The sequence below is a fragment of the Amia ocellicauda genome, chromosome 12, assembly GCF_036373705.1.
Source record: "Amia ocellicauda isolate fAmiCal2 chromosome 12, fAmiCal2.hap1, whole genome shotgun sequence".
NCBI lineage: Eukaryota > Metazoa > Chordata > Actinopteri > Amiiformes > Amiidae > Amia > Amia ocellicauda.
In genome coordinates, this window is record NC_089861.1 from 23,668,656 (window position 1) to 23,729,603 (window position 60,948).

The window sequence follows — 60,948 nt, forward strand, 5'->3', positions numbered from 1 at the left end:
AAGAATATAAAGATCTCCAGGACACTTGGACCCTAGGTGATTCCTTCTGGTCGGGGTCCAATGTGTCCCGAGTGGACGGGATTGCCGTACTCCTGAAAAACCCATTCATAGAAGTTAAAAAATGTAGGGTGATAGAGGCGGGCAGGTTGGCCAGCCTCGACCTTAAATACAAGGGGGCTGTAGTGAGGCTAAGACCTTTAGCCGACGCCTCGAGGAGTGGAGGACCCTGAAGGACCTTTTTGATTCTCCCATAGAGTGGTGGGAGATGGTGAAGAAAAGGACCAAGGGCTACTTCATTCAGCTGGGGAAACGGAAAGCTCGCGAGAGGCGGGCGAGATATTCCCATCTAAACGCCCGCCTCCAGCGCCTGAGTCTTTTACAGCTCAGAGGCTTCGACCTAGCTGAGGAGGTGGCCCGGGTCAAACTGAGTCTCTCCGCTCTCTATCGGGAGGAGCAAGAAAAGATCAAGGTCCTTTCCAGGGTCCGCATCATGGAGGACGACGAGAAGTGCAGCCGCTTCTTCTTCAAGAAAACGAAGGAGAGGCGGCCTGCAATGTCCTCCATGATCGACTCCTCGGGGCAGGAGGTGGAGGGCAGAGAGGCTGTTGAGACAGTGGTGCGGGATTTCTACAGGGAGTTGTATGATCAGAAGGTGGTGGATCAAAATCTGATCCTTCACTTTCTTTCCCTGTTGTAGTCCCGCAACGAGGGGGACGAGGAGGCGGAGGAGGATCCAGATATCACCACCACTGAACTCTCCCAGGTGATAAAGAGTCTTAACTCTGGAAGGACACCGGGTCCCGATGGGATCCCTGCTGAATTCTATAAGATCTTTTGGGAGGTGCTTAAGGAAGATCTGGCTCAGGTCTTGGGGTCGATGTACAGAGAGGGTAGACTTGCCCCTTCTATGAAGAGGAGTATCCTCTCTCTTCTTCATAAGAAGGGAGATCCAAAGGATCTGAGGAACTGGCGGCCGGTCAGCCTCCTGTGCACCGTCTACAAGATACTGGCCAAAGCACTGACGCTCCGTCTGCAGCGGCCACTCCCTCAAGTCGTGGGTCCCGACCAGGTCTGCGGTGCCCGGGGGAGATAGGCGGCCGACAACGCCATGCTGCTCAGGGATGTCGTGGCCTACTCGAACGAGAGAGGGCTTCCCCTGGTCCTAATCAGCCTGGACCAGGAGAAAGCCTTCGACAGAGTGGGCCACGAATACCTGCAGCTCATTATGGAGAGGATGGGTCTCGCTCTTGGCCTGAGGAAGTGGGTTAAGATCATCTACAGCGGTCTAAGCAGCAGGGTCCTTGTGAACCGCCACCTGACCGAACCATTTCCGGTCAGGTCGGGGGTCCGACAGGGTTGTCCCCTGTCGGCCCTGCTGTACGTCCTCTGTCTGGAGCCGTTCATGCAGGCGATCTGCCAGGACGTCCGGGTGACAGGTTTCCATCTCCCGGGTTCCGGCGGAGAGCAACTGAAAGCCCCGGCCTATATGGATGACGTGGCCGTGGTCTGCACGGACGCGCCGTCCATGGCCAGGGTTGAGGAACTGCTGGACGGCTTCTGCAGGGTGACGGGGGCCGCTGTCAATAGGGCCAAGAGCGAGGTCTACCTCTCCAGAGCGTGGCCTGGCGTGGCGTGTTCCCTGTGAAGCCGTCCATCAAAGTTCTGGGGATCACGATCGACGGGACCAACACGGGCACCTGGAGCTGGGAGGAGGCTTTATCTAAAGTCCAAAGAAAGATCCACGGCTGGAGCACAAGGACCTTGACGATGGCCGGTAAGGTGCTGGTCGTAAAGGCCATCCTCTTCCCGATACTCCTCTACGTAGGAATGATCTTCCCCCCAGACAAGGTCGTCGCAAAACTAGTGACCAGGATTATATTTCGGTTTGTCTGGGGGAGCAAAATGGAGAGGCTGAAAAGAGTGCAAATGGTTAAGGGTACCCTGGATGGAGGCAGGGGGGTCCCGGACGTTGTGCGGCTGATAAAGGCGCAGGGGCTGGCCTACGTGGTCAAGAACATCCAGGCTGCTGGCAAGAAAGTGAGTTTTATGAACCGCTTCTACTTTGCCAGCAGCCTGAGACCATTCGGCCTCTGCGCCATGGACAACACCAGGCCGCACTCGTGGGATCCCCCGCCGTTCTACAGGGCGCTCCGAGCCTTTGCGCTTGAAGTAGGCCTCCATAAAGTCGTGCTGGCCTCCTGGAATTATAAGACCATCTGTAGCCAGATGAGATCTACCCAGGAGACCAGCCGGATAGAAGATTTCACTCCCGAAACCTGCCGGTTTATCTGGGCTAATGCTATGCATGTTTGCCTCACAAATACGCAGAAAGATGTCTCCTGGATGGCTGTGAGTTGGTGTCTCCCCACCCGAGTGTTCATGCACAGAAGGGGCCTAGCCCCTTATGACATCTGCCCCTATAAGGGTTGTCTGGGGAAGGAGACGGAGGCTCACATCTTTAGTGAGTGCCCCTCCGCCTACAGGGTCTGGCTCCTGTTTTCTCCGTTCCTCCACAGGTTTGCCGTTCCTGCGCGGGTGACCGCCCAGCAGATCTTATATGGTCCAGCCAGGGGATTAACATCTTCCACCCTGAGGTGCTGGTGGCGTGTCGTCTGCGCAGTGAAGCAGGCCCTGTGGGAGGGACGGAATATCTGTCTATTCAATAAGCAGGAGCTGGACCCGATTGTCATCGCGCGGAGGGGCATGGTGCTTGTGAGGGACTACGTCAATCTGGAGGTCCATCAGAGGGGCAAGGAGGAAGCCTTTAGGAACTGGCATATACAAGATCTGGGGGAGCTCAGGATCCCATGATGGGACCCACCTCCGGGGACGGTCAGATCCCCCTGCTGTAGCCCGAGTCCAAGATCTTTTAACATTTTAATGAATGATTGTTTTTAAAACGACTTTTAAAAATGAATTTTAACTGTTTTTAAAGATTTATTTGTTTTTAAAACACTAATTGTTTAGGGTTTTTTTTGGTTTAGTTTTGTTTTATTCTGTTGTCAAATACATTGACCGTTTTGGATTTAATTTTAAATGCATTGGACCGTTTTGGTTTGTTTTTTATTTTTTCCTTTTTAATTGTTTCTTTATTTTGTCCAGTGCATTTTCAGTTATTTTCAATGTATTTGACTTTTATGTTGGTAGCAGTTTGCTTTAATCACGATTTTTTTGTTTTTTGCACTTGTTTATTTGAAGTTTAGTATTTTGTTTTTGTTAAATCACAAAGATTTTAAAAAATGTTGGTGATTTTAAGAATTGACTTTTAAAATTTTAATCATAAGTATTAAAATTTGTATTGATTGTTTTTATTTTGAAATGTAAAATACTTACACCAATAAAACAGTATTTTAATAGGTTCTCTGTTAACCTAGTGTAATGAGACAGCTGCAGCATGTTTTATAGGTGGGGGTCCTCAGGCAGAATCTGGTTGGCAACGTTTCTTTTTGGGGAGAAGATGTTTGGGAATCCCTGCCTGAATTACAGGACTGAACCAGTGCCCTAAAAATGAATAAGACGTATGTAATTTGATCAGCCTGCGCCTGTCGTAAGTATATAGCAGTGTAGCGTGGCTCTGGTGGTTGTGGCTTGTTACTGCAGCCACTGACTGGAAGAAAGGAATTTGTGAAAGCAGTGTTTATTGTTTTATTATTTTATTAAAACAACGTTACCGAATATATAATCAACTGCATGTTCAATATCAGTATAATAGTCCACAATACTGATGTGGGGATTGCTGAGCTGCCTGGGACTGTAGCACAGCTTAGTGGTTCTTTATATCTCTATAGAGTTTACTGGTGGTGCCGTCTGGTGGTCATTTGACAGTACTGCAGCCAAATACTGTGAAGTAATATTTCGTGTAGGGTTAGGGTTAGGGTTAGCAATGTTCAAATTGTAAAATCACAGCGTTTTTTCAGAATAATACTAAAAAATACTGATGTGGGGATTCCTGAACTGAGCTGCCTGGGTCTGTAACATGGCTCTGTGTGTCTTTATATCTCTATAGAGATTACTGCCAAAGCCCTCTTGTGCACATGTTTCAGTACTGCAGCAGAACGTGTGCAGTAAAGTGTAATATATGAAGGCTAGGGCATAGGTTTAGGCATATTTAAAGCATAAAGTCCGGGCATTTATTAAATTTACGAAGCCTAACCCTTGTGCCGTCCTGCAGAGCAGAGCAGAGCAGAGCGTGTCTGAGGCGCGCTATCGAATGTCCGTGTCCCTGAGTCAGGACGCGTCTTATCTCAGAAGGAGAGCCGCTGTCTGCCTCTGCTTGTCTCCACCCGCCCTGCATGATTGGCCAGCAGTTGTCACATTAGCCAACAGCCCATAATACAGCGTTTTCCAGCCTCAAGGACTGTTAGAATGTCCTGTTTTCCAGAATAATGCGTCGGTATCGTACAGGACAGTGAGCTTGAGCAGTACAGGATCTGTAGTTGGGGCTGGCAGGGGCAATGTGCAGGACAGGCTGTGGCACTGTGTATTCCGGGGTCTAGCAGCGATCCACACGCTAGGCCCTGAGCTGGTGGTGCAGGGAGGTTCTGGCGTATTTGTAGCCGTGACGCAGCCCCACTGTTTGTGCTTGCTCCGGCAGCACATATACTAAAATTGGAACGATACAGAGAAGATTAGCATGGCCCCTGCGCAAGGATGACACGCAAATTCGTGAAGCGTTCCATATTTTGGGCCTTTTGTGAAGTTCCCCTCTGTTTCCCCACACAGAGCAGCTGCACAATGGGCTGGGACAGGTGTAGGGAGTAAGGTTAAGGCCCTGGAAGTTCACTGCATGTTTTTAGGACCTTCTGTATGGTGGTCCTCGAGAACACAACCCAGTGTTAGCGAAGCAAACAAAAGCTGACAACGCAACAACATTAACAGACACAAAACATTTCTGAAAATGCTGCATTTCACAAAACAATGAAATACTTACAACACAGCAACATTAAGTGACAACAGAACAGCATTATCTCACAACACAACAGCACTGGCCCACAACACAACAGAATACATAGAAACTAGACATTTGCCGAAACGCTGCATTTCAAATTGGTTACAGTGGAAGTTCCTAGTCCAGACCACTAGGGGCAGTGCAAAGTGGAATTGACAGCATTCTACAGAAGTTACAGATAAAGTCATACAAATACATAGATTAGGAAATGAGTACAAAATAATATCCCAGTGGTTGGATATCCAGTGAGCTCAGTTGGATCAATAATCAGGAAGTGGAAGCTGCATCACACCACCCAGGCACTGGCAAGAAAAGGCCGCCCCTCAAAACTCAGCGCTCAAACAAGAAGGAGACTTGTGAGAGAACCCACAGAGAGGCCAGCAATCCTTTTGAAGGAGCTACAGAGTTCAGTGGCTGGGAGTGGAGTAATGGTGCACCAGTCAACCATATCAAGAGCTCTGCATAACACTGGCCTGTATGGGAGGTTGGCAAGAAAGAAGCCATCATCAGGATCCACAGGTATGTTTATTTTTGTTTGCATTTAAACATGTAACACTACCCCCCCATCACTGCTACTAAGTAGTATGAATTGTGATCACATTTGAGGATAATGTGGTTTATAATGTATATAAACTGTATTTAGATCTCGTATTCATACTTTTTTTTTTAATTTTAGAATGTGGAATAGTAAGGTGATTATTATTATTATTAATAATAATATGTATTTCTTAGCAAACATAAACGCTTACAGTGTTCAATGTGCTAATTCATTTTTGCTGTGTGACCTACTTTTTGGATATGAAATGTGTTCCTTTAAATCTCAATCGATTACACTCAAGAGTATCTTTCTGCATTTATTACACTATGATTAAATTTACGATCAGAAATCTACACATTTGATGCGCCTATACAGAAATCTGAAATGGCCTCGATGAAACACCCATGATTTTCATCACGTGTCATACAAGGCTAGAGGTTCATTCATATTGTCACAAGCTGTCTTTGTTTGAGAAAGTGGCATCAGAAGAGTGACTGGGTAAAACCCGGAACGCCGGAACAGTGGAATGATGTACAAAGACATCCAATTCAGACAAATATTTATTCTGGGCTTTCAGAAACTTGTGTTTTAATTGAAAATATTGTATTACATATTGTAAATAATATAAATTTTAAACTTGAATACTAATAACAACAATAATAGTAATGATTTATACACATTTCTACAATTTGTTAAACGTAACAGAATTTGTAAAAGTAATAGTGGGATTAAGGTACAATAGTGCTACAATAGTTTCAAGCTGGGGAACTATTTGTGTAACTGGGATTTCACACCCAAATTGTTGTCCCGTATGCCACAATGTAGTGTCTTATATTGCAATGTGAGCGTTCCAAGGGTTGTTTTCGGATATTTAAAAGAAAGTCTCCAAACCATTCCTACTCCCTTTGATATTAGAAAGGGTCCCCTTCTAAAGTACAGTAGTTTTATGTTGGGGAGCAATTTGTGAAACTGGGAATAGACACCCAAACAGGTGTCCCTCATGTCTCAATGTAGTGTCTTACATTGGAATATGAGTGTTGCGAGGGTGGCTTTTTATGAATTAAAAGAAAGTCCCCAGAACCATTTTAAGTCCTATTGATAGTAGAAAGGGTTAGGGGTCCCTTAGGGGTCCTCTGCCTCTACCTCTACAAGGTTTTTTCAAGTAACATACCCACGAAAGTATGCAGAGGACCCCCCTGGCCACAAAGTAGATGAGGAGAAGGTTATCGTCAAGCTGAGAAGACTGTGTAGAGCTGCATTGAACTGAAATGTAGGCAAGACCCAAGATATCACAGTGTGAATATTACAGACAAATTGTGAAGAATCTGAACATGTTGCGCTTTGAGGAAGAAAAAGCATCACACAGAGTTAACTGTGAGTATAAATGTCTATTGGGTGTATTGTTCATTTGGATGAAATTATACTTGAAAATAGAACCTAATAGATTTAATCTAATTTGCAGGCCATCCCCTATGCATCACTGACATCTGACACATGCATCTCCGACCTTGCTGTGACATGTCACTATATCAGTGAAAACGTCAGGACTGTTGGCACATTGCATTTCATACTTCATACTTCACTCTGTTTTATACGTGTTTAGTTCCAGTTTCAGGGTTATTTATTTCTGATATATAATTTGCTGTTGCACTTTGCTTTACCATTAACAGCAAGATTGGTGCATAGTATGTATGTAAGAAGTACCTATGCTCTCCTGCAACCTCTGTTACAATCATTATAATAGGTCCAAAACGTGCTGGAAGAGGCAGAATCGAAAATAAAGTGAAAAACCACCCATCAGGAGTCAGGTAAGTTTATGATTATTACTTGTATTGTGACTTTATCAAACCAATTTTCTTCCCATATCCAGCATCACAGTGAACAATATCTTGCCTCTTCTTCAGGGAATCTGACACATTTGAAAGAGTATTTCAAAGATGACTTCATAGAGCTGGCCAATGCTCATGTGAACTGTATCAGAAATCCGTTTGAATCTACAAAAGGTGATCTGCACCTGAGGGCACTAGAGGAATGAAGTGAAATCTCTAACCAGGTGGATTTGAAAGTCAAATATATTGCCGTGCCCCCGTCCGAGTCTTGGAGATCTGTGAGGGATGAATTTCCACTGCTGGGAGAAAAAGCCATCTGATGCCTCTCGCTCTTTGCCACAACCTACCTATATGAGGCAGGCTTTTGTACACCGAAAGTACTCCAAACGAAGCAGGGAGCACATCTACATGTAGAGCATGACATGCGATCGTCCCTGAGCCGGCTCAAACCACGTGTTGATCAGTTGTGCATGAACGTTCAGGCCCATCCATCTCATGAGGGGTGAGTCGAACTCTTCTGTGAATCTGAACTTGCCAGCAAAGAATGAGGTTTTAATAGGTTCTCTGTTCACTCCTATTATTAACCTAGTGTAATGAGGCAGCTGCAGCATGTTTTATAGGTGGGGGTCCTCAGGCAGAATCTGGTTGGCAACGTTTCTTTTTGGGGAGAAGATGTTTGGGAATCCCTGCCTGAATTACAGGACTGAACCAGTGCCCTAAAACTGAATAAGACGTATGTAATTTGATCAGCCTGCGCCTGTCGTAAGTATATAGCAGTGTAGAGTGGCTCTGGTGGTTGTGGCTTGTTACTGCAGCCACTGACTGGAAGAAAGGAATTTGTGAAAGCAGTGTTTATTGTTTTATTATTTTATTAAAACAACGTTACCAATTATATAATCAACTGCATGTTCAATATCAGTATAATAGTCCACAATACTGATGTGGGGATTGCTGAGCTGCCTGGGACTGTAGCACAGCTTAGTGGTTCTTTATATCTCTATAGAGTTTACTGGTGGTGCCGTCTGGTGGTCATTTGACAGTACTGCAGCCAAATACTGTGAAGTAATATTTCGTGTAGGGTTAGGGTTAGGGTTAGCAATGTTCAAATTGTAAAATCACAGCGTTTTTTCAGAATAATACTAAAAAATACTGATGTGGGGATTCCTGAACTGAGCTGCCTGGGTCTGTAACATGGCTCTGTGTGTCTTTATATCTCTATAGAGATTACTGCCAAAGCCCTCTTGTGCACATGTTTCAGTACTGCAGCAGAACGTGTGCAGTAAAGTGTAATATATGAAGGCTAGGGCATAGGTTTAGGCATATTTAAAGCATAAAGTCCGGGCATTTATTACATTTACGAAGCCTAACCCTTGTGCCGTCCTGCAGAGCAGAGCAGAGCAGAGCGTGTCTGAGGCGCGCTATCGAATGTCCGTGTCCCTGAGTCAGGACGCGTCTTATCTCAGAAGGAGAGCCGCTGTCTGCCTCTGCTTGTCTCCACCCGCCCTGCATGATTGGCCAGCAGTTGTCACATTAGCCAACAGCCCATAATACAGCGTTTTCCAGCCTCAAGGACTGTTAGAATGTCCTGTTTTCCAGAATAATGCGTCGGTATCGTACAGGACAGTGAGCTTGAGCAGTACAGGATCTGTAGTTGGGGCTGGCAGGGGCAATGTGCAGGACAGGCTGTGGCACTGTGTATTCCGGGGTCTAGCAGCGATCCACACGCTAGGCCCTGAGCTGGTGGTGCAGGGGGGTTCTGGCGTATTTGTAGCCGTGACGCAGCCCCGCTATTTGTGCTTGCTCCGGCAGCACATATACTAAAATTGGAACGATACAGAGAAGATTAGCATGGCCCCTGCGCAAGGATGACACGCAAATTCGTGAAGCGTTCCATATTTTGGGCCTTTTGTGAAGTTCCCCTCTGTTTCCCCACACAGAGCAGCTGCACAATGGGCTGGGACAGGTGTAGGGAGTAAGGTTAAGGCCCTGGAAGTTCACTGCATGTTTTTAGGACCTTCTGTATGGTGGTCCTCGAGAACACAACCCAGTCTTAGCGAAGCAAACAAAAGCTGACAACGCAACAACATTAACAGACACAAAACATTTCTGAAAATGCTGCATTTCACAAAACAATGAAATACTTACAACACAGCAACATTAAGTGACAACAGAACAGCATTATCTCACAACACAACAGCATTGGCCCACAACACAACAGAATACATAGAAACTAGACATTTGCCGAAACGCTGCATTTCAAATTGGTTACAGTGGAAGTTCCTAGTCCAGACCACTAGGGGCAGTGCAAAGTGGAATTGACAGCATTCTACAGAAGTTACAGATAAAGTCATACAAATACATAGATTAGGAAATGAGTACAAAATAATATCCCAGTGTTTGGATATCCAGTGAGCTCAGTTGGATCAATAATCAGGAAGTGGAAGCTGCATCACACCACCCAGGCACTGGCAAGAAAAGGCCGCCCCTCAAAACTCAGCGCTCAAACAAGAAGGAGACTTGTGAGAGAACCCACAGAGAGGCCAGCAATCCTTTTGAAGGAGCTACAGAGTTCAGTGGCTGGGAGTGGAGTAATGGTGCACCAGTCAACCATATCAAGAGCTCTGCATAACACTGGCCTGTATGGGAGGTTGGCAAGAAAGAAGCCATCATCAGGATCCACAGGTATGTTTATTTTTGTTTGCATTTAAACATGTAACACTACCCCCCCATCACTGCTACTAAGTAGTATGAATTGTGATCACATTTGAGGATAATGTGGTTTATAATGTATATAAACTGTATTTAGATCTCGTATTCATACTTTTTTTTTTGATTTTAGAATGTGGAATAGTATGGTGATTATTATTATTATTAATAATAATATGTATTTCTTAGCAAACATAAACGCTTACAGTGTTCAATGTGCTAATTCATTTTTGCTGTGTGACCTACTTTTTGGATATGAAATGTGTTCCTTTAAATCTCAATCGATTACACTCAAGAGTATCTTTCTGCATTTATTACACTATGATTAAATTTACGATCAGAAATCTACACATTTGATGCGCCTATACAGAAATCTGAAATGGCCTCGATGAAACACCCATGATTTTCATCACGTGTCATACAAGGCTAGAGGTTCATTCATCTTTGTTTGAGAAAGTGGCATCAGAAGAGTGACTGGGTAAAACCCGGAACGCCGGAACAGTGGAATGATGTACAAAGACGTCCAATTCAGACAAATATTTATTCTGGGCTTTCAGAAACTTGTGTTTTAATTGAAAATATTGTATTACATATTGTAAATAATATAAATTTTAAACTTGAATACTAATAACAACAATAATAGTAATGATTTATACACATTTCTACAATTTGTTAAACGTAACAGAATTTGTAAAAGTAATAGTGGGATTAAGGTACAATAGTGCTACAATAGTTTCAAGCTGGGGAACTATTTGTGTAACTGGGATTTCACACCCAAATTGTTGTCCCGTATGCCACAATGTAGTGTCTTATATTGCAATGTGAGCGTTCCAAGGGTTGTTTTCGGATATTTAAAAGAAAGTCTCCAAACCATTCCTATTCCCTTTGATATTAGAAAGGGTCCCCTTCTAAAGTACAGTAGTTTTATGTTGGGGAGCAATTTGTGAAACTGGGAATAGACACCCAAACAGGTGTCCCTCATGTCTCAATGTAGTGTCTTACATTGGAATATGAGTGTTGCGAGGGTGGCTTTTTATGAATTAAAAGAAAGTCCCCAGAACCATTTTAAGTCCTATTGATAGTAGAAAGGGTTAGGGGTCCCTTAGGGGTCCTCTGCCTCTACCTCTACAAGGTTTTTTCAAGTAACATACCCATGAAAGTATGCAGAGGACCCCCCTGGCCATAAAGTAGATGAGGAGAAGGTTATCGTCAAGCTGAGAAGACTGTGTAGAGCTGCATTGAACTGAAATGTAGGCAAGACCCAAGATATCACAGTGTGAATATTACAGACAAATTGTGAAGAATCTGAACATGTTGCGCTTTGAGGAAGAAAAAGCATCACACAGAGTTAACTGTGAGTATAAATGTCTATTGGGTGTATTGTTCATTTGGATGAAATTATACTTGAAAATAGAACCTAATAGATTTAATCTAATTTGCAGGCCATCCCCTATGCATCACTGACATCTGACACATGCATCTCCGACCTTGCTGTGACATGTCACTATATCAGTGAAAACGTCAGGACTGTTGGCACATTGCATTTCATACTTCATACTTCACACTATTTCATACGTGTTTAGTTCCAGTTTCAGGGTTATTTATTTCTGATATATAATTTGCTGTTGCACTTTGCTTTACCATTAATGGCAAGATTGGTGCATAGTATGTATGTAAGAAGTACCTATGCTCTCCTGCAACCTCTGTTACAATCATTATAATAGGTCCAAAACGTGCTGGAAGAGGCAGAATCGAAAATAAAGTGAAAAACCACCCATCAGGAGTCAGGTAAGTTTATGATTATTACTTGTATTGTGACTTTATCGAACCAATTTTCTTGACAAATCGAGCATCACAGTGAACAATATCTTGCCTCTTCTTCAGGGAATCTGACACATTTGAAAGAGTATTTCAAAGATGACTTCATAGAGCTGGCCAATGCTCATGTGAACTGTATCAGAAATCTGTTTGAATCTTCAAAAGGTGATCTGCACCTGAGGGCACTAGAGGAATGAAGTGAAATCTCTAACCAGGTGGATTTGAAAGTCAAATATATTGCCGTGCCCCCGTCCGAGTCTTGGAGATCTGTGTGGGATGAATTTCCACTGCTGGGAGAAAAAGCCATCTGATGCCTCTCGCTCTTTGCCACAACCTACCTATATGAGGCAGGCTTTTGTACACCGAAAGCACTCCAAACGAAGCAGGGAGCACATCTACATGTATAGCATGACATGCGATCGTCCCTGAGCTGGCTCAAACCACGTGTTGATCAGTTGTGCATGAACGTTCAGGCCCATCCTTCTCATGAGGGGTGAGTCGAACTCTTCTGTGAATCTGAACTTGCCAGCAAAGAATGAGGTTTTAATAGGTTCTCTGTTCACTCCTATTATTAACCTAGTGTAATGAGGCAGCTGCAGCATGTTTTATAGGTGGGGGTCCTCAGGCAGAATCTGGTTGGCAACGTTTCTTTTTGGGGAGAAGATGTTTGGGAATCCGTGCCTGAATTACAGGACTGAACCAGTGCCCTAAAACTGAATAAGACGTATGTAATTTGATCAGCCTGCGCCTGTCGTAAGTATATAGCAGTGTAGAGTGGCTCTGGTGGTTGTGGCTTGTTACTGCAGCCACTGACTGGAAGAAAGGAATTTGTGAAAGCAGTGTTTATTGTTTTATTATTTTATTAAAACAACGTTACCAAATACATAATCAACTGCATGTTCAATATCGGTATAATAGTCCACAATACTGATGTGGGGATTGCTGAACTGCCTGGGACTGTAGCACAGCTTAGTGGTTCTTTATATCTCTATAGAGTTTACTGGTGGTGCCGTCTGGTGGTCATTTGACAGTACTGCAGCCAAATACTGTGAAGTAATATTTCGTGTAGGGTTAGGGTTAGGGTTAGCAATGTTCAAATTGTAAAATCACAGCGTTTTTTCAGAATAATACTAAAAAATACTGATGTGGGGATTCCTGAACTGAGCTGCCTGGGTCTGTAACATGGCTCTGTGTGTCTTTATATCTCTATAGAGATTACTGCCAAAGCCCTCTTGTGCACATGTTTCAGTACTGCAGCAGAACGTGTGCAGTAAAGTGTAATATATGAAGGCTAGGGCATAGGTTTAGGCATATTTAAAGCATAAAGTCCGGGCATTTATTAAATTTACGAAGCCTAACCCTTGTGCCGTCCTGCAGAGCAGAGCAGAGCAGAGCGTGTCTGAGGCGCGCTATCGAATGTCCGTGTCCCTGAGTCAGGACGCGTCTTATCTCAGAAGGAGAGCCGCTGTCTGCCTCTGCTTGTCTCCACCCGCCCTGCATGATTGGCCAGCAGTTGTCACATTAGCCAACAGCCCATAATACAGCGTTTTCCAGCCTCAAGGACTGTTAGAATGTCCTGTTTTCCAGAATAATGCGTCGGTATCGTACAGGACAGTGAGCTTGAGCAGTACAGGATCTGTAGTTGGGGCTGGCAGGGGCAATGTGCAGGACAGGCTGTGGCACTGTGTATTCCGGGGTCTAGCAGCGATCCACACGCTAGGCCCTGAGCTGGTGGTGCAGGGGGGTTCTGGCGTATTTGTAGCCGTGACGCAGCCCCGCTATTTGTGCTTGCTCCGGCAGCACATATACTAAAATTGGAACGATACAGAGAAGATTAGCATGGCCCCTGCGCAAGGATGACACGCAAATTCGTGAAGCGTTCCATATTTTGGGCCTTTTGTGAAGTTCCCCTCTGTTTCCCCACACAGAGCAGCTGCACAATGGGCTGGGACAGGTGTAGGGAGTAAGGTTAAGGCCCTGGAAGTTCACTGCATGTTTTTAGGACCTTCTGTATGGTGGTCCTCGAGAACACAACCCAGTCTTAGCGAAGCAAACAAAAGCTGACAACGCAACAACATTAACAGACACAAAACATTTCTGAAAATGCTGCATTTCACAAAACAATGAAATACTTACAACACAGCAACATTAAGTGACAACAGAACAGCATTATCTCACAACACAACAGCATTGGCCCACAACACAACAGAATACATAGAAACTAGACATTTGCCGAAACGCTGCATTTCAAATTGGTTACAGTGGAAGTTCCTAGTCCAGACCACTAGGGGCAGTGCAAAGTGGAATTGACAGCATTCTACAGAAGTTACAGATAAAGTCATACAAATACATAGATTAGGAAATGAGTACAAAATAATATCCCAGTGTTTGGATATCCAGTGAGCTCAGTTGGATCAATAATCAGGAAGTGGAAGCTGCATCACACCACCCAGGCACTGGCAAGAAAAGGCCGCCCCTCAAAACTCAGCGCTCAAACAAGAAGGAGACTTGTGAGAGAACCCACAGAGAGGCCAGCAATCCTTTTGAAGGAGCTACAGAGTTCAGTGGCTGGGAGTGGAGTAATGGTGCACCAGTCAACCATATCAAGAGCTCTGCATAACACTGGCCTGTATGGGAGGTTGGCAAGAAAGAAGCCATCATCAGGATCCACAGGTATGTTTATTTTTGTTTGCATTTAAACATGTAACACTACCCCCCCATCACTGCTACTAAGTAGTATGAATTGTGATCACATTTGAGGATAATGTGGTTTATAATGTATATAAACTGTATTTAGATCTCGTATTCATACTTTTTTTTTTGATTTTAGAATGTGGAATAGTATGGTGATTATTATTATTATTAATAATAATATGTATTTCTTAGCAAACATAAACGCTTACAGTGTTCAATGTGCTAATTCATTTTTGCTGTGTGACCTACTTTTTGGATATGAAATGTGTTCCTTTAAATCTCAATCGATTACACTCAAGAGTATCTTTCTGCATTTATTACACTATGATTAAATTTACGATCAGAAATCTACACATTTGATGCGCCTATACAGAAATCTGAAATGGCCTCGATGAAACACCCATGATTTTCATCACGTGTCATACATGGCTAGAGGTTCATTCATCTTTGTTTGAGAAAGTGGCATCAGAAGAGTGACTGGGTAAAACCCGGAACGCCGGAACAGTGGAATGATGTACAAAGACGTCCAATTCAGACAAATACTTATTCTGGGCTTTCAGAAACTTGTGTTTTAATTGAAAATATTGTATTACATATTGTAAATAATATAAATTTTAAACTTGAATACTAATAACAACAATAATAGTAATGATTTATACACATTTCTACAATTTGTTAAACGTAACAGAATTTGTAAAAGTAATAGTGGCATTAAGGTACAATAGTGCTACAATAGTTTCACGCTGGGGAACTATTTGTGTAACTGGGATTTCACACCCAAATTGTTGTCCCGTATGCCACAATGTAGTGTCTTATATTGCAATGTGAGCGTTCCAAGGGTTGTTTTCGGATATTTAAAAGAAAGTCCCCAAACCATTCCTACTCCCATTGATATTAGAAAGGGTCCCCTTCTAAAGTACAGTAGTTTTATGTTGGGGAGCAATTTGTGAAACTGGGAATAGACACCCAAACAGGTGTCCCTCATGTCTCAATGTAGTGTCTTACATTGGAATATGAGCGTTGCGAGGGTGGCTTTTTATGAATTAAAAGAAAGTCCCCAGAACCATTTTAAGTCCTATTGATAGTAGAAAGGGTTAGGGGTCCCTTAGGGGTCCTCTGCCTCTACCTCTACAAGGTTTTTTCAAGTAACATACCCCCGAAAGTATGCAGAGGACCCCCCTGGCCACAAAGTAGATGAGGAGAAGGTTATCGTCAAGCTGAGAAGACTGTGTAGAGCTGCATTGAACTGAAATGTAGGCAAGACCCAAGATATCACAGTGTGAATTTTACAGACAAAGTGTGAAGAATCTGAACATGTTGCGCTTTGAGGAAGAAAAAGCATCACACAGAGTTAACTGTGAGTATAAATGTCTATTGGGTGTATTGTTCATTTGGATGAAATTATACTTGAAAATAGAACCTAATAGATTCAATCTAATTTGCAGGCCATCCCCTATGCATCACTGACTTCTGACACATGCATCTCCGACCTTGCTGTGACATGTCACTATATCAGTGAAAACGTCAGGACTGTTGGCACATTGCATTTCATACTTCATACTTCACACTATTTCATACGTGTTTAGTTCCAGTTTCAGGGTTATTTATTTCTGATATATAACTTGCTGTTGCACTTTGCTTTACCATTAACGGCAAGATTGGTGCATAGTATGTATGTAAGAAGTACCTATGCTCTCCTGCAACCTCTGTTACAATCATTATAATAGGTCCAAAACGTGCTGGAAGAGGCAGAATCGAAAATAAAGTGAAAAACCACCCATCAGGAGTCAGGTAAGTTTATGATTATTACTTGTATTGTGACTTTATCGAACCAATTTTCTTGCCATATCCAGCATCACAGTGAACAATATCTTGCCTCTTCTTCTGGGAATCTGACACATTTGAAAGAGTATTTCAAAGATGACTTCATAGAGCTGGCCAATGCTCATGTGAACTGTATCAGAAATCCGTTTGAATCTTCAAAAGGTGATCTGCACCTGAGGGCACTAGAGGAATGAAGTGAAATCTCTAACCAGGTGGATTTGAAAGTCAAATATATTGCCGTGCCCCCGTCCGAGTCTTGGAGATCTGTGAGGGATGAATTTCCACTGCTGGGAGAAAAAGCCATCTGATGCCTCTCGCTCTTTGCCACAACCTACCTATATGAGGCAGGCTTTTGTACACCGAAAGTACTCCAAACGAAGCAGGGAGCACATCTACATGTAGAGCATGACATGCGATCGTCCCTGAGCCGGCTCAAACCACGTGTTGATCAGTTGTGCATGAACGTTCAGGCCCATCCATCTCATGAGGGGTGAGTCGAACTCTTCTGTGAATCTGAACTTGCCAGCAAAGAATGAGGTTTTAATAGGTTCTCTGTTCACTCCTATTATTAACCTAGTGTAATGAGGCAGCTGCAGCATGTTTTATAGGTGGGGGTCCTCAGGCAGAATCTGGTTGGCAACGTTTCTTTTTGGGGAGAAGATGTTTGGGAATCCCTGCCTGAATTACAGGACTGAACCAGTGCCCTAAAACTGAATAAGACGTATGTAATTTGATCAGCCTGCGCCTGTCGTAAGTATATAGCAGTGTAGCGTGGCTCTGGTGGTTGTGGCTTGTTACTGCAGCCACTGACTGGAAGAAAGGAATTTGTGAAAGCAGTGTTTATTGTTTTATTATTTTATTAAAACAACGTTACCAATTATATAATCAACTGCATGTTCAATATCAGTATAATAGTCCACAATACTGATGTGGGGATTGCTGAGCTGCCTGGGACTGTAGCACAGCTTAGTGGTTCTTTATATCTCTATAGAGTTTACTGGTGGTGCCGTCTGGTGGTCATTTGACAGTACTGCAGCCAAATACTGTGAAGTAATATTTCGTGTAGGGTTAGGGTTAGGGTTAGCAATGTTCAAATTGTAAAATCACAGCGTTTTTTCAGAATAATACTAAAAAATACTGATGTGGGGATTCCTGAACTGAGCTGCCTGGGTCTGTAACATGGCTCTGTGTGTCTTTATATCTCTATAGAGATTACTGCCAAAGCCCTCTTGTGCACATGTTTCAGTACTGCAGCAGAACGTGTGCAGTAAAGTGTAATATATGAAGGCTAGGGCATAGGTTTAGGCATATTTAAAGCATAAAGTCCGGGCATTTATTAAATTTACGAAGCCTAACCCTTGTGCCGTCCTGCAGAGCAGAGCAGAGCAGAGCGTGTCTGAGGCGCGCTATCGAATGTCCGTGTCCCTGAGTCAGGACGCGTCTTATCTCAGAAGGAGAGCCGCTGTCTGCCTCTGCTTGTCTCCACCCGCCCTGCATGATTGGCCAGCAGTTGTCACATTAGCCAACAGCCCATAATACAGCGTTTTCCAGCCTCAAGGACTGTTAGAATGTCCTGTTTTCCAGAATAATGCGTCGGTATCGTACAGGACAGTGAGCTTGAGCAGTACAGGATCTGTAGTTGGGGCTGGCAGGGGCAATGTGCAGGACAGGCTGTGGCACTGTGTATTCCGGGGTCTAGCAGCGATCCACACGCTAGGCCCTGAGCTGGTGGTGCAGGGGGGTTCTGGCGTATTTGTAGCCGTGACGCAGCCCCGCTATTTGTGCTTGCTCCGGCAGCACATATACTAAAATTGGAACGATACAGAGAAGATTAGCATGGCCCCTGCGCAAGGATGACACGCAAATTCGTGAAGCGTTCCATATTTTGGGCCTTTTGTGAAGTTCCCCTCTGTTTCCCCACACAGAGCAGCTGCACAATGGGCTGGGACAGGTGTAGGGAGTAAGGTTAAGGCCCTGGAAGTTCACTGCATGTTTTTAGGACCTTCTGTATGGTGGTCCTCGAGAACACAACCCAGTCTTAGCGAAGCAAACAAAAGCTGACAACGCAACAACATTAACAGACACAAAACATTTCTGAAAATGCTGCATTTCACAAAACAATGAAATACTTACAACACAGCAACATTAAGTGACAACAGAACAGCATTATCTCACAACACAACAGCATTGGCCCACAACACAACAGAATACATAGAAACTAGACATTTGCCGAAACGCTGCATTTCAAATTGGTTACAGTGGAAGTTCCTAGTCCAGACCACTAGGGGCAGTGCAAAGTGGAATTGACAGCATTCTACAGAAGTTACAGATAAAGTCATACAAATACATAGATTAGGAAATGAGTACAAAATAATATCCCAGTGTTTGGATATCCAGTGAGCTCAGTTGGATCAATAATCAGGAAGTGGAAGCTGCATCACACCACCCAGGCACTGGCAAGAAAAGGCCGCCCCTCAAAACTCAGCGCTCAAACAAGAAGGAGACTTGTGAGAGAACCCACAGAGAGGCCAGCAATCCTTTTGAAGGAGCTACAGAGTTCAGTGGCTGGGAGTGGAGTAATGGTGCACCAGTCAACCATATCAAGAGCTCTGCATAACACTGGCCTGTATGGGAGGTTGGCAAGAAAGAAGCCATCATCAGGATCCACAGGTATGTTTATTTTTGTTTGCATTTAAACATGTAACACTACCCCCCCATCACTGCTACTAAGTAGTATGAATTGTGATCACATTTGAGGATAATGTGGTTTATAATGTATATAAACTGTATTTAGATCTCGTATTCATACTTTTTTTTTTGATTTTAGAATGTGGAATAGTATGGTGATTATTATTATTATTAATAATAATATGTATTTCTTAGCAAACATAAACGCTTACAGTGTTCAATGTGCTAATTCATTTTTGCTGTGTGACCTACTTTTTGGATATGAAATGTGTTCCTTTAAATCTCAATCGATTACACTCAAGAGTATCTTTCTGCATTTATTACACTATGATTAAATTTACGATCAGAAATCTACACATTTGATGCGCCTATACAGAAATCTGAAATGGCCTCGATGAAACACCCATGATTTTCATCACGTGTCATACAAGGCTAGAGGTTCATTCATCTTTGTTTGAGAAAGTGGCATCAGAAGAGTGACTGGGTAAAACCCGGAACGCCGGAACAGTGGAATGATGTACAAAGACGTCCAATTCAGACAAATATTTATTCTGGGCTTTCAGAAACTTGTGTTTTAATTGAAAATATTGTATTACATATTGTAAATAATATAAATTTTAAACTTGAATACTAATAACAACAATAATAGTAATGATTTATACACATTTCTACAATTTGTTAAACGTAACAGAATTTGTAAAAGTAATAGTGGGATTAAGGTACAATAGTGCTACAATAGTTTCAAGCTGGGGAACTATTTGTGTAACTGGGATTTCACACCCAAATTGTTGTCCCGTATGCCACAATGTAGTGTCTTATATTGCAATGTGAGCGTTCCAAGGGTTGTTTTCGGATATTTAAAAGAAAGTCTCCAAACCATTCCTATTCCCTTTGATATTAGAAAGGGTCCCCTTCTAAAGTACAGTAGTTTTATGTTGGGGAGCAATTTGTGAAACTGGGAATAGACACCCAAACAGGTGTCCCTCATGTCTCAATGTAGTGTCTTACATTGGAATATGAGTGTTGCGAGGGTGGCTTTTTATGAATTAAAAGAAAGTCCCCAGAACCATTTTAAGTCCTATTGATAGTAGAAAGGGTTAGGGGTCCCTTAGGGGTCCTCTGCCTCTACCTCTACAAGGTTTTTTCAAGTAACATACCCATGAAAGTATGCAGAGGACCCCCCTGGCCATAAAGTAGATGAGGAGAAGGTTATCGTCAAGCTGAGAAGACTGTGTAGAGCTGCATTGAACTGAAATGTAGGCAAGACCCAAGATATCACAGTGTGAATATTACAGACAAATTGTGAAGAATCTGAACATGTTGCGCTTTGAGGAAGAAAAAGCATCACACAGAGTTAACTGTGAGTATAAATGTCTATTGGGTGTATTGTTCATTTGGATGAAATTATACTTGAAAATAGAACCTAATAGATTTAATCTAATTTGCAGGCCATCCCCTATGCATCACTGACATCTGACACATGCATCTCCGACCTTGCTGTGACATGTCACTATATCAGTGAAAACGTCAGGACTGTTGGCACATTGCATTTCATACTTCATACTTCACACTATTTCATACGTGTTTAGTTCCAGTTTCAGGGTTATTTATTTCTGATATATAATTTGCTGTTGCACTTTGCTTTACCATTAATGGCAAGATTGGTGCATAGTATGTATGTAAGAAGTACCTATGCTCTCCTGCAACCTCTGTTACAATCATTATAATAGGTCCAAAACGTGCTGGAAGAGGCAGAATCGAAAATAAAGTGAAAAACCACCCATCAGGAGTCAGGTAAGTTTATGATTATTACTTGTATTGTGACTTTATCGAACCAATTTTCTTGACAAATCGAGCATCACAGTGAACAATATCTTGCCTCTTCTTCAGGGAATCTGACACATTTGAAAGAGTATTTCAAAGATGACTTCATAGAGCTGGCCAATGCTCATGTGAACTGTATCAGAAATCTGTTTGAATCTTCAAAAGGTGATCTGCACCTGAGGGCACTAGAGGAATGAAGTGAAATCTCTAACCAGGTGGATTTGAAAGTCAAATATATTGCCGTGCCCCCGTCCGAGTCTTGGAGATCTGTGTGGGATGAATTTCCACTGCTGGGAGAAAAAGCCATCTGATGCCTCTCGCTCTTTGCCACAACCTACCTATATGAGGCAGGCTTTTGTACACCGAAAGCACTCCAAACGAAGCAGGGAGCACATCTACATGTATAGCATGACATGCGATCGTCCCTGAGCTGGCTCAAACCACGTGTTGATCAGTTGTGCATGAACGTTCAGGCCCATCCTTCTCATGAGGGGTGAGTCGAACTCTTCTGTGAATCTGAACTTGCCAGCAAAGAATGAGGTTTTAATAGGTTCTCTGTTCACTCCTATTATTAACCTAGTGTAATGAGGCAGCTGCAGCATGTTTTATAGGTGGGGGTCCTCAGGCAGAATCTGGTTGGCAACGTTTCTTTTTGGGGAGAAGATGTTTGGGAATCCGTGCCTGAATTACAGGACTGAACCAGTGCCCTAAAACTGAATAAGACGTATGTAATTTGATCAGCCTGCGCCTGTCGTAAGTATATAGCAGTGTAGAGTGGCTCTGGTGGTTGTGGCTTGTTACTGCAGCCACTGACTGGAAGAAAGGAATTTGTGAAAGCAGTGTTTATTGTTTTATTATTTTATTAAAACAACGTTACCAAATACATAATCAACTGCATGTTCAATATCGGTATAATAGTCCACAATACTGATGTGGGGATTGCTGAACTGCCTGGGACTGTAGCACAGCTTAGTGGTTCTTTATATCTCTATAGAGTTTACTGGTGGTGCCGTCTGGTGGTCATTTGACAGTACTGCAGCCAAATACTGTGAAGTAATATTTCGTGTAGGGTTAGGGTTAGGGTTAGCAATGTTCAAATTGTAAAATCACAGCGTTTTTTCAGAATAATACTAAAAAATACTGATGTGGGGATTCCTGAACTGAGCTGCCTGGGTCTGTAACATGGCTCTGTGTGTCTTTATATCTCTATAGAGATTACTGCCAAAGCCCTCTTGTGCACATGTTTCAGTACTGCAGCAGAACGTGTGCAGTAAAGTGTAATATATGAAGGCTAGGGCATAGGTTTAGGCATATTTAAAGCATAAAGTCCGGGCATTTATTAAATTTACGAAGCCTAACCCTTGTGCCGTCCTGCAGAGCAGAGCAGAGCAGAGCGTGTCTGAGGCGCGCTATCGAATGTCCGTGTCCCTGAGTCAGGACGCGTCTTATCTCAGAAGGAGAGCCGCTGTCTGCCTCTGCTTGTCTCCACCCGCCCTGCATGATTGGCCAGCAGTTGTCACATTAGCCAACAGCCCATAATACAGCGTTTTCCAGCCTCAAGGACTGTTAGAATGTCCTGTTTTCCAGAATAATGCGTCGGTATCGTACAGGACAGTGAGCTTGAGCAGTACAGGATCTGTAGTTGGGGCTGGCAGGGGCAATGTGCAGGACAGGCTGTGGCACTGTGTATTCCGGGGTCTAGCAGCGATCCACACGCTAGGCCCTGAGCTGGTGGTGCAGGGGGGTTCTGGCGTATTTGTAGCCGTGACGCAGCCCCGCTATTTGTGCTTGCTCCGGCAGCACATATACTAAAATTGGAACGATACAGAGAAGATTAGCATGGCCCCTGCGCAAGGATGACACGCAAATTCGTGAAGCGTTCCATATTTTGGGCCTTTTGTGAAGTTCCCCTCTGTTTCCCCACACAGAGCAGCTGCACAATGGGCTGGGACAGGTGTAGGGAGTAAGGTTAAGGCCCTGGAAGTTCACTGCATGTTTTTAGGACCTTCTGTATGGTGGTCCTCGAGAACACAACCCAGTGTTAGCGAAGCAAACAAAAGCTGACAACGCAACAACATTAACAGACACAAAACATTTCTGAAAATGCTGCATTTCACAAAACAATGAAATACTTACAACACAGCAACATTAAGTGACAACAGAACAGCATTATCTCACAACACAACAGCATTGGCCCACAACACAACAGAATACATAGAAACTAGACATTTGCCGAAACGCTGCATTTCAAATTGGTTACAGTGGAAGTTCCTAGTCCAGACCACTAGGGGCAGTGCAAAGTGGAATTGACAGCATTCTACAGAAGTTACAGATAAAGTCATACAAATACATAGATTAGGAAATGAGTACAAAATAATATCCCAGTGTTTGGATATCCAGTGAGCTCAGTTGGATCAATAATCAGGAAGTGGAAGCTGCATCACACCACCCAGGCACTGGCAAGAAAAGGCCGCCCCTCAAAACTCAGCGCTCAAACAAGAAGGAGACTTGTGAGAGAACCCACAGAGAGGCCAGCAATCCTTTTGAAGGAGCTACAGAGTTCAGTGGCTGGGAGTGGAGTAATGGTGCACCAGTCAACCATATCAAGAGCTCTGCATAACACTGGCCTGTATGGGAGGTTGGCAAGAAAGAAGCCATCATCAGGATCCACAGGTATGTTTATTTTTGTTTGCATTTAAACATGTAACACTACCCCCCCATCACTGCTACTAAGTAGTATGAATTGTGATCACATTTGAGGATAATGTGGTTTATAATGTATATAAACTGTATTTAGATCTCGTATTCATACTTTTTTTTTTGATTTTAGAATGTGGAATAGTATGGTGATTATTATTATTATTAATAATAATATGTATTTCTTAGCAAACATAAACGCTTACAGTGTTCAATGTGCTAATTCATTTTTGCTGTGTGACCTACTTTTTGGATATGAAATGTGTTCCTTTAAATCTCAATCGATTACACTCAAGAGTATCTTTCTGCATTTATTACACTATGATTAAATTTACGATCAGAAATCTACACATTTGATGCGCCTATACAGAAATCTGAAATGGCCTCGATGAAACACCCATGATTTTCATCACGTGTCATACAAGGCTAGAGGTTCATTCATCTTTGTTTGAGAAAGTGGCATCAGAAGAGTGACTGGGTAAAACCCGGAACGCCGGAACAGTGGAATGATGTACAAAGACGTCCAATTCAGACAAATACTTATTCTGGGCTTTCAGAAACTTGTGTTTTAATTGAAAATATTGTATTACATATTGTAAATAATATAAATTTTAAACTTGAATACTAATAACAACAATAATAGTAATGATTTATACACATTTCTACAATTTGTTAAACGTAACAGAATTTGTAAAAGTAATAGTGGCATTAAGGTACAATAGTGCTACAATAGTTTCACGCTGGGGAACTATTTGTGTAACTGGGATTTCACACCCAAATTGTTGTCCCGTATGCCACAATGTAGTGTCTTATATTGCAATGTGAGCGTTCCAAGGGTTGTTTTCGGATATTTAAAAGAAAGTCCCCAAACCATTCCTACTCCCATTGATATTAGAAAGGGTCCCCTTCTAAAGTACAGTAGTTTTATGTTGGGGAGCAATTTGTGAAACTGGGAATAGACACCCAAACAGGTGTCCCTCATGTCTCAATGTAGTGTCTTACATTGGAATATGAGCGTTGCGAGGGTGGCTTTTTATGAATTAAAAGAAAGTCCCCAGAACCATTTTAAGTCCTATTGATAGTAGAAAGGGTTAGGGGTCCCTTAGGGGTCCTCTGCCTCTACCTCTACAAGGTTTTTTCAAGTAACATACCCCCGAAAGTATGCAGAGGACCCCCCTGGCCACAAAGTAGATGAGGAGAAGGTTATCGTCAAGCTGAGAAGACTGTGTAGAGCTGCATTGAACTGAAATGTAGGCAAGACCCAAGATATCACAGTGTGAATTTTACAGACAAAGTGTGAAGAATCTGAACATGTTGCGCTTTGAGGAAGAAAAAGCATCACACAGAGTTAACTGTGAGTATAAATGTCTATTGGGTGTATTGTTCATTTGGATGAAATTATACTTGAAAATAGAACCTAATAGATTCAATCTAATTTGCAGGCCATCCCCTATGCATCACTGACTTCTGACACATGCATCTCCGACCTTGCTGTGACATGTCACTATATCAGTGAAAACGTCAGGACTGTTGGCACATTGCATTTCATACTTCATACTTCACACTATTTCATACGTGTTTAGTTCCAGTTTCAGGGTTATTTATTTCTGATATATAACTTGCTGTTGCACTTTGCTTTACCATTAACGGCAAGATTGGTGCATAGTATGTATGTAAGAAGTACCTATGCTCTCCTGCAACCTCTGTTACAATCATTATAATAGGTCCAAAACGTGCTGGAAGAGGCAGAATCGAAAATAAAGTGAAAAACCACCCATCAGGAGTCAGGTAAGTTTATGATTATTACTTGTATTGTGACTTTATCGAACCAATTTTCTTGCCATATCCAGCATCACAGTGAACAATATCTTGCCTCTTCTTCTGGGAATCTGACACATTTGAAAGAGTATTTCAAAGATGACTTCATAGAGCTGGCCAATGCTCATGTGAACTGTATCAGAAATCCGTTTGAATCTTCAAAAGGTGATCTGCACCTGAGGGCACTAGAGGAATGAAGTGAAATCTCTAACCAGGTGGATTTGAAAGTCAAATATATTGCCGTGCCCCCGTCCGAGTCTTGGAGATCTGTGAGGGATGAATTTCCACTGCTGGGAGAAAAAGCCATCTGATGCCTCTCGCTCTTTGCCACAACCTACCTATATGAGGCAGGCTTTTGTACACCGAAAGTACTCCAAACGAAGCAGGGAGCACATCTACATGTAGAGCATGACATGCGATCGTCCCTGAGCCGGCTCAAACCACGTGTTGATCAGTTGTGCATGAACGTTCAGGCCCATCCATCTCATGAGGGGTGAGTCGAACTCTTCTGTGAATCTGAACTTGCCAGCAAAGAATGAGGTTTTAATAGGTTCTCTGTTCACTCCTATTATTAACCTAGTGTAATGAGGCAGCTGCAGCATGTTTTATAGGTGGGGGTCCTCAGGCAGAATCTGGTTGGCAACGTTTCTTTTTGGGGAGAAGATGTTTGGGAATCCCTGCCTGAATTACAGGACTGAACCAGTGCCCTAAAACTGAATAAGACGTATGTAATTTGATCAGCCTGCGCCTGTCGTAAGTATATAGCAGTGTAGCGTGGCTCTGGTGGTTGTGGCTTGTTACTGCAGCCACTGACTGGAAGAAAGGAATTTGTGAAAGCAGTGTTTATTGTTTTATTATTTTATTAAAACAACGTTACCAATTATATAATCAACTGCATGTTCAATATCAGTATAATAGTCCACAATACTGATGTGGGGATTGCTGAGCTGCCTGGGACTGTAGCACAGCTTAGTGGTTCTTTATATCTCTATAGAGTTTACTGGTGGTGCCGTCTGGTGGTCATTTGACAGTACTGCAGCCAAATACTGTGAAGTAATATTTCGTGTAGGGTTAGGGTTAGGGTTAGCAATGTTCAAATTGTAAAATCACAGCGTTTTTTCAGAATAATACTAAAAAATACTGATGTGGGGATTCCTGAACTGAGCTGCCTGGGTCTGTAACATGGCTCTGTGTGTCTTTATATCTCTATAGAGATTACTGCCAAAGCCCTCTTGTGCACATGTTTCAGTACTGCAGCAGAACGTGTGCAGTAAAGTGTAATATATGAAGGCTAGGGCATAGGTTTAGGCATATTTAAAGCATAAAGTCCGGGCATTTATTAAATTTACGAAGCCTAACCCTTGTGCCGTCCTGCAGAGCAGAGCAGAGCAGAGCGTGTCTGAGGCGCGCTATCGAATGTCCGTGTCCCTGAGTCAGGACGCGTCTTATCTCAGAAGGAGAGCCGCTGTCTGCCTCTGCTTGTCTCCACCCGCCCTGCATGATTGGCCAGCAGTTGTCACATTAGCCAACAGCCCATAATACAGCGTTTTCCAGCCTCAAGGACTGTTAGAATGTCCTGTTTTCCAGAATAATGCGTCGGTATCGTACAGGACAGTGAGCTTGAGCAGTACAGGATCTGTAGTTGGGGCTGGCAGGGGCAATGTGCAGGACAGGCTGTGGCACTGTGTATTCCGGGGTCTAGCAGCGATCCACACGCTAGGCCCTGAGCTGGTGGTGCAGGGAGGTTCTGGCGTATTTGTAGCCGTGACGCAGCCCCACCGTTTGTGCTTGCTCCGGCAGCACATATACTAAAATTGGAACGATACAGAGAAGATTAGCATGGCCCCTGCGCAAGGATGACACGCAAATTCGTGAAGCGTTCCATATTTTGGGCCTTTTGTGAAGTTCCCCTCTGTTTCCCCACACAGAGCAGCTGCACAATGGGCTGGGACAGGTGTAGGGAGTAAGGTTAAGGCCCTGGAAGTTCACTGCATGTTTTTAGGACCTTCTGTATGGTGGTCCTCGAGAACACAACCCAGTCTTAGCGAAGCAAACAAAAGCTGACAACGCAACAACATTAACAGACACAAAACATTTCTGAAAATGCTGCATTTCACAAAACAATGAAATACTTACAACACAGCAACATGAAGTGACAACAGAACAGCATTATCTCACAACACAACAGCATTGGCCCACAACACAACAGAATACATAGAAACTAGACATTTGCCGAAACGCTGCATTTCAAATTGGTTACAGTGGAAGTTCCTAGTCCAGACCACTAGGGGCAGTGCAAAGTGGAATTGACAGCATTCTACAGAAGTTACAGATAAAGTCATACAAATACATAGATTAGGAAATGAGTACAAAATAATATCCCAGTGTTTGGATATCCAGTGAGCTCAGTTGGATCAATAATCATCACACCACCCAGGCACTGGCAAGAAAAGGCCGCCCCTCAAAACTCAGCGCTCAAACAAGAAGGAGACTTGTGAGAGAACCCACAGAGAGGCCAGCAATCCTTTTGAAGGAGCTACAGAGTTCAGTGGCTGGGAGTGGAGTAATGGTGCACCAGTCAACCATATCAAGAGCTCTGCATAACACTGGCCTGTATGGGAGGTTGGCAGGAAAGAAGCCATCATCAGGATCCGCAGGTATGTTTATTTTTGTTTGCATTTAAACATGTAACACTACCCCCCCATCACTGCTACTAAGTAGTATGAATTGTGATCACATTTGAGGATAATGTGGTTTATAATGTATATAAACTGTATTTAGATCTCGTATTCATACTTTTTTTTTATTTTAGAATGTGGAATAGTATGGTGATTATTATTATTATTAATAATAATATGTATTTCTTAGCAAACATAAACGCTTACAGTGTTCAATGTGCTAATTCTTTTTTGCTGTGTGACCTACTTTTTGGATATGAAATGTGTTCCTTTAAATCTCAATCGATTACACTCAAGAGTATCTTTCTGCATTTATTACACTATGATTAAATTTACGATCAGAAATCAACACATTTGATGCGCCTATACAGAAATCTGAAATGGCCTCGATGAAACGCCCATGATTTTCATCACGTGTCATACATGGCTAGAGGTTCATTCATCTTTGTTTGAGAAAGTGGCATCAGAAGAGTGACTGGGTAAAACCCGGAACGCCGGAACAGTGGAATGATGTACAAAGACGTCCAATTCAGACAAATACTTATTCTGGGCTTTCAGAAACTTGTGTTTTAATTGAAAATATTGTATTACATATTGTAAATAATGTAAATTTTAAACTTGAATACTAATAACAACAATAATAGTAATGATTTATACACATTTCTACAATTTGTTAAACGTAACAGAATTTGTAAAAGTAATAGTGGCATTAAGGTACAATAGTGCTACAATAGTTTCACGCTGGGGAACTATTTGTGTAACTGGGATTTCACACCCAAATTGTTGTCCCGTATGCCACAATGTAGTGTCTTATATTGCAATGTGAGCGTTCCAAGGGTTGTTTTCGGATATTTAAAAGAAAGTCCCCAAACCATTCCTACTCCCTTTGATATTAGAAAGGGTCCCCTTCTAAAGTACAGTAGTTTTATGTTGGGCAGCAATTTGTGAAACTGGGAATAGACACCCAAAAAGGTGTCCCTCATGCCTCAATGTAGTGTCTTACATTGGAATATGAGCGTTGCGAGGGTGGCTTTTTATGAATGAAAAGAAAGTCCCCAGAACCATTTTAAGTCCTATTGATAGTAGAAAGGGTTAGGGGTCCCTTAGGGGTCCTCTGCCTCTACCTCTACAAGGTTTTTTCAACTAACATACCCCCGAAAGTATGCAGAGGACCCCCCTGGCCACAAAGTAGATGAGGAGAAGGTTATCGTGAAGCTGAGAAGACTGTGTAGAGCTGCATTGAACTGAAATGTAGGCAAGACCCAAGATATCACAGTGTGAATTTTACAGACAAAGTGTGAAGAATCTGAACATGTTGCGCTTTGAGGAAGAAAAAGCATCACACAGAGTTAACTGTGAGTATAAATGTCTATTGGGTGTATTGTTCATTTGGATGAAATTATACTTGAAAATAGAACCTAATAGATTCAATCTAATTTGCAGGCCATCCCCTGTGCATCACTGACTTCTGACACATGCATCTCGGACCTTGCTGTGACATGTCACTATATCAGTGAAAACGTCAGGACTGTTGGCACATTGCATTTCATACTTCATACTTCACACTATTTCATACGTGTTTAGTTCCAGTTTCAGGGTTATTTATTTCTGATATATAATTTGCTGTTGCACTTTGCTTTACCATTAATGGCAAGATTGGTGCATAGTATGTATGTAAGAAGTACCTATGCTCTCCTGCAACCTCTGTTACAATCATTATAATAGGTCCAAAACGTGCTGGAAGAGGCAGAATCGAAAATAAAGTGAAAAACCACCCATCAGGAGTCAGGTAAGTTTATGATTATTACTTGTATTGTGACTTTATCGAACCAATTTTCTTGCCATATCCAGCATCACAGTGAACAATATCTTGCCTCTTCTTCAGGGAATCTGACACATTTGAAAGAGTATTTCAAAGATGACTTCATAGAGCTGGCCAATGCTCATGTGAACTGTATCAGAAATCCGTTTGAATCTACAAAAGGTGATCTGCACCTGAGGGCACTAGAGGAATGAAGTGAAATCTCTAACCAGGTGGATTTGAAAGTCAAATATATTGCCGTGCCCCCGTCCGAGTCTTGGAGATCTGTGAGGGATGAATTTCCACTGCTGGGAGAAAAAGCCATCTGATGCCTCTCGCTCTTTGCCCCAACCTACCTATATGAGGCAGGCTTTTGTACACCGAAAGTACTCCAAACGAAGCAGGGAGCACATCTACATGTAGAGCATGACATGCGATCGTCCCTGAGCCGGCTCAAACCACGTGTTGATCAGTTGTGCATGAACGTTCAGGCCCATCCATCTCATGAGGGGTGAGTCGAACTCTTCTGTGAATCTGAACTTGCCAGCAAAGAATGAGGTTTTAATAGGTTCTCTATTGGGGAAGAGGAGGGATTCTTTACATGATTGTTACGGAGCGGGTAATTGCCCTCACTGCCATTATGGCTTTAACAATTATATCTATAAACGTGAGGAGCATCGCTGAGGTGAAAAAGAGGGCCGATGTTTTAAACTCTCTGGCTGGAATGAAAGCAGATATTATCTGTTTACAGGAGTGCGGCATCCCGTTCCAAAAAGAATATAAAGATCTCCAGGACACTTGGACCCTAGGTGATTCCTTCTGGTCGGGGTCCAATGTGTCCCGAGTGGACGGGATTGCCGTACTCCTGAAAAACCCATTCATAGAAGTTAAAAAATGTAGGGTGATAGAGGCGGGCAGGTTGGCCAGCCTCGACCTTAAATACAAGGGGGCTGTAGTGAGGCTAAGACCTTTAGCCGACGCCTCGAGGAGTGGAGGACCCTGAAGGACCTTTTTGATTCTCCCATAGAGTGGTGGGAGATGGTGAAGAAAAGGACCAAGGGCTACTTCATTCAGCTGGGGAAACGGAAAGCTCGCGAGAGGCGGGCGAGATATTCCCATCTAAACGCCCGCCTCCAGCGCCTGAGTCTTTTACAGCTCAGAGGCTTCGACCTAGCTGAGGAGGTGGCCCGGGTCAAACTGAGTCTCTCCGCTCTCTATCGGGAGGAGCAAGAAAAGATCAAGGTCCTTTCCAGGGTCCGCATCATGGAGGACGACGAGAAGTGCAGCCGCTTCTTCTTCAAGAAAACGAAGGAGAGGCGGCCTGCAATGTCCTCCATGATCGACTCCTCGGGGCAGGAGGTGGAGGGCAGAGAGGCTGTTGAGACAGTGGTGCGGGATTTCTACAGGGAGTTGTATGATCAGAAGGTGGTGGATCAAAATCTGATCCTTCACTTTCTTTCCCTGTTGTAGTCCCGCAACGAGGGGGACGAGGAGGCGGAGGAGGATCCAGATATCACCACCACTGAACTCTCCCAGGTGATAAAGAGTCTTAACTCTGGAAGGACACCGGGTCCCGATGGGATCCCTGCTGAATTCTATAAGATCTTTTGGGAGGTGCTTAAGGAAGATCTGGCTCAGGTCTTGGGGTCGATGTACAGAGAGGGTAGACTTGCCCCTTCTATGAAGAGGAGTATCCTCTCTCTTCTTCATAAGAAGGGAGATCCAAAGGATCTGAGGAACTGGCGGCCGGTCAGCCTCCTGTGCACCGTCTACAAGATACTGGCCAAAGCACTGACGCTCCGTCTGCAGCGGCCACTCCCTCAAGTCGTGGGTCCCGACCAGGTCTGCGGTGCCCGGGGGAGATAGGCGGCCGACAACGCCATGCTGCTCAGGGATGTCGTGGCCTACTCGAACGAGAGAGGGCTTCCCCTGGTCCTAATCAGCCTGGACCAGGAGAAAGCCTTCGACAGAGTGGGCCACGAATACCTGCAGCTCATTATGGAGAGGATGGGTCTCGCTCTTGGCCTGAGGAAGTGGGTTAAGATCATCTACAGCGGTCTAAGCAGCAGGGTCCTTGTGAACCGCCACCTGACCGAACCATTTCCGGTCAGGTCGGGGGTCCGACAGGGTTGTCCCCTGTCGGCCCTGCTGTACGTCCTCTGTCTGGAGCCGTTCATGCAGGCGATCTGCCAGGACGTCCGGGTGACAGGTTTCCATCTCCCGGGTTCCGGCGGAGAGCAACTGAAAGCCCCGGCCTATATGGATGACGTGGCCGTGGTCTGCACGGACGCGCCGTCCATGGCCAGGGTTGAGGAACTGCTGGACGGCTTCTGCAGGGTGACGGGGGCCGCTGTCAATAGGGCCAAGAGCGAGGTCTACCTCTCCAGAGCGTGGCCTGGCGTGGCGTGTTCCCTGTGAAGCCGTCCATCAAAGTTCTGGGGATCACGATCGACGGGACCAACACGGGCACCTGGAGCTGGGAGGAGGCTTTATCTAAAGTCCAAAGAAAGATCCACGGCTGGAGCACAAGGACCTTGACGATGGCCGGTAAGGTGCTGGTCGTAAAGGCCATCCTCTTCCCGATACTCCTCTACGTAGGAATGATCTTCCCCCCAGACAAGGTCGTCGCAAAACTAGTGACCAGGATTATATTTCGGTTTGTCTGGGGGAGCAAAATGGAGAGGCTGAAAAGAGTGCAAATGGTTAAGGGTACCCTGGATGGAGGCAGGGGGGTCCCGGACGTTGTGCGGCTGATAAAGGCGCAGGGGCTGGCCTACGTGGTCAAGAACATCCAGGCTGCTGGCAAGAAAGTGAGTTTTATGAACCGCTTCTACTTTGCCAGCAGCCTGAGACCATTCGGCCTCTGCGCCATGGACAACACCAGGCCGCACTCGTGGGATCCCCCGCCGTTCTACAGGGCGCTCCGAGCCTTTGCGCTTGAAGTAGGCCTCCATAAAGTCGTGCTGGCCTCCTGGAATTATAAGACCATCTGTAGCCAGATGAGATCTACCCAGGAGACCAGCCGGATAGAAGATTTCACTCCCGAAACCTGCCGGTTTATCTGGGCTAATGCTATGCATGTTTGCCTCACAAATACGCAGAAAGATGTCTCCTGGATGGCTGTGAGTTGGTGTCTCCCCACCCGAGTGTTCATGCACAGAAGGGGCCTAGCCCCTTATGACATCTGCCCCTATAAGGGTTGTCTGGGGAAGGAGACGGAGGCTCACATCTTTAGTGAGTGCCCCTCCGCCTACAGGGTCTGGCTCCTGTTTTCTCCGTTCCTCCACAGGTTTGCCGTTCCTGCGCGGGTGACCGCCCAGCAGATCTTATATGGTCCAGCCAGGGGATTAACATCTTCCACCCTGAGGTGCTGGTGGCGTGTCGTCTGCGCAGTGAAGCAGGCCCTGTGGGAGGGACGGAATATCTGTCTATTCAATAAGCAGGAGCTGGACCCGATTGTCATCGCGCGGAGGGGCATGGTGCTTGTGAGGGACTACGTCAATCTGGAGGTCCATCAGAGGGGCAAGGAGGAAGCCTTTAGGAACTGGCATATACAAGATCTGGGGGAGCTCAGGATCCCATGATGGGACCCACCTCCGGGGACGGTCAGATCCCCCTGCTGTAGCCCGAGTCCAAGATCTTTTAACATTTTAATGAATGATTGTTTTTAAAACGACTTTTAAAAATGAATTTTAACTGTTTTTAAAGATTTATTTGTTTTTAAAACACTAATTGTTTAGGGTTTTTTTTGGTTTAGTTTTGTTTTATTCTGTTGTCAAATACATTGACCGTTTTGGATTTAATTTTAAATGCATTGGACCGTTTTGGTTTGTTTTTTATTTTTTCCTTTTTAATTGTTTCTTTATTTTGTCCAGTGCATTTTCAGTTATTTTCAATGTATTTGACTTTTATGTTGGTAGCAGTTTGCTTTAATCACGATTTTTTTGTTTTTTGCACTTGTTTATTTGAAGTTTAGTATTTTGTTTTTGTTAAATCACAAAGATTTTAAAAAATGTTGGTGATTTTAAGAATTGACTTTTAAAATTTTAATCATAAGTATTAAAATTTGTATTGATTGTTTTTATTTTGAAATGTAAAATACTTACACCAATAAAACAGTATTTTAATAGGTTCTCTGTTAACCTAGTGTAATGAGACAGCTGCAGCATGTTTTATAGGTGGGGGTCCTCAGGCAGAATCTGGTTGGCAACGTTTCTTTTTGGGGAGAAGATGTTTGGGAATCCCTGCCTGAATTACAGGACTGAACCAGTGCCCTAAAAATGAATAAGACGTATGTAATTTGATCAGCCTGCGCCTGTCGTAAGTATATAGCAGTGTAGCGTGGCTCTGGTGGTTGTGGCTTGTTACTGCAGCCACTGACTGGAAGAAAGGAATTTGTGAAAGCAGTGTTTATTGTTTTATTATTTTATTAAAACAACGTTACCGAATATATAATCAACTGCATGTTCAATATCAGTATAATAGTCCACAATACTGATGTGGGGATTGCTGAGCTGCCTGGGACTGTAGCACAGCTTAGTGGTTCTTTATATCTCTATAGAGTTTACTGGTGGTGCCGTCTGGTGGTCATTTGACAGTACTGCAGCCAAATACTGTGAAGTAATATTTCGTGTAGGGTTAGGGTTAGGGTTAGCAATGTTCAAATTGTAAAATCACAGCGTTTTTTCAGAATAATACTAAAAAATACTGATGTGGGGATTCCTGAACTGAGCTGCCTGGGTCTGTAACATGGCTCTGTGTGTCTTTATATCTCTATAGAGATTACTGCCAAAGCCCTCTTGTGCACATGTTTCAGTACTGCAGCAGAACGTGTGCAGTAAAGTGTAATATATGAAGGCTAGGGCATAGGTTTAGGCATATTTAAAGCATAAAGTCCGGGCATTTATTAAATTTACGAAGCCTAACCCTTGTGCCGTCCTGCAGAGCAGAGCAGAGCGTGTCTGAGGCGCGCTATCGAATGTCCGTGTCCCTGAGTCAGGACGCGTCTTATCTCAGAAGGAGAGCCGCTGTCTGCCTCTGCTTGTCTCCACCCGCCCTGCATGATTGGCCAGCAGTTGTCACATTAGCCAACAGCCCATAATACAGCGTTTTCCAGCCTCAAGGACTGTTAGAATGTCCTGTTTTCCAGAATAATGCGTCGGTATCGTACAGGACAGTGAGCTTGAGCAGTACAGGATCTGTAGTTGGGGCTGGCAGGGGCAATGTGCAGGACAGGCTGTGGCACTGTGTATTCCGGGGTCTAGCAGCGATCCACACGCTAGGCCCTGAGCTGGTGGTGCAGGGAGGTTCTGGCGTATTTGTAGCCGTGACGCAGCCCCACTGTTTGTGCTTGCTCCGGCAGCACATATACTAAAATTGGAACGATACAGAGAAGATTAGCATGGCCCCTGCGCAAGGATGACACGCAAATTCGTGAAGCGTTCCATATTTTGGGCCTTTTGTGAAGTTCCCCTCTGTTTCCCCACACAGAGCAGCTGCACAATGGGCTGGGACAGGTGTAGGGAGTAAGGTTAAGGCCCTGGAAGTTCACTGCATGTTTTTAGGACCTTCTGTATGGTGGTCCTCGAGAACACAACCCAGTGTTAGCGAAGCAAACAAAAGCTGACAACGCAACAACATTAACAGACACAAAACATTTCTGAAAATGCTGCATTTCACAAAACAATGAAATACTTACAACACAGCAACATTAAGTGACAACAGAACAGCATTATCTCACAACACAACAGCACTGGCCCACAACACAACAGAATACATAGAAACTAGACATTTGCCGAAACGCTGCATTTCAAATTGGTTACAGTGGAAGTTCCTAGTCCAGACCACTAGGGGCAGTGCAAAGTGGAATTGACAGCATTCTACAGAAGTTACAGATAAAGTCATACAAATACATAGATTAGGAAATGAGTACAAAATAATATCCCAGTGGTTGGATATCCAGTGAGCTCAGTTGGATCAATAATCAGGAAGTGGAAGCTGCATCACACCACCCAGGCACTGGCAAGAAAAGGCCGCCCCTCAAAACTCAGCGCTCAAACAAGAAGGAGACTTGTGAGAGAACCCACAGAGAGGCCAGCAATCCTTTTGAAGGAGCTACAGAGTTCAGTGGCTGGGAGTGGAGTAATGGTGCACCAGTCAACCATATCAAGAGCTCTGCATAACACTGGCCTGTATGGGAGGTTGGCAAGAAAGAAGCCATCATCAGGATCCACAGGTATGTTTATTTTTGTTTGCATTTAAACATGTAACACTACCCCCCCATCACTGCTACTAAGTAGTATGAATTGTGATCACATTTGAGGATAATGTGGTTTATAATGTATATAAACTGTATTTAGATCTCGTATTCATACTTTTTTTTTTAATTTTAGAATGTGGAATAGTAAGGTGATTATTATTATTATTAATAATAATATGTATTTCTTAGCAAACATAAACGCTTACAGTGTTCAATGTGCTAATTCATTTTTGCTGTGTGACCTACTTTTTGGATATGAAATGTGTTCCTTTAAATCTCAATCGATTACACTCAAGAGTATCTTTCTGCATTTATTACACTATGATTAAATTTACGATCAGAAATCTACACATTTGATGCGCCTATACAGAAATCTGAAATGGCCTCGATGAAACACCCATGATTTTCATCACGTGTCATACAAGGCTAGAGGTTCATTCATATTGTCACAAGCTGTCTTTGTTTGAGAAAGTGGCATCAGAAGAGTGACTGGGTAAAACCCGGAACGCCGGAACAGTGGAATGATGTACAAAGACATCCAATTCAGACAAATATTTATTCTGGGCTTTCAGAAACTTGTGTTTTAATTGAAAATATTGTATTACATATTGTAAATAATATAAATTTTAAACTTGAATACTAATAACAACAATAATAGTAATGATTTATACACATTTCTACAATTTGTTAAACGTAACAGAATTTGTAAAAGTAATAGTGGGATTAAGGTACAATAGTGCTACAATAGTTTCAAGCTGGGGAACTATTTGTGTAACTGGGATTTCACACCCAAATTGTTGTCCCGTATGCCACAATGTAGTGTCTTATATTGCAATGTGAGCGTTCCAAGGGTTGTTTTCGGATATTTAAAAGAAAGTCTCCAAACCATTCCTACTCCCTTTGATATTAGAAAGGGTCCCCTTCTAAAGTACAGTAGTTTTATGTTGGGGAGCAATTTGTGAAACTGGGAATAGACACCCAAACAGGTGTCCCTCATGTCTCAATGTAGTGTCTTACATTGGAATATGAGTGTTGCGAGGGTGGCTTTTTATGAATTAAAAGAAAGTCCCCAGAACCATTTTAAGTCCTATTGATAGTAGAAAGGGTTAGGGGTCCCTTAGGGGTCCTCTGCCTCTACCTCTACAAGGTTTTTTCAAGTAACATACCCACGAAAGTATGCAGAGGACCCCCCTGGCCACAAAGTAGATGAGGAGAAGGTTATCGTCAAGCTGAGAAGACTGTGTAGAGCTGCATTGAACTGAAATGTAGGCAAGACCCAAGATATCACAGTGTGAATATTACAGACAAATTGTGAAGAATCTGAACATGTTGCGCTTTGAGGAAGAAAAAGCATCACACAGAGTTAACTGTGAGTATAAATGTCTATTGGGTGTATTGTTCATTTGGATGAAATTATACTTGAAAATAGAACCTAATAGATTTAATCTAATTTGCAGGCCATCCCCTATGCATCACTGACATCTGACACATGCATCTCCGACCTTGCTGTGACATGTCACTATATCAGTGAAAACGTCAGGACTGTTGGCACATTGCATTTCATACTTCATACTTCACTCTGTTTTATACGTGTTTAGTTCCAGTTTCAGGGTTATTTATTTCTGATATATAATTTGCTGTTGCACTTTGCTTTACCATTAACAGCAAGATTGGTGCATAGTATGTATGTAAGAAGTACCTATGCTCTCCTGCAACCTCTGTTACAATCATTATAATAGGTCCAAAACGTGCTGGAAGAGGCAGAATCGAAAATAAAGTGAAAAACCACCCATCAGGAGTCAGGTAAGTTTATGATTATTACTTGTATTGTGACTTTATCAAACCAATTTTCTTCCCATATCCAGCATCACAGTGAACAATATCTTGCCTCTTCTTCAGGGAATCTGACACATTTGAAAGAGTATTTCAAAGATGACTTCATAGAGCTGGCCAATGCTCATGTGAACTGTATCAGAAATCCGTTTGAATCTACAAAAGGTGATCTGCACCTGAGGGCACTAGAGGAATGAAGTGAAATCTCTAACCAGGTGGATTTGAAAGTCAAATATATTGCCGTGCCCCCGTCCGAGTCTTGGAGATCTGTGAGGGATGAATTTCCACTGCTGGGAGAAAAAGCCATCTGATGCCTCTCGCTCTTTGCCACAACCTACCTATATGAGGCAGGCTTTTGTACACCGAAAGTACTCCAAACGAAGCAGGGAGCACATCTACATGTAGAGCATGACATGCGATCGTCCCTGAGCCGGCTCAAACCACGTGTTGATCAGTTGTGCATGAACGTTCAGGCCCATCCATCTCATGAGGGGTGAGTCGAACTCTTCTGTGAATCTGAACTTGCCAGCAAAGAATGAGGTTTTAATAGGTTCTCTGTTCACTCCTATTATTAACCTAGTGTAATGAGGCAGCTGCAGCATGTTTTATAGGTGGGGGTCCTCAGGCAGAATCTGGTTGGCAACGTTTCTTTTTGGGGAGAAGATGTTTGGGAATCCCTGCCTGAATTACAGGACTGAACCAGTGCCCTAAAACTGAATAAGACGTATGTAATTTGATCAGCCTGCGCCTGTCGTAAGTATATAGCAGTGTAGCGTGGCTCTGGTGGTTGTGGCTTGTTACTGCAGCCACTGACTGGAAGAAAGGAATTTGTGAAAGCAGTGTTTATTGTTTTATTATTTTATTAAAACAACGTTACCGAATATATAATCAACTGCATGTTCAATATCAGTATAATAGTCCACAATACTGATGTGGGGATTGCTGAGCTGCCTGGGACTGTAGCACAGCTTAGTGGTTCTTTATATCTCTATAGAGTTTACTGGTGGTGCCGTCTGGTGGTCATTTGACAGTACTGCAGCCAAATACTGTGAAGTAATATTTCGTGTAGGGTTAGGGTTAGGGTTAGCAATGTTCAAATTGTAAAATCACAGCGTTTTTTCAGAATAATACTAAAAAATACTGATGTGGGGATTCCTGAACTGAGCTGCCTGGGTCTGTAACATGGCTCTGTGTGTCTTTATATCTCTATAGAGATTACTGCCAAAGCCCTCTTGTGCACATGTTTCAGTACTGCAGCAGAACGTGTGCAGTAAAGTGTAATATATGAAGGCTAGGGCATAGGTTTAGGCATATTTAAAGCATAAAGTCCGGGCATTTATTACATTTACGAAGCCTAACCCTTGTGCCGTCCTGCAGAGCAGAGCAGAGCAGAGCGTGTCTGAGGCGCGCTATCGAATGTCCGTGTCCCTGAGTCAGGACGCGTCTTATCTCAGAAGGAGAGCCGCTGTCTGCCTCTGCTTGTCTCCACCCGCCCTGCATGATTGGCCAGCAGTTGTCACATTAGCCAACAGCCCATAATACAGCGTTTTCCAGCCTCAAGGACTGTTAGAATGTCCTGTTTTCCAGAATAATGCGTCGGTATCGTACAGGACAGTGAGCTTGAGCAGTACAGGATCTGTAGTTGGGGCTGGCAGGGGCAATGTGCAGGACAGGCTGTGGCACTGTGTATTCCGGGGTCTAGCAGCGATCCACACGCTAGGCCCTGAGCTGGTGGTGCAGGGAGGTTCTGGCGTATTTGTAGCCGTGACGCAGCCCCACTGTTTGTGCTTGCTCCGGCAGCACATATACTAAAATTGGAACGATACAGAGAAGATTAGCATGGCCCCTGCGCAAGGATGACACGCAAATTCGTGAAGCGTTCCATATTTTGGGCCTTTTGTGAAGTTCCCCTCTGTTTCCCCACACAGAGCAGCTGCACAATGGGCTGGGACAGGTGTAGGGAGTAAGGTTAAGGCCCTGGAAGTTCACTGCATGTTTTTAGGACCTTCTGTATGGTGGTCCTCGAGAACACAACCCAGTGTTAGCGAAGCAAACAAAAGCTGACAACGCAACAACATTAACAGACACAAAACATTTCTGAAAATGCTGCATTTGAGAAAACAATGAAATACTTACAACACAGCAACATGAAGTGACAACAGAACAGCATTATCTCACAACACAACAGCATTGGCCCACAACACAACAGAATACATAGAAACTAGACATTTGCCGAAACGCTGCATTTCAAATTGGTTACAGTGGAAGTTCCTAGTCCAGACCACTAGGGGCAGTGCAAAGTGGAATTGACAGCATTCTACAGAAGTTACAGATAAAGTCATACAAATACATAGATTAGGAAATGAGTACAAAATAATATCCCAGTGGTTGGATATCCAGTGAGCTCAGTTGGATCAATAATCAGGAAGTGGAAGCTGCATCACACCACCCAGGCACTGGCAAGAAAAGGCCGCCCCTCAAAACTCAGCGCTCAAACAAGAAGGAGACTTGTGAGAGAACCCACAGAGAGGCCAGCAATCCTTTTGAAGGAGCTACAGAGTTCAGTGGCTGGGAGTGGAGTAATGGTGCACCAGTCAACCATATCAAGAGCTCTGCATAACACTGGCCTGTATGGGAGGTTGGCAAGAAAGAAGCCATCATCAGGATCCGCAGGTATGTTTATTTTTGTTTGCATTTAAACATGTAACACTACCCCCCCATCACTGCTACTAAGTAGTATGAATTGTGATCACATTTGAGGATAATGTGGTTTATAATGTATATAAACTGTATTTAGATCTCGTATTCATACTTTTTTTTTTTATTTTAGAATGTGGAATAGTATGGTGATTATTATTATTATTAATAATAATATGTATTTCTTAGCAAACATAAACGCTTACAGTGTTCAATGTGCTAATTCTTTTTTGCTGTGTGACCTACTTTTTGGATATGAAATGTGTTCCTTTAAATCTCAATCGATTACACTCAAGAGTATCTTTCTGCATTTATTACACTATGATTACATTTACGATCAGAAATCTACACATTTGATGCGCCTATACAGAAATCTGAACTGGCCTCGATGAAACGCCCATGATTTTCATCACGTGTCATACATGGCTAGAGGTTCATTCATCTTTGTTTGAGAAAGTGGCATCAGAAGAGTGACTGGGTAAAACCCGGAACGCCGGAACAGTGGAATGATGTACAAAGACGTCCAATTCAGACAAATACTTATTCTGGGCTTTCAGAAACTTGTGTTTTAATTGAAGATATTGTATTACATATTGTAAATAATATAAATTTTAAACTTGAATACTAATAACAACAATAATAGTAATGATTTATACACATTTCTACAATTTGTTAAACGTAACAGAATTTGTAAAAGTAATAGTGGCATTAAGGTACAATAGTGCTACAATAGTTTCACGCTGGGGAACTATTTGTGTAACTGGGATTTCACACCCAAATTGTTGTCCCGTATGCCACAATGTAGTGTCTTATATTGCAATGTGAGCGTTCCAAGGGTTGTTTTCGGATATTTAAAAGAAAGTCCCCAAACCATTCCTACTCCCATTGATATTAGAAAGGGTCCCCTTCTAAAGTACAGTAGTTTTATGTTGGGGAGCAATTTGTGAAACTGGGAATAGACACCCAAACAGGTGTCCCTCATGTCTCAATGTAGTGTCTTACATTGGAATATGAGCGTTGCGAGGGTGGCTTTTTATGAATTAAAAGATAGTCCCCAGAACCATTTTAAGTCCTATTGATAGTAGAAAGGGTTAGGGGTCCCTTAGGGGTCCTCTGCCTCTACCTCTACAAGGTTTTTTCAAGTAACATACCCCCGAAAGTATGCAGAGGACCCCCCTGGCCACAAAGTAGATGAGGAGAAGGTTATCGTCAAGCTGAGAAGACTGTGTAGAGCTGCATTGAACTGAAATGTAGGCAAGACCCAAGATATCACAGTGTGAATTTTACAGACAAAGTGTGAAGAATCTGAACATGTTGCGCTTTGAGGAAGAAAAAGCATCACACAGAGTTAACTGTGAGTATAAATGTCTATTGGGTGTATTGTTCATTTGGATGAAATTATACTTGAAAATAGAACCTAATAGATTCAATCTAATTTGCAGGCCATCCCCTATGCATCACTGACTTCTGACACATGCATCTCCGACCTTGCTGTGACATGTCACTATATCAGTGAAAACGTCAGGACTGTTGGCACATTGCATTTCATACTTCATACTTCACACTATTTCATACGTGTTTAGTTCCAGTTTCAGGGTTATTTATTTCTGATATATAACTTGCTGTTGCACTTTGCTTTACCATTAACGGCAAGATTGGTGCATAGTATGTATGTAAGAAGTACCTATGCTCTCCTGCAACCTCTGTTACAATCATTATAATAGGTCCAAAACGTGCTGGAAGAGGCAGAATCGAAAATAAAGTGAAAAACCACCCATCAGGAGTCAGGTAAGTTTATGATTATTACTTGTATTGTGACTTTATCAAACCAATTTTCTTCCCATATCCAGCATCACAGTGAACAATATCTTGCCTCTTCTTCAGGGAATCTGACACATTTGAAAGAGTATTTCAAAGATGACTTCATAGAGCTGGCCAATGCTCATGTGAACTGTATCAGAAATCCGTTTGAATCTTCAAAAGGTGATCTGCACCTGAGGGCACTAGAGGAATGAAGTGAAATCTCTAACCAGGTGGATTTGAAAGTCAAATATATTGCCGTGCCCCCGTCCGAGTCTTGGAGATCTGTGAGGGATGAATTTCCACTGCTGGGAGAAAAAGCCATCTGATGCCTCTCGCTCTTTGCCACAACCTACCTATATGAGGCAGGCTTTTGTACACCGAAAGTACTCCAAACGAAGCAGGGAGCACATCTACATGTAGAGCATGACATGCGATCGTCCCTGAGCCGGCTCAAACCACGTGTTGATCAGTTGTGCATGAACGTTCAGGCCCATCCATCTCATGAGGGGTGAGTCGAACTCTTCTGTGAATCTGAACTTGCCAGCAAAGAATGAGGTTTTAATAGGTTCTCTGTTCACTCCTATTATTAACCTAGTGTAATGAGGCAGCTGCAGCATGTTTTATAGGTGGGGGTCCTCAGGCAGAATCTGGTTGGCAACGTTTCTTTTTGGGGAGAAGATGTTTGGGAATCCCTGCCTGAATTACAGGACTGAACCAGTGCCCTAAAACTGAATAAGACGTATGTAATTTGATCAGCCTGCGCCTGTCGTAAGTATATAGCAGTGTAGCGTGGCTCTGGTGGTTGTGGCTTGTTACTGCAGCCACTGACTGGAAGAAAGGAATTTGTGAAAGCAGTGTTTATTGTTTTATTATTTTATTAAAACAACGTTACCAATTATATAATCAACTGCATGTTCAATATCAGTATAATAGTCCACAATACTGATGTGGGGATTGCTGAGCTGCCTGGGACTGTAGCACAGCTTAGTGGTTCTTTATATCTCTATAGAGTTTACTGGTGGTGCCGTCTGGTGGTCATTTGACAGTACTGCAGCCAAATACTGTGAAGTAATATTTCGTGTAGGGTTAGGGTTAGCAATGTTCAAATTGTAAAATCACAGCGTTTTTTCAGAATAATACTAAAAAATACTGATGTGGGGATTCCTGAACTGAGCTGCCTGGGTCTGTAACATGGCTCTGTGTGTCTTTATATCTCTATAGAGATTACTGCCAAAGCCCTCTTGTGCACATGTTTCAGTACTGCAGCAGAACGTGTGCAGTAAAGTGTAATATATGAAGGCTAGGGCATAGGTTTAGGCATATTTAAAGCATAAAGTCCGGGCATTTATTACATTTACGAAGCCTAACCCTTGTGCCGTCCTGCAGAGCAGAGCAGAGCAGAGCGTGTCTGAGGCGCGCTATCGAATGTCCGTGTCCCTGAGTCAGGACGCGTCTTATCTCAGAAGGAGAGCCGCTGTCTGCCTCTGCTTGTCTCCACCCGCCCTGCATGATTGGCCAGCAGTTGTCACATTAGCCAACAGCCCATAATACAGCGTTTTCCAGCCTCAAGGACTGTTAGAATGTCCTGTTTTCCAGAATAATGCGTCGGTATCGTACAGGACAGTGAGCTTGAGCAGTACAGGATCTGTAGTTGGGGCTGGCAGGGGCAATGTGCAGGACAGGCTGTGGCACTGTGTATTCCGGGGTCTAGCAGCGATCCACACGCTAGGCCCTGAGCTGGTGGTGCAGGGAGGTTCTGGCGTATTTGTAGCCGTGACGCAGCCCCACTGTTTGTGCTTGCTCCGGCAGCACATATACTAAAATTGGAACGATACAGAGAAGATTAGCATGGCCCCTGCGCAAGGATGACACGCAAATTCGTGAAGCGTTCCATATTTTGGGCCTTTTGTGAAGTTCCCCTCTGTTTCCCCACACAGAGCAGCTGCACAATGGGCTGGGACAGGTGTAGGGAGTAAGGTTAAGGCCCTGGAAGTTCACTGCATGTTTTTAGGACCTTCTGTATGGAGGTCCTCGAGGACACAACCCAGTGTTAGCGAAGCAAACAAAAGCTGACAACGCAACAACATTAACAGACACAAAACATTTCTGAAAATGCTGCATTTCACAAAACAATGAAATACTTACAACACAGCAACATGAAGTGACAACAGAACAGCATTATCTCACAACACAACAGCATTGGCCCACAACACAACAGAATACATAGAAACTAGACATTTGCCGAAACGCTGCATTTCAAATTGGTTACAGTGGAAGTTCCTAGTCCAGACCACTAGGGGCAGTGCAAAGTGGAATTGACAGCATTCTACAGAAGTTACAGATAAAGTCATACAAATACATAGATTAGGAAATGAGTACAAAATAATATCCCAGTGTTTGGATATCCAGTGAGCTCAGTTGGATCAATAATCAGGAAGTGGAAGCTGCATCACACCACCCAGGCACTGGCAAGAAAAGGCCGCCCCTCAAAACTCAGCGCTCAAACAAGAAGGAGACTTGTGAGAGAACCCACAGAGAGGCCAGCAATCCTTTTGAAGGAGCTACAGAGTTCAGTGGCTGGGAGTGGAGTAATGGTGCACCAGTCAACCATATCAAGAGCTCTGCATAACACTGGCCTGTATGGGAGGTTGGCAAGAAAGAAGCCATCATCAGGATCCACAGGTATGTTTATTTTTGTTTGCATTTAAACATGTAACACTACCCCCCCATCACTGCTACTAAGTAGTATGAATTGTGATCACATTTGAGGATAATGTGGTTTATAATGTATATAAACTGTATTTAGATCTCGTATTCATACTTTTTTATTTTATTTTAGAATGTGGAATAGTATGGTGATTATTATTATTATTAATAATAATATGTATTTCTTAGCAAACATAAACGCTTACAGTGTTCAATGTGCTAATTCATTTTTGCTGTGTGACCTACTTTTTGGATATGAAATGTGTTCCTTTAAATCTCAATCGATTACACTCAAGAGTATCTTTCTGCATTTATTACACTATGATTAAATTTACGATCAGAAATCTACACATTTGATGCGCCTATACAGAAATCTGAAATGGCCTCGATGAAACGCCCATGATTTTCATCACGTGTCATACAAGGCTAGAGGTTCATTCATCTTTGTTTGAGAAAGTGGCATCAGAAGAGTGTCTGGGTAAAACCCGGAACGCCGGAACAGTGGAATGATGTACAAAGACGTCCAATTCAGACAAATATTTATTCTGGGCTTTCAGAAACTTGTGTTTTAATTGAAAATATTGTATTACATATTGTAAATAATATAAATTTTAAACTTGAATACTAATAACAACAATAATAGTAATGATTTATACACATTTCTACAATTTGTTAAACGTAACAGAATTTGTAAAAGTAATAGTGGGATTAAGGTACAATAGTGCTACAATAGTTTCAAGCTGGGGAACTATTTGTGTAACTGGGATTTCACACCCAAATTGTTGTCCCGTATGCCACAATGTAGTGTCTTATATTGCAATGTGAGCGTTCCAAGGGTTGTTTTCGGACATTTAAAAGAAAGTCTCCAAACCATTCCTACTCCCTTTGATATTAGAAAGGGTCCCCTTCTAAAGTACAGTAGTTTTATGTTGGGGAGCAATTTGTGAAACTGGGAATAGACACCCAAACAGGTGTCCCTCATGTCTCAATGTAGTGTCTTACATTGGAATATGAGTGTTGCGAGGGTGGCTTTTTATGAATTAAAAGAAAGTCCCCAGAACCATTTTAAGTCCTATTGATAGTAGAAAGGGTTAGGGGTCCCTTAGGGGTCCTCTGCCTCTACCTCTACAAGGTTTTTTCAAGTAACATACCCATGAAAGTATGCAGAGGACCCCCCTGGCCATAAAGTAGATGAGGAGAAGGTTATCGTCAAGCTGAGAAGACTGTGTAGAGCTGCATTGAACTGAAATGTAGGCAAGACCCAAGATATCACAGTGTGAATATTACAGACAAATTGTGAAGAATCTGAACATGTTGCGCTTTGAGGAAGAAAAAGCATCACACAGAGTTAACTGTGAGTATAAATGTCTATTGGGTGTATTGTTCATTTGGATGAAATTATACTTGAAAATAGAACCTAATAGATTTAATCTAATTTGCAGGCCATCCCCTATGCATCACTGACTTCTGACACATGCATCTCCGACCTTGCTGTGACATGTCACTATATCAGTGAAAACGTCAGGACTGTTGGCACATTGCATTTCATACTTCATACTTCACACTATTTCATACGTGTTTAGTTCCAGTTTCAGGGTTATTTATTTCTGATATATAATTTGCTGTTGCACTTTGCTTTTCCAATTAACGGCAAGATTGGTGCATAGTATGTATGTAAGAAGTACCTATGCTCTCCTGCAACCTCTGTTACAATCATTATAATAGGTCCAAAACGTGCTGGAAGAGGCAGAATCGAAAATAAAGTGAAAAACCACCCATCAGGAGTCAGCTAAGTTTATGGTTATTACTTGTATTGTGACTTTATCGAACCAATTTTCTTGCCATATCCAGCATCACAGTGAACAATATCTTGCCTCTTCTTCAGGGAATCTGACACATTTGAAAGAGTATTTCAAAGATGACTTCATAGAGCTGGCCAATGCTCATGTGAACTGTATCAGAAATCCGTTTGAATCTACAAAAGGTGATCTGCACCTGAGGGCACTAGAGGAATGAAGTGAAATCTCTAACCAGGTGGATTTGAAAGTCAAATATATTGCCGTGCCCCCGTCCGAGTCTTGGAGATCTGTGAGGGATGAATTTCCACTGCTGGGAGAAAAAGCCATCTGATGCCTCTCGCTCTTTGCCACAACCTACCTATATGAGGCAGGCTTTTGTACACCGAAAGTACTCCAAACGAAGCAGGGAGCACATCTACATGTAGAGCATGACATCCGATCGTCCCTGAGCCGGCTCAAACCACGTGTTGATCAGTTGTGCATGAACGTTCAGGCCCATCCATCTCATGAGGGGTGAGTCAAACTCTTCTGTGAATCTGAACTTGCCAGCAAAGAATGAGGTTTTAGTAGGTTCTCTGTTCACTCATATTATTAACCTAGTGTAATGAGGCAGCTGCAGCATGTTTTATAGGTGGGGGTCCTCAGGCAGAATCTGGTTGGCAACGTTTCTTTTTGGGGAGAAGATGTTTGGGAATCCCTGCCTGAATTACAGGACTGAACCAGTGCCCTAAAACTGAATAAGACGTATGTAATTTGGTCAGCCTGCGCCTGTCGTAAGTATATAGCAGTGTAGCGTGGCTCTGGTGGTTGTGGCTTGTTACTGCAGCCACTGACTGGAAGAAAGGAATTTGTGAAAGCAGTGTTTATTGTTTTATTATTTTATTAAAACAACGTTACCAAATACATAATCAACTGCATGTTCAATATCAGTATAATAGTCCACAATACTGATGTGGGGATTGCTGAGCTGCCTGGGACTGTAGCACAGCTTAGTGGTTCTTTATATCTCTATAGAGTTTACTGGTGGTGCCGTCTGGTGGTCATTTGACAGTACTGCAGCCAAATACTGTGAAGTAATATTTCGTGTAGGGTTAGGGTTAGCAATGTTCAAATTGTAAAATCACAGCGTTTTTTCAGAATAATACTAAAAAATACTGATGTGGGGATTCCTGAACTGAGCTGCCTGGGTCTGTAACATGGCTCTGTGTGTCTTTATATCTCTATAGAGATTACTGCCAAAGCCCTCTTGTGCACATGTTTCAGTACTGCAGCAGAACGTGTGCAGTAAAGTGTAATATATGAAGGCTAGGGCATAGGTTTAGGCATATTTAAAGCATAAAGTCCGGGCATTTATTACATTTACGAAGCCTAACCCTTGTGCCGTCCTGCAGAGCAGAGCAGAGCAGAGCGTGTCTGAGGCGCGCTATCGAATGTCCGTGTCCCTGAGTCAGGACGCGTCTTATCTCAGAAGGAGAGCCGCTGTCTGCCTCTGCTTGTCTCCACCCGCCCTGCATGATTGGCCAGCAGTTGTCACATTAGCCAACAGCCCATAATACAGCGTTTTCCAGCCTCAAGGACTGTTAGAATGTCCTGTTTTCCAGAATAATGCGTCGGTATCGTACAGGACAGTGAGCTTGAGCAGTACAGGATCTGTAGTTGGGGCTGGCAGGGGCAATGTGCAGGACAGGCTGTGGCACTGTGTATTCCGGGGTCTAGCAGCGATCCACACGCTAGGCCCTGAGCTGGTGGTGCAGGGAGGTTCTGGCGTATTTGTAGCCGTGACGCAGCCCCACTGTTTGTGCTTGCTCCGGCAGCACATATACTAAAATTGGAACGATACAGAGAAGATTAGCATGGCCCCTGCGCAAGGATGACACGCAAATTCGTGAAGCGTTCCATATTTTGGGCCTTTTGTGAAGTTCCCCTCTGTTTCCCCACACAGAGCAGCTGCACAATGGGCTGGGACAGGTGTAGGGAGTAAGGTTAAGGCCCTGGAAGTTCACTGCATGTTTTTAGGACCTTCTGTATGGAGGTCCTCGAGGACACAACCCAGTGTTAGCGAAGCAAACAAAAGCTGACAACGCAACAACATTAACAGACACAAAACATTTCTGAAAATGCTGCATTTCACAAAACAATGAAATACTTACAACACAGCAACATGAAGTGACAACAGAACAGCATTATCTCACAACACAACAGCATTGGCCCACAACACAACAGAATACATAGAAACTAGACATTTGCCGAAACGCTGCATTTCAAATTGGTTACAGTGGAAGTTCCTAGTCCAGACCACTAGGGGCAGTGCAAAGTGGAATTGACAGCATTCTACAGAAGTTACAGATAAAGTCATACAAATACATAGATTAGGAAATGAGTACAAAATAATATCCCAGTGTTTGGATATCCAGTGAGCTCAGTTGGATCAATAATCAGGAAGTGGAAGCTGCATCACACCACCCAGGCACTGGCAAGAAAAGGCCGCCCCTCAAAACTCAGCGCTCAAACAAGAAGGAGACTTGTGAGAGAACCCACAGAGAGGCCAGCAATCCTTTTGAAGGAGCTACAGAGTTCAGTGGCTGGGAGTGGAGTAATGGTGCACCAGTCAACCATATCAAGAGCTCTGCATAACACTGGCCTGTATGGGAGGTTGGCAAGAAAGAAGCCATCATCAGGATCCACAGGTATGTTTATTTTTGTTTGCATTTAAACATGTAACACTACCCCCCCATCACTGCTACTAAGTAGTATGAATTGTGATCACATTTGAGGATAATGTGGTTTATAATGTATATAAACTGTATTTAGATCTCGTATTCATACTTTTTTATTTTATTTTAGAATGTGGAATAGTATGGTGATTATTATTATTATTAATAATAATATGTATTTCTTAGCAAACATAAACGCTTACAGTGTTCAATGTGCTAATTCATTTTTGCTGTGTGACCTACTTTTTGGATATGAAATGTGTTCCTTTAAATCTCAATCGATTACACTCAAGAGTATCTTTCTGCATTTATTACACTATGATTAAATTTACGATCAGAAATCTACACATTTGATGCGCCTATACAGAAATCTGAAATGGCCTTGATGAAACGCCCATGATTTTCATCACGTGTCATACAAGGCTAGAGGTTCATTCATCTTTGTTTGAGAAAGTGGCATCAGAAGAGTGTCTGGGTAAAACCCGGAACGCCGGAACAGTGGAATGATGTACAAAGACGTCCAATTCAGACAAATATTTATTCTGGGCTTTCAGAAACTTGTGTTTTAATTGAAAATATTGTATTACATATTGTAAATAATATAAATTTTAAACTTGAATACTAATAACAACAATAATAGTAATGATTTATACACATTTCTACAATTTGTTAAACGTAACAGAATTTGTAAAAGTAATAGTGGGATTAAGGTACAATAGTGCTACAATAGTTTCAAGCTGGGGAACTATTTGTGTAACTGGGATTTCACACCCAAATTGTTGTCCCGTATGCCACAATGTAGTGTCTTATATTGCAATGTGAGCGTTCCAAGGGTTGTTTTCGGACATTTAAAAGAAAGTCTCCAAACCATTCCTACTCCCTTTGATATTAGAAAGGGTCCCCTTCTAAAGTACAGTAGTTTTATGTTGGGGAGCAATTTGTGAAACTGGGAATAGACACCCAAACAGGTGTCCCTCATGTCTCAATGTAGTGTCTTACATTGGAATATGAGTGTTGCGAGGGTGGCTTTTTATGAATTAAAAGAAAGTCCCCAGAACCATTTTAAGTCCTATTGATAGTAGAAAGGGTTAGGGGTCCCTTAGGGGTCCTCTGCCTCTACCTCTACAAGGTTTTTTCAAGTAACATACCCATGAAAGTATGCAGAGGACCCCCCTGGCCATAAAGTAGATGAGGAGAAGGTTATCGTCAAGCTGAGAAGACTGTGTAGAGCTGCATTGAACTGAAATGTAGGCAAGACCCAAGATATCACAGTGTGAATATTACAGACAAATTGTGAAGAATCTGAACATGTTGCGCTTTGAGGAAGAAAAAGCATCACACAGAGTTAACTGTGAGTATAAATGTCTATTGGGTGTATTGTTCATTTGGATGAAATTATACTTGAAAATAGAACCTAATAGATTTAATCTAATTTGCAGGCCATCCCCTATGCATCACTGACTTCTGACACATGCATCTCCGACCTTGCTGTGACATGTCACTATATCAGTGAAAACGTCAGGACTGTTGGCACATTGCATTTCATACTTCATACTTCACACTATTTCATACGTGTTTAGTTCCAGTTTCAGGGTTATTTATTTCTGATATATAATTTGCTGTTGCACTTTGCTTTTCCAATTAACGGCAAGATTGGTGCATAGTATGTATGTAAGAAGTACCTATGCTCTCCTGCAACCTCTGTTACAATCATTATAATAGGTCCAAAACGTGCTGGAAGAGGCAGAATCGAAAATAAAGTGAAAAACCACCCATCAGGAGTCAGGTAAGTTTATGATTATTACTTGTATTGTGACTTTATCGAACCAATTTTCTTGCCATATCCAGCATCACAGTGAACAATATCTTGCCTCTTCTTCAGGGAATCTGACACATTTGAAAGAGTATTTCAAAGATGACTTCATAGAGCTGGCCAATGCTCATGTGAACTGTATCAGAAATCCGTTTGAATCTACAAAAGGTGATCTGCACCTGAGGGCACTAGAGGAATGAAGTGAAATCTCTAACCAGGTGGATTTGAAAGTCAAATATATTGCCGTGCCCCCGTCCGAGTCTTGGAGATCTGTGAGGGATGAATTTCCACTGCTGGGAGAAAAAGCCATCTGATGCCTCTCGCTCTTTGCCACAACCTACCTATATGAGGCAGGCTTTTGTACACCGAAAGTACTCCAAACGAAGCAGGGAGCACATCTACATGTAGAGCATGACATCCGATCGTCCCTGAGCCGGCTCAAACCACGTGTTGATCAGTTGTGCATGAACGTTCAGGCCCATCCATCTCATGAGGGGTGAGTCAAACTCTTCTGTGAATCTGAACTTGCCAGCAAAGAATGAGGTTTTAGTAGGTTCTCTGTTCACTCATATTATTAACCTAGTGTAATGAGGCAGCTGCAGCATGTTTTATAGGTGGGGGTCCTCAGGCAGAATCTGGTTGGCAACGTTTCTTTTTGGGGAGAAGATGTTTGGGAATCCCTGCCTGAATTACAGGACTGAACCAGTGCCCTAAAACTGAATAAGACGTATGTAATTTGGTCAGCCTGCGCCTGTCGTAAGTATATAGCAGTGTAGCGTGGCTCTGGTGGTTGTGGCTTGTTACTGCAGCCACTGACTGGAAGAAAGGAATTTGTGAAAGCAGTGTTTATTGTTTTATTATTTTATTAAAACAACGTTACCAAATATATAATCAACTGCATGTTCAATATCAGTATAATAGTCCACAATACTGATGTGGGGATTGCTGAGCTGCCTGGGACTGTAGCACAGCTTAGTGGTTCTTTATATCTCTATAGAGTTTACTGGTGGTGCCGTCTGGTGGTCATTTGACAGTACTGCAGCCAAATACTGTGAAGTAATATTTCGTGTAGGGTTAGGGTTAGGGTTAGCAATGTTCAAATTGTAAAATCACAGCGTTTTTTCAGAATAATACTAAAAAATACTGATGTGGGGATTCCTGAACTGAGCTGCCTGGGTCTGTAACATGGCTCTGTGTGTCTTTATATCTCTATAGAGATTACTGCCAAAGCCCTCTTGTGCACATGTTTCAGTACTGCAGCAGAACGTGTGCAGTAAAGTGTAATATATGAAGGCTAGGGCATAGGTTTAGGCATATTTAAAGCATAAAGTCCGGGCATTTATTACATTTACGAAGCCTAACCCTTGTGCCGTCCTGCAGAGCAGAGCAGAGCAGAGCGTGTCTGAGGCGCGCTATCGAATGTCCGTGTCCCTGAGTCAGGACGCGTCTTATCTCAGAAGGAGAGCCGCTGTCTGCCTCTGCTTGTCTCCACCCGCCCTGCATGATTGGCCAGCAGTTGTCACATTAGCCAACAGCCCATAATACAGCGTTTTCCAGCCTCAAGGACTGTTAGAATGTCCTGTTTTCCAGAATAATGCGTCGGTATCGTACAGGACAGTGAGCTTGAGCAGTACAGGATCTGTAGTTGGGGCTGGCAGGGGCAATGTGCAGGACAGGCTGTGGCACTGTGTATTCCGGGGTCTAGCAGCGATCCACACGCTAGGCCCTGAGCTGGTGGTGCAGGGAGGTTCTGGCGTATTTGTAGCCGTGACGCAGCCCCACTGTTTGTGCTTGCTCCGGCAGCACATATACTAAAATTGGAACGATACAGAGAAGATTAGCATGGCCCCTGCGCAAGGATGACACGCAAATTCGTGAAGCGTTCCATATTTTGGGCCTTTTGTGAAGTTCCCCTCTGTTTCCCCACACAGAGCAGCTGCACAATGGGCTGGGACAGGTGTAGGGAGTAAGGTTAAGGCCCTGGAAGTTCACTGCATGTTTTTAGGACCTTCTGTATGGTGGTCCTCGAGAACACAACCCAGTGTTAGCGAAGCAAACAAAAGCTGACAACGCAACAACATTAACAGACACAAAACATTTCTGAAAATGCTGCATTTCACAAAACAATGAAATACTTACAACACAGCAACATTAAGTGACAACAGAACAGCATTATCTCACAACACAACAGCATTGGCCCACAACACAACAGAATACATAGAAACTAGACATTTGCCGAAACGCTGCATTTCAAATTGGTTACAGTGGAAGTTCCTAGTCCAGACCACTAGGGGCAGTGCAAAGTGGAATTGACAGCATTCTACAGAAGTTACAGATAAAGTCATACAAATACATAGATTAGGAAATGAGTACAAAATAATATCCCAGTGGTTGGATATCCAGTGAGCTCAGTTGGATCAATAATCAGGAAGTGGAAGCTGCATCACACCACCCAGGCACTGGCAAGAAAAGGCCGCCCCTCAAAACTCAGCGCTCAAACAAGAAGGAGACTTGTGAGAGAACCCACAGAGAGGCCAGCAATCCTTTTGAAGGAGCTACAGAGTTCAGTGGCTGGGAGTGGAGTAATGGTGCACCAGTCAACCATATCAAGAGCTCTGCATAACACTGGCCTGTATGGGAGGTTGGCAAGAAATAAGCCATCATCAGGATCCGCAGGTATGTTTATTTTTGTTTGCATTTAAACATGTAACACTACCCCCCCACCACTGCTACTAAGTAGTATGAATTGTGATCACATTTGAGGATAATGTGGTTTATAATGTATATAAACTGTATTTAGATCTCGTATTCATACTTTTTTTTTTTGATTTTAGAATGTGGAATAGTATGGTGATTATTATTATTATTAATAATAATATGTATTTCTTAGCAAACATAAACGCTTACAGTGTTCAATGTGCTAATTCATTTTTGCTGTGTGACCTACTTTTTGGATATGAAATGTGTTCCTTTAAATCTCAATCGATTACACTCAAGAGTATCTTTCTGCATTTATTACACTATGATTAAATTTACGATCAGAAATCTACACATTTGATGCGCCTATACAGAAATCTGAAATGGCCTCGATGAAACACCCATGATTTTCATCACGTGTCATACAAGGCTAGAGGTTCATTCATCTTTGTTTGAGAAAGTGGCATCAGAAGAGTGACTGGGTAAAACCCGGAACGCCGGAACAGTGGAATGATGTACAAAGACGTCCAATTCAGACAAATACTTATTCTGGGCTTTCAGAAACTTGTGTTTTAATTGAAAATATTGTATTACATATTGTAAATAATATAAATTTTAAACTTGAATACTAATAACAACAATAATAGTAATGATTTATACACATTTCTACAATTTGTTAAACGTAACAGAATTTGTAATAGTAATAGTGGAATTAAGGTACAATAGTGCTACAATAGTTTCAAGCTGGGGAACTATTTGTGTAACTGGGATTTCACACCCAAATTGTTGTCCCGAATGCCACAATGTAGTGTTTTATATTGCAATGTGAGCGTTCCAAGGGTTGTTTTCGGATATTTAAAAGAAAGTCTCCAAACCATTCCTACTCCCTTTGATATTAGAAAGGGTCCCCTTCTAAAGTACAGTAGTTTTATGTTGGGGAGCAATTTGTGAAACTGGGAATAGACACCCAAACAGGTGTCCCTCATGTCTCAATGTAGTGTCTTACATTGGAATATGAGTGTTGCGAGGGTGGCTTTTTATGAATTAAAAGAAAGTCCCCAGAACCATTTTAAGTCCTATTGATAGTAGAAAGGGTTAGGGGTCCCTTAGGGGTCCTCTGCCTCTACCTCTACAAGGTTTTTTCAAGTAACATACCCACGAAAGTATGCAGAGGACCCCCCTGGCCACAAAGTAGATGAGGAGAAGGTTATCGTCAAGCTGAGAAGACTGTGTAGAGCTGCATTGAACTGAAATGTAGGCAAGACCCAAGATATCACAGTGTGAATATTACAGACAAATTGTGAAGAATCTGAACATGTTGCGCTTTGAGGAAGAAAAAGCATCACACAGAGTTAACTGTGAGTATAAATGTCTATTGGGTGTATTGTTCATTTGGATGAAATTATACTTGAAAATAGAACCTAATAGATTTAATCTAATTTGCAGGCCATCCCCTATGCATCACTGACATCTGACACATGCATCTCCGACCTTGCTGTGACATGTCACTATATCAGTGAAAACGTCAGGACTGTTGGCACATTGCATTTCATACTTCATACTTCACTCTGTTTTATACGTGTTTAGTTCCAGTTTCAGGGTTATTTATTTCTGATATATAATTTGCTGTTGCACTTTGCTTTACCATTAACAGCAAGATTGGTGCATAGTATGTATGTAAGAAGTACCTATGCTCTCCTGCAACCTCTGTTACAATCATTATAATAGGTCCAAAACGTGCTGGAAGAGGCAGAATCGAAAATAAAGTGAAAAACCACCCATCAGGAGTCAGGTAAGTTTATGATTATTACTTGTATTGTGACTTTATCAAACCAATTTTCTTCCCATATCCAGCATCACAGTGAACAATATCTTGCCTCTTCTTCAGGGAATCTGACACATTTGAAAGAGTATTTCAAAGATGACTTCATAGAGCTGGCCAATGCTCATGTGAACTGTATCAGAAATCCGTTTGAATCTACAAAAGGTGATCTGCACCTGAGGGCACTAGAGGAATGAAGTGAAATCTCTAACCAGGTGGATTTGAAAGTCAAATATATTGCCGTGCCCCCGTCCGAGTCTTGGAGATCTGTGAGGGATGAATTTCCACTGCTGGGAGAAAAAGCCATCTGATGCCTCTCGCTCTTTGCCACAACCTACCTATATGAGGCAGGCTTTTGTACACCGAAAGTACTCCAAACGAAGCAGGGAGCACATCTACATGTAGAGCATGACATGCGATCGTCCCTGAGCCGGCTCAAACCACGTGTTGATCAGTTGTGCATGAACGTTCAGACCCATCCATCTCATGAGGGGTGAGTCGAACTCTTCTGTGAATCTGAACTTGCCAGCAAAGAATGAGGTTTTAATAGGTTCTCTGTTCACTCCTATTATTAACCTAGTGTAATGAGGCAGCTGCAGCATGTTTTATAGGTGGGGGTCCTCAGGCAGAATCTGGTTGGCAACGTTTCTTTTTGGGGAGAAGATGTTTGGGAATCCCTGCCTGAATTACAGGACTGAACCAGTGCCCTAAAACTGAATAAGACGTATGTAATTTGATCAGCCTGCGCCTGTCGTAAGTATATAGCAGTGTAGCGTGGCTCTGGTGGTTGTGGCTTGTTACTGCAGCCACTGACTGGAAGAAAGGAATTTGTGAAAGCAGTGTTTATTGTTTTATTATTTTATTAAAACAACGTTACCAATTATATAATCAACTGCATGTTCAATATCAGTATAATAGTCCACAATACTGATGTGGGGATTGCTGAGCTGCCTGGGACTGTAGCACAGCTTAGTGGTTCTTTATATCTCTATAGAGTTTACTGGTGGTGCCGTCTGGTGGTCATTTGACAGTACTGCAGCCAAATACTGTGAAGTAATATTTCGTGTAGGGTTAGGGTTAGGGTTAGCAATGTTCAAATTGTAAAATCACAGCGTTTTTTCAGAATAATACTAAAAAATACTGATGTGGGGATTCCTGAACTGAGCTGCCTGGGTCTGTAACATGGCTCTGTGTGTCTTTATATCTCTATGGAGATTACTGCCAAAGCCCTCTTGTGCACATGTTTCAGTACTGCAGCAGAACGTGTGCAGTAAAGAGTAATATATGAAGGCTAGGGCATAGGTTTAGGCATATTTAAAGCATAAAGTCCGGGCATTTATTAAATTTACGAAGCCTAACCCTTGTGCCGTCCTGCAGAGCAGAGCAGAGCAGAGCGTGTCTGAGGCGCGCTATCGAATGTCCGTGTCCCTGAGTCAGGACGCGTCTTATCTCAGAAGGAGAGCCGCTGTCTGCCTCTGCTTGTCTCCACCCGCCCTGCATGATTGGCCAGCAGTTGTCACATTAGCCAACAGCCCATAATACAGCGTTTTCCAGCCTCAAGGACTGTTAGAATGTCCTGTTTTCCAGAATAATGCGTCGGTATCGTACAGGACAGTGAGCTTGAGCAGTACAGGATCTGTAGTTGGGGCTGGCAGGGGCAATGTGCAGGACAGGCTGTGGCACTGTGTATTCCGGGGTCTAGCAGCGATCCACACGCTAGGCCCTGAGCTGGTGGTGCAGGGAGGTTCTGGCGTATTTGTAGCCGTGACGCAGCCCCACTGTTTGTGCTTGCTCCGGCAGCACATATACTAAAATTGGAACGATACAGAGAAGATTAGCATGGCCCCTGCGCAAGGATGACACGCAAATTCGTGAAGCGTTCCATATTTTGGGCCTTTTGTGAAGTTCCCCTCTGTTTCCCCACACAGAGCAGCTGCACAATGGGCTGGGACAGGTGTAGGGAGTAAGGTTAAGGCCCTGGAAGTTCACTGCATGTTTTTAGGACCTTCTGTATGGTGGTCCTCGAGAACACAACCCAGTGTTAGCGAAGCAAACAAAAGCTGACAACGCAACAACATTAACAGACACAAAACATTTCTGAAAATGCTGCATTTCACAAAACAATGAAATACTTACAACACAGCAACATTAAGTGACAACAGAACAGCATTATCTCACAACACAACAGCATTGGCCCACAACACAACAGAATACATAGAAACTAGACATTTGCCGAAACGCTGCATTTCAAATTGGTTACAGTGGAAGTTCCTAGTCCAGACCACTAGGGGCAGTGCAAAGTGGAATTGACAGCATTCTACAGAAGTTACAGATAAAGTCATACAAATACATAGATTAGGAAATGAGTACAAAATAATATCCCAGTGGTTGGATATCCAGTGAGCTCAGTTGGATCAATAATCAGGAAGTGGAAGCTGCATCACACCACCCAGGCACTGGCAAGAAAAGGCCGCCCCTCAAAACTCAGCGCTCAAACAAGAAGGAGACTTGTGAGAGAACCCACAGAGAGGCCAGCAATCCTTTTGAAGGAGCTACAGAGTTCAGTGGCTGGGAGTGGAGTAATGGTGCACCAGTCAACCATATCAAGAGCTCTGCATAACACTGGCCTGTATGGGAGGTTGGCAAGAAATAAGCCATCATCAGGATCCGCAGGTATGTTTATTTTTGTTTGCATTTAAACATGTAACACTACCCCCCCACCACTGCTACTAAGTAGTATGAATTGTGATCACATTTGAGGATAATGTGGTTTATAATGTATATAAACTGTATTTAGATCTCGTATTCATACTTTTTTTATTTTATTTTAGAATGTGGAATAGTATGGTGATTATTATTATTATTAATAATAATATGTATTTCTTAGCAAACATAAACGCTTACAGTGTTCAATGTGCTAATTCATTTTTGCTGTGTGACCTACTTTTTGGATATGAAATGTGTTCCTTTAAATCTCAATCGATTACACTCAAGAGTATCTTTCTGCATTTATTACACTATGATTACATTTACGATCAGAAATCTACACATTTGATGCTCCTATACAGAAATCTGAAATGGCCTCGATGAAACGCCCATGATTTTCATCACGTGTCATACATGGCTAGAGGTTCATTCATCTTTGTTTGAGAAAGTGGCATCAGAAGAGTGACTGGGTAAAACCCGGAACGCCGGAACAGTGGAATGATGTACAAAGACGTCCAATTCAGACAAATACTTATTCTGGGCTTTCAGAAACTTGTGTTTTAATTGAAAATATTGTATTACATATTGTAAATAATATAAATTTTAAACTTGAATACTAATAACAACAATAATAGTAATGATTTATACACATTTCTACAATTTGTTAAACGTAACAGAATTTGTAAAAGTAATAGTGGCATTAAGGTACAATAGTGCTACAATAGTTTCACGCTGGGGAACTATTTGTGTAACTGGGATTTCACACCCAAATTGTTGTCCCGTATGCCACAATGTAGTGTCTTATATTGCAATGTGAGCGTTCCAAGGGTTGTTTTCGGATATTTAAAAGAAAGTCCCCAAACCATTCCTACTCCCTTTGATATTAGAAAGGGTCCCCTTCTAAAGTACAGTAGTTTTATGTTGGGGAGCAATTTGTGAAACTGGGAATAGACACCCAAAAAGGTGTCCCTCATGCCTCAATGTAGTGTCTTACATTGGAATATGAGCGTTGCGAGGGTGGCTTTTTATGAATTAAAAGAAAGTCCCCAGAACCATTTTAAGTCCTATTGATAGTAGAAAGGGTTAGGGGTCCCTTAGGGGTCCTCTGCCTCTACCTCTACACGGCTGTTTCAAGTAACATACCCCTGAAAGTATGCAGAGGACCCCCCTGGCCACAAAGTAGATGAGGAGAAGGTTATCGTGAAGCTGAGAAGACTGTGTAGAGCTGCATTGAACTGAAATGTAGGCAAGACCCAAGATATCACAGTGTGAATTTTACAGACAAAGTGTGAAGAATCTGAACATGTTGCGCTTTGAGGAAGAAAAAGCATCACACAGAGTTAACTGTGAGTATAAATGTCTATTGGGTGTATTGTTCATTTGGATGAAATTATACTTGAAAATAGAACCTAATAGATTCAATCTAATTTGCAGGCCATCCCCTATGCATCACTGACTTCTGACACATGCATCTCCGACCTTGCTGTGACATGTCACTATATCAGTGAAAACGTCAGGACTGTTGGCACATTGCATTTCATACTTCATACTTCACACTATTTCATACGTGTTTAGTTCCAGTTTCAGGGTTATTTATTTCTGATATATAACTTGCTGTTGCACTTTGCTTTACCATTAATGGCAAGATTGGTGCATAGTATGTATGTAAGAAGTACCTATGCTCTCCTGCAACCTCTGTTACAATCATTATAATAGGTCCAAAACGTGCTGGAAGAGGCAGAATCGAAAATAAAGTGAAAAACCACCCATCAGGAGTCAGCTAAGTTTATGATTATTACTTGTATTGTGATTTTATCAAACCAATTTTCTGATTAACAGCACATTTACAGTACCTTGCAAAATTATTCAGACCCCAGACCAATTCTACCATATTACTGCATTACAAATGGTACATTGACATTTCATTACGTTTGATATTTTATTTTAAACCAGTGAAACTTAAAATCAATTATTGTCATTCGCGGTTAATTACGGCAGAGGTTCTGAAACGGCGGTCCTTTGAGTGATTAGACGTATTATCAAGTAGCTTGCAAATCTTAGCAAGAAATCTTCAACAATGGACAGATTTCTGAAGTGCAAAAATGACAATGACATCAGTCCCAGCCGTTCCACCACAACAGCAAGGGAAACTATAGTAAGAGGAAGATCGAAATTGAGAAACTTAGATTATTCTGACATCGAGTATGGATTTGTGTCGGTGCAGAAAAAAGACGTG

The 60,948-nt window shown here is 42.8% G+C and overlaps 12 non-coding genes across 12 annotated transcripts; all 12 read left to right on the top strand.

Annotated features, from left to right (window-relative positions):
* The first annotated feature begins 4,578 nt into the window (after nt 1-4,578).
* On the top strand, nt 4,579-4,685 carry LOC136765362 (U6 spliceosomal RNA). The gene has a single exon (XR_010821558.1). It is a non-coding gene; the product is annotated as a U6 spliceosomal RNA (small nuclear RNA).
* A 4,423-nt stretch (nt 4,686-9,108) lies between these two features.
* Nucleotides 9,109-9,215, top strand: LOC136765373 (U6 spliceosomal RNA). Its single transcript, XR_010821569.1, has one exon. It is a non-coding gene; the product is annotated as a U6 spliceosomal RNA (small nuclear RNA).
* A 4,408-nt stretch (nt 9,216-13,623) lies between these two features.
* On the top strand, nt 13,624-13,730 carry LOC136765385 (U6 spliceosomal RNA). Its single transcript, XR_010821580.1, has one exon. It is a non-coding gene; the product is annotated as a U6 spliceosomal RNA (small nuclear RNA).
* A 4,408-nt stretch (nt 13,731-18,138) lies between these two features.
* On the top strand, nt 18,139-18,245 carry LOC136765397 (U6 spliceosomal RNA). The gene has a single exon (XR_010821591.1). It is a non-coding gene; the product is annotated as a U6 spliceosomal RNA (small nuclear RNA).
* A 4,408-nt stretch (nt 18,246-22,653) lies between these two features.
* Nucleotides 22,654-22,760, top strand: LOC136765409 (U6 spliceosomal RNA). The gene has a single exon (XR_010821602.1). It is a non-coding gene; the product is annotated as a U6 spliceosomal RNA (small nuclear RNA).
* A 4,408-nt stretch (nt 22,761-27,168) lies between these two features.
* On the top strand, nt 27,169-27,275 carry LOC136765420 (U6 spliceosomal RNA). Its single transcript, XR_010821613.1, has one exon. It is a non-coding gene; the product is annotated as a U6 spliceosomal RNA (small nuclear RNA).
* Nucleotides 27,276-35,209: 7,934 nt separating this feature from the next.
* LOC136765432 (U6 spliceosomal RNA) lies at nt 35,210-35,316 on the top strand. Its single transcript, XR_010821625.1, has one exon. It is a non-coding gene; the product is annotated as a U6 spliceosomal RNA (small nuclear RNA).
* Nucleotides 35,317-39,739: 4,423 nt separating this feature from the next.
* On the top strand, nt 39,740-39,846 carry LOC136765443 (U6 spliceosomal RNA). The gene has a single exon (XR_010821636.1). It is a non-coding gene; the product is annotated as a U6 spliceosomal RNA (small nuclear RNA).
* A 4,402-nt stretch (nt 39,847-44,248) lies between these two features.
* LOC136765455 (U6 spliceosomal RNA) lies at nt 44,249-44,355 on the top strand. Its single transcript, XR_010821647.1, has one exon. It is a non-coding gene; the product is annotated as a U6 spliceosomal RNA (small nuclear RNA).
* A 4,403-nt stretch (nt 44,356-48,758) lies between these two features.
* Nucleotides 48,759-48,865, top strand: LOC136765466 (U6 spliceosomal RNA). The gene has a single exon (XR_010821658.1). It is a non-coding gene; the product is annotated as a U6 spliceosomal RNA (small nuclear RNA).
* A 4,409-nt stretch (nt 48,866-53,274) lies between these two features.
* LOC136765477 (U6 spliceosomal RNA) lies at nt 53,275-53,381 on the top strand. Its single transcript, XR_010821669.1, has one exon. It is a non-coding gene; the product is annotated as a U6 spliceosomal RNA (small nuclear RNA).
* A 4,409-nt stretch (nt 53,382-57,790) lies between these two features.
* Nucleotides 57,791-57,897, top strand: LOC136765488 (U6 spliceosomal RNA). The gene has a single exon (XR_010821678.1). It is a non-coding gene; the product is annotated as a U6 spliceosomal RNA (small nuclear RNA).
* Nucleotides 57,898-60,948: the final 3,051 nt, after the last annotated feature.